This window comes from Panthera uncia, chromosome F1, assembly GCF_023721935.1.
Source record: "Panthera uncia isolate 11264 chromosome F1, Puncia_PCG_1.0, whole genome shotgun sequence".
Taxonomy (NCBI): domain Eukaryota; kingdom Metazoa; phylum Chordata; class Mammalia; order Carnivora; family Felidae; genus Panthera; species Panthera uncia.
Window position 1 is genome coordinate 26,978,395 of NC_064813.1, and position 71,185 is coordinate 27,049,579.

Consider the following 71,185-nt stretch of genomic DNA (forward strand, 5'->3'; position numbering starts at 1 on the left):
CAACTGATGAATGGATAAAGAAATTGGGGTTTGTATACACAATGGAATACTACGTGGCAATGAGAAAGAATGAAATATGGGCCTTTGTAGCAACGCGGATGGATCTGGAGAGTGTTATGCTAAGTGAATCAAGGTTTCAAATTTATAATCAAAGCTGCCACTAAAAACAGTCACCAACTCTACATTTGCAAGTGCATTCTAAATTTTTTTTTAAGTTTATTTGTTTATTTTGAGAGAGAGCAAGCGAAGGAGGGGCAGAGAGAGAAACCCAACCAGGCCCCGCACTATCAGAGCAGAGCCTGATGTGGGGCTCGAACTCATGAACAGTGAGATCATGACCTGAGCCAAAACCAAGAGTCAGACACTTAACCGACTGAGCCTCCCAGGCACCCCACAAGTGCATTCTAAAGTCAATTTCCAAAATCTCTCTATTATCACTGGTATCTGAATTTTCGAAAACCTTACTGTCATAACAATCTGTGGATCTTCTCCCTGTGCCTTAAGGGGAAGATTACATCCAGAAATGTCAGAGAAAACTGGATCTTGGTTTGTTTTCCTACCCCTTAAACTATCGGATTATTAGGGTAGCGCATCACACTTCAGCCAGATCCTGAGTTCCATTGGCAAGAGCTGCAGTAGTTCCCACCAAGCAAAGAACACGAACTTACTGGAGCAGAGAGCCAGCTAACTTCCCCAGATACATGGCGAACCATCTTTTCGTATAGTTCAGCGGGATAAAACTAAGATATAATTTAACTTAGCATAACTTTGGTTCCGCTATGCAGACATTTTTTCTTCCTGGACAGATTAGTGATGTTCAAGCCAATTAGTCTTTTAAAGTATCATAGAAAACCTTTTTCTGAAGGTTCATTTCTGGTCATGACAGAAGTATTTCAAAATAATTGTTGCTTTTTTGGGGGGTGGAGTGGGGGGAAGACATTTACTGGGTTTGGAATTCAATTTACTTCATCCTTGGTTCAAACTCTCTGGTTTGTTATTTTTAGTGTACATGAGTATTTTAAAAATTGAGTCTCTTCTGTGTTCTCCTAAAAAGTTGGAGTAGTCATAAAGCGGTGGCTAAGTAAAGGCATTTTTCTGAGTTACGAGTAGTTACTTTTTGCTACCTGACCACTTGAATTTTCTAGACTGTTTATAGATTGCCTTTCTACTCTTACCTCATCTCAGTTTCACATTTATTTTTCTTATCTTCAGGCCACCTCTGTAGATGTTTGTCTACACATAAAAACATACCTAGCCCCATTCTCTATCCCTAAAAAACTGCAAAAGGAAATTGGTGGCTTTTTCTCTTTCCTTTCCTGATGATACTGTGATCAGAACAACACTAGTGATTCTTTTCTTTATTTAATATTCATGACTGTCGTTTACTTTGCTGTGCACCAGCTAATCTAAGAGACCCTGATTGCCTTCACGGTGGTTTTGATACAGACTAGTGAAAAATGAGGACTAAAAAGAGGATCATGTAAATAATCATTAAAGAGGAGGCAAAGAAAAATCTCTGAATCATTATTATCTTCAGAACACTTGCTTGCATCTACTAAATCAGTGTTTTTAACTCTTGAGGAGTTCCAGATTACTTTGAAAAACTATAAACTTCTTCCCCAGGTATACGATGTTGTGCATGGAATTTTGAAGAGTTCACAGATCTCCTGCAGCCCATCCGTGGACTCCCCAGGGCTCTGTGGATCCCATTGAGAACCATTTTTCTGACCCCTTGTGTTTCAAGAATGAGAAATCTTTTGTTGACTGACCCTATTTTCATAGTTTTAAGTGCTCCTACCAAGTGACATGGGGTGTTACCCTGCCTATTTGAAAGATTGGGAGAAGTGCTTTTTTTATTTTATTTTTTATTTTTTAAAATTTACATCCAAATTAGTTAGCATATAGGCAACAATGACTTCAGGAGTAGATGCCTTAGTGCCCCTTACCCATTTAGCCCATTCCCCCCCTCCCACAACCCCTCCAGTAACCCTCAGTTTGTTCTCCATATTTATGAGTCTCTTTTGTTCCCCTCCCTGTTTTTATATTATTTTTGTTTCCCTTCCCTTATGTTCATCTGTTTTGTCTCTTAAAGTCCTCATATGAGTGAAGTCATATGATTTTTGTCTTTCTCTGACTAATTTCACTTAGCATAATACCCTCCAGTTCCATCCACATAGTTGCAAATGGCAAGATTTCATTCTTTTTGATTGCCGAGTAATTCTCCAGTGTGTGTGTGTGTGTGTGTGTGTGTGTGTGTGTGTGTGTATATATATATATATATATATATATATATATATCACATCTTCTTTATCCATTCATCCATCGATGGACATTTGGGCTTTTTCCATACTTTGGCTATTGCTGATAATGCTGCTCTAAACATGGGGGTGCATGTGTCGCTTCGAAACAGCACACCTGTATCCCGTGGATAAATGCCTAGTAGTGCAATTGCTGGGTCGTAGGGTAGTTCTATTTTAGTTTTTTGAGGAACCTCCATACTGTTTTCCAGAGTGGCTGCACCAGCTTGTATTTCCACCAACAATGCAAAAGAGATCCTCTTTCTCTGCATCCTCGCCAACATCTGTTGTTGCCCGAGTTGTTAATGTTAGCCATTCTGACAGGTGTAAGGTGGTATCTCATTGTGGTTTTGATTTGTATTTCCCTGATGATGAATGATGTTGAGCATATTTTCATGTGTCAGTTGGCCATCTGGACATCTTCTTTGAAGAAGTGTCTATTCATGTCTTTTGCCCATTTCTTCACTGGGTTATTTGGTTTTTGGGTGTTGAGTTTGATAAGTTCTTTATAGATTTTGGATACTAAGCCTTTATCTGATATGTCACTTGCAAATATCTTCTCCCATTCTGTCGGTTGCCTTTTAGTTTTGCTCATTGTTTCCTTCGCTGTGCAGAAGCTTTTTATTTTGATGAGGTCCCAGTAGTTCATTTTTGCTTTTGTTTCCCTTGCCTCCAGAGATGTGTTGAGTAAGAAGTTGCTGCGGCCAAGATCAAAGAGGTTTTTGCCTGCTTTCTCCTCGAGGATTTTTGATGGCTTCCTGTCTTACATTGAGGTCTTTCATCCATTTTGAGTTTATTTTTGTGTATGGTGTAAGAAAGTGGTCCAGGTTCATTCTTTTGCATGTTGCTGTCCAGTTTTCCCAGCACCACTTGCTGAAGAGACTGTCTTTATTCCATTGGATATTCTTTCTTGCTTTGTCAAAGATTAGGTGGCCATACATTTCTGGGTCCATTTCTGGGTTCTCTATTCTGTTCCATTGATCTGAGTGTCTGTTCTTGTGCCATTGTTTTTAAACCACTGACCAAGATTTTAACAACATACATAGACTGCAGTTTTCTCACTGATCACCACACTGGGGGGAAGCTTTTTTTAAAGAGACATTGGCCAGAAAGTTGGACTCTGACCTATTTGGCCTCTGATTCTGCTGCAGGGCAGAAATGAACCCACGTGTTCAATTCTGTATGACTAGTGCTATCTTTTCATATGCATTTAGTTTTTTTCACTTTTCAGGGTGTTTTCATGGGCATTGTTTAATCTGTCATCCCTCCATTATAACCCTATTAAAGTGGGGTAGTACAGGTGTCTGTTAAGTCCACTTATACAAGAATGAATTGAAAATACAAGCAGGTTACTTCAATTGCCCACGATCACAGAGTAGTAGAGCCACAGTTAGGACCAAGTCTACAAAATCGCAGTCCTTTCTATTAGACCACAAAACTCATGTAAAGTGTTCAAGCTCTTCCTCCATTCCATCCACAGATACTTTTTGAGAGCCCACTGAATAACAGACACTGTTCCAGGCCACTGTCACTCCCTTTTCCCCTTATCATGGATATTTAGAATTACTCCCATGATGTTATCTCAAGGTATTGCATGAGGTAACTTTAAAAGTCTGACAGAAATTCATAAATTACTTATGAAAAACTAAATATTTTAAACCTACTATAACTATGTCTCTAATAAAGATGTAAGAATCCAGCCAACTGGCCACACATTGTTCTCTCTTAGGCTTGTCAGGTAGACGGATAACAACCAAAGTATAATATCTGGAATTGTATCTATTATATCTTTTTTTTTTTAATGTTTCAGCATTTTCCAGCTAAAAGGTGGCTATAATCAAGTGAACCTTTCTATTAAATAGGTATTTCTTAGCTTCCTGCCAGGTTTAACTGCTTGGCTATGGCTTATTATCCCATGTACAGTACGGCATCTCTGAGGATTAATGAGCAAGGTGCAGGATGATAGCAGAGCTGAGCTTGGGTTGCAGAAGGGGTTAGTGCCTAGGCTAATGAATGCTTCAGTTGAACATGAAGACTTTCAAATGTTTATTTAATATTTAACAGTTGAAACATGAAAGCTTTCATCAAATTACAGGTCCCCTAGAGATCCCCCTCACAAATAAATGTTTATCACAGAATAGGTATGTAACCCATGAGCCACAATTTAGTAACATTGAGTTTAAATATTTGTGAGTGAGGGGCACCTGGGTGGCTCAGTTGGTTAAACGACTGACTTCAGCTCAGGTCATGATCTCACAGTTTGTGGGTTTTGAGACCCACAGCGGGCTCTGTGCTGACAGCTCAGAGCCTGGAGTCTGCTTCTGATTCTGTGTCTCCCTCTCTCTCTGCACCTCCCCAACTTGTGCTCTGTCACTCTCAAAAATAAATAAACATTTAAAAATTTAAATATTTATGAGTGAAACTTCAAATCCCAATTCCTAAGGTATTTGGAGTTAAATGTTTTAATAGTAGTTATAATACTGTATTTGATCCATTCTAAGACACACTTTTTTTTTTTTGGTTAGTGATACATAAACCAATGTGTCCTTTTTAAAAAATTTTTCTTAATGTTTATTTATTTTTGAGAGAGAGAGAGAGAGAGAGCGCAAGCAGGGGAGGGGCAGGCTCCAGGTTCTGAGCTGTCAGCACAGAGCCCGATGCAGGGCTCAAACCCACGAACCGCGAGATCATGACCTGAGCTGAAGTCAGACCCTTAATTGACTGAGCCACCCAGGAGCCCCGACTAATATGTCTTAAAATGAATACATCTTAGCTTTAATCCCAGAACAGTAGTTACACCTTTTGTACAAGACTGTGCACACAAGCATCTTAATTGAACCTCAGAATAATTGTAAAAGTAGAAATAATTGGTATTTTCTCTGGCAAACGAAGGAATTGAAACTCAGAACTTTTAGGGAAATTGTCCAAGGTCATATAAGTAGAAACAGTAAACATGCTCATCTTTTTATAGGCTTTATTATATTTAAAGCACTTCAGTATGCATGATCTTATTATTTTTTTTTTTTTTCAGAATCAGGGTGATTATCTAAGCCTTGTGGCACCAAGTCAAAAAGTTTTCCCTGCACCTCATTATCAGGATAAGCCACAGTGGAAACAAAAGCAACCATACTCAAAGGTACATTGATAATCGAGCCTTGGAGCGCCTGGGTGGCACCTGAGTGGCTCAGTAGGTTAAGCGTCCCACTTCAGCTCAGGTCATGATCTCAGTTCGTGAGTTTGAGCCCCGTGGGCTCTGTGCTGGCCGCTCATGGCCTGGAGCCTGCTTGGGATTCTTTCTCCAGCTCTCTCTGCCCCTCCCCTGTTGGCGCTCTGTGTCTCAAAAATAAACATCAAAAAAAATTATTTTTTAAATAAGCCTCTTCGTGGATTTTATCTGTATACATTGGACTTTATCCTTATGACATAAAAAGCCTTCAGTGCAGTCTGTTGTGCTCGTGTGATTTGAAAAATTATCATTGGGGCTTTACCATAAGCATCTTTATTATTTTAGCAAACTTTCACAATTTCTTCATCAGAGAGATTTTGGGTGAAAGTATAGTGATTATCAGACCGAACAAGAAAGCTTCCTTGTCTTCCTCACCTAATGTTTATTATGCATTGAGTGTGATCAGTTTTTCAAATGTGCATTAATTGGCATTACACTAAAGGATTGAACAGGGAAAGCTCTGTATCCGCATCTTTACTCACTTATCCTTGAAATATGCTTGTCATGGTCCTCCCTGGAAAGCAGAAATGGAATGGTTTGTTCACCAGAGTTATTAGGAGTGCGTGGTTTTTTATTTACTATTTTTACTTTTATATGTACATTCTTTAAAACTTTCTTTTCTGTGTTTTGTTATATCACTTCCTTTGGCACAGTTACACATGTCATTATTTTGCATTTTTTTACTGTGTCTTCTTTGGGGATTCATGTACAGAAGTCACTTTTGAGGGCGTATCCCTTCCTCCAGCAATAGGAAGCCTCCAGGCCCTAAAAACTAGATCAGAATATTCATAAGGTGCATGCTAGTTTATACTCAAGACAGAATCTTCCTTGCTGATATATTCTTCATACATGGCCTTAGAAAGAATGAACATGAGTTTGCAATGGAACGCCGAGGTTAAAAACCAGATGGGAAACATCCTAGGAGCTGCCCCCCCCCCCCCCCCCCCCCAACAATTTCCCCCCCCCGGGGGGCCCCGGGGCCCGCGGGGGGGGGGGGCCCTTGGGGGCCGGGGGGGGGGGGGAGGGGGGGGTGAAAGAGGGGGGGGGGGGGGGGGGGGGGGGGGGGAACGTTAGAGACAGAGCAGTGCGTGTCCGTGGGCCACCCAAGGCAGCAGCAACAAATTCATCATCCACACTGCAGCCAGGATTTATTTTTCCTCTCACTTGTATAGCAATCCTGGTTTCCATTTTAATATTTAGAAGGTAAGTTCAGTTGATGGACACTTTGTGTAATAAAATGCTCTTTTAAAGTACGTGCACACACACACACAGGATAAAAAGTGGCACCGCCCGTGCCTGTGGCTTTCATGGAGTACATTTGGAGAGCCCAAAGCTTAGGCCTGGATATGTTTATAGCACTTTAGCTCCGTTTGTGAGTTTGGAACCCTTCCAAAAAAAGAAGAGAAAGACATATATTATTGTTTATAATCTGCTTTATTCCGCCAAACCTTAACTGAACAGACTTGTGGATTGCTGTTTAAATCCCTCAGTGCCTTTAACTACCGATACCGAAAGTGGTTAATGCGCATTCTAAACGAAGCTTGGCATCCACTCCAGGAAATCACTTTAATTGAGAAGCATTAAATGTTAAAATGATTCTAAAAAAATAATAAAGCCAGCACACATATTGAGTATAAAAGTCCTGGCCCATCAGTAATATAGGTTCTTGGTTATCATATCCCTCTAGCCTGGGTGAGCTTAAGCCCTGCCATTGACAGGTGTTGAAAAAGTGACTTTCAATTCCCTAGGTCACTATCTGTAGGCAGCCACCCATCAGCTGGCTAGCGGGCAGGCAGCCTTCAAGGGCTCCACTTTAGAGGAGGGAAGGGAGCTGTCAACTTTATAGATGTTTGTTTTTCTGGAATCATAAGCTAGTCCCAGGTGACTAAAATATGAAATTTAACCCCGAAGTCCTTGCCTGGGCTTTCCATTGCTATGCTGAAGCCATCTGTTGAAACCTATTTACCATTTTAACAACCTTTTAAAAACACTGCTTATTTCCAGCTCTAAGTGTGTGCCAAGATCACTTTTTCGGGCCTGTATTTTATCTTTCAGGAAGTAATTCCCAACCTTTCCAAAATCCCTAAACCCCTCCCAACCAACCGGAGATCCTGGTCAAGGGTTGGCAAGCAAATGGGAGAAAGACAAACCTTTAAAACCAAAAGCAAGGGACACCTGGGTGGCTCAGTCAGTTAAGCGTCTGACTTCTGCTCAGGTCATGATCTCCCGGTTGGTGCATTCGAGCCCCACATTGGGCTCTGTGCTAACAGCTCAGAGCCTAGGGCCTGCTTCAGATTCTGTGCCTCCCTCTCTCTTTGCCCTTCCCCTGCTTGCACTCTGTCTCTCTCTCTCTCTCTCTCTCAAAAATAAACATTAAAAAAAATAATAAAAATAAAAAACTTTACCCAGATCTAGAGACAGCCCAGCCTGCATCAGTCTTGAAAATTCTGGCCAGTTCAGTGGTCTGGTGAACAGCCTGAAGTACAAGTAAGTCACGTGGGAACGTTTTCCTCCTAGGAGCCCCCTTCATCAGAAGGAAAAGCATGGATCCTGTCAGGGGTGTCCTGTGACTTGTTCGTTCAATTACAAAATAACACACCAGTTAATAGCACACCAAAATCTAATGTTTGTACTCAACGGGGGAGACGGACAAAGGAAAAATCACCTAAGGAAAGGGTCCTAAAAGAAGATCCCAAAATCACTTCGGACAAACACGAGAGAAGAAAACGAATACAAAAGTCCTAAAGGGACAAGTGCCACTTGCAAAAGCCCACACCCTTGTTCTCTAAAGTTTTTGTTTACTAGTTTGGATAGGTTATTCTTCTATTTTTATCACTCCCTTTAATATAATAAAAAAATTTTCCTTTTCCTAATAAGTTGGCCCCACTTTATAAACACTGGACTTTTTTCTGCCTCCTAACTCACAGTGTTTCCCCAGCAGCAGTGGCCACTGCCCACGTCCCCAAGGCAGCGAACACCCAAGCAAGCACCCAGTCCAAACTCCATGGCTCATCACCCCCTGCACAGCGGGCAGAGGACAGTGTGAAGAAGGGCACCAGGGATTCCAAATGGTAAAACTGAGATTGCATTCTTCTAAGGAGGTGTGGCAAAGGGATGCAACAATTTTAGACCATCTGATAGACTCTTTGATATTTGATGTCAAATATCAAATCTAAGGAAACACATTCAGATATGCTGAGGATCCCCTTTCATGATTTTATTTCTAGCTTAGTTAAAATTTACAACACACTGATTTGCCTTTGATCTCTTATCCTTTTCTGATTTCAGCTGAGTAGAATCCTGGGCCTGAGGAGAAAGAAAGAAAAGCAGTGAAAACCCAGACTGTTGAGCCTTCATTTGTTCTGAGTTTGTGTCTTATTTCACTCTTTCTGGCCAGTGATTTCTTTCCTATATTCTTCAAGCAGTCGTCTTTTTTAAAGGCCACTGTCAGAAAATCACATCACTCAGGAGCTGGTTTCTAGTGACTAAACCAAAAACACCCCAAAAAACCCACACCAGATCCCCTTCTTCCTTTGTGAGCTGAGAACACATTTTATAATCCCAAAAAGTTACTAGACTGGCATTGTGGTGGAAGCTGTGTGCGTAGAGTTCAAAGTGGAGATCCATTGATTGTCAGCCTGATACACTCAGAACGAATGATCGTGGATCGAAAGCAAAGACAATGTGGACGGGCTGGTGACGGCTCTGAGAATGGAAGACTAAAGACAGGGTGTATAGTGCACACACTAGCAGAATTCTCGGGCCCCACTGTGCCTCAGGAATACTCAGAGGAGTAACTAAATCAGCAGCAGAGCCCTTCGTGGCCACTGTGTGAATTCCCCTCGCAACCATCCGAGGGGCTGGGCCCCCGTGAACGGCATCTCCCGCACTCCTTGTCCAACACCCCCCTCCCGTGCGATGCTCTCGTCTCCGCCCGGCCTGGGCACATTTCTCAGCCTGACAAAGTACTCACCACGGGAGATGATTTGGCAAAGGACCATAATTCCCTCTCCTGACAGCAGAGATTTGGGTTTTGCCCCCAAAGACCTTTAAGTCCCCCTAGAATCTCGCTGAGTGTCTGCCCGGAAGGTAGTGTCTTTCCCGTGTAACTGGACAAACGATAGAGCACAGCATATGTCTAGGACTTTAAGTAGAGTCACGGCAACCTGGTGTCGGCATTAGACGGAGAACTCAGGAGTCCGGAACCCAGCCCCCTACGTTGGACCGAAGCGAGTCGTTCTTGTGGGCAGGGCCACACACAAAATATGTTGCCAGAGAAGCTGGCACTTACCGCCATCTAAGGCGTCTCAAAATGTCTCACCGAGCGCCTCAAGATAGCAAGTAGCTGATGTGACGACTGAGTCTTCTTTGCTGCCCATTCTCCCTTCGCAGACTCTAGCAACACTGGCCGGTAGGGCTCTGCAGTGAGGGATGTTCTGTATCTATGGGTCCAAATAGTCGCTACTAGCCTCAGCTAGCTACTGAGCACTTGACATACGGCTGGTGTGAGGAACCAAACTTTCAGTTTTATTGAATGTTTTTTAATGTCTGTTTCTGAGATAAGACACAGTGCGAGCAGCGGAGGGGCAGAGAGAGAGGGAGATGCAGAATCCGAAACGGGCTCCAGGCTCCGAGCTGTCAGTGCAGAGCCCGACGCGGGGCTCGAACTCACAAACCGCGAGATCATGATCTGAGCCGAAGTTGGATGCTCAACCGACTGAGCCACCCAGGCACCCCTCAGTTTTATTGAATATTAATTTAAATAGCCACATGTGCGGGGACGCCTGGGTGGCTCAGCTGGTTAGGTATCCGACGTCGGCTCAGATCATGATCTCACGGTTTGTGAGTTCAAGCCCCACGTCAGGCTCTGCACTGACAGCTCGGAGCCTGGAGCCCGTTTCGGATTCTGCGTCTCCCTCTCTCTCTGCCCTTCCCCTGCTTGCACTCTGTCTCTCTGTCTCCCCAAAATATTTTTTAAAAGGTTTTTAAAATAAATAGCCAGATGTGGCTAGTAGCTGCCATATGGGACAGTGCACCTCTGTGTGGATCTTCTCTTCCACCAAACAAAATTAATCACTAATGGAAAAGCACTCTGGCTTCTCCTAGATGGAGCCCTGGCTCTGAAGAAATGCAAGGGCTTCAATTTTTTTTTTTTTTTTTTTTTTGATGAAAGAAGCTTGTGTTCCTTTTTCCATTCCAGCTAACATAATCCTGCATGCTGATAAACCCTCTTGCAGAGAAGAAATCTGAATGAAGATTTTTCTAGAAAAGCTTGTTAAGGAGCCCTGATGACTCTGATGAGGTGTTTCTATCCCTGTGTCCACCTCTCACCCAACTATAAATGTTTGCACATACTTTCTCTAGGGACAAAGTGTGTAAGGGTGAAGGGCTTCTAAAATGCAACAGGACTGGGGCCCCTGGGTGGCTCGGTTGGCTGAGCATCCGACTTTGGCTCAGGTCATGATCTCACAGTTTGTGAGTTCAAGCCCCGTGTCAGGCTCTGTGTGGACAGCTCGGAGCCTGGAGCCTGCTTCGGATTCTGTGTCTCCCTCTCTCTCTGCCCCTCCTCTGCTCATGCTCTGTCTCTCTCTCTCTCTCTCTCTCTCTCTCTCTCAAAAATAAATAAACATTAAAAAAATAAATAAAATAAAATGCAACAAGACAAACATTAAGATCCTGTGGTCAGTGGGTTTTCCCTGCCCATCCCTAAGTCGTGGAGCAGAAGACTGGGCCCCAGAAAACTGCTATTCGAAAAACCAGAGCACTTCCTGTAATCAAACCTTTATCGAGCACTTCTGGTATTCATGGCTGTGAGTAGTTCATTCTGAGTTGTATTTTGGGTTTCGTTTTGGCGGTGAAAGGGTCCCATGTCAGCTCAGCCTTTTGTTCTAATTATATCAAGAGAAAAAACGTCCGGAGAACCAAATGAAAAGCAAGACACATCAGCTTCTAAAGAATTTCCATATTTATTGGACATAGTGTTACCATACACATCTCATGCCAACACACAGGAGGCATAGACAGACAAACGCACCAACTTCTGTGTTCCAAAGTCACATGGCAATAAATAAGGATGGGTGGGTCCTTTTTTTTTTTTTGTCTTTTTCTTTTTCTTTTTTTTCCAGGAAATGAGGCTTCATTTCTTTTTAACTGTACAAAATTTACACTGCAAAGGGTGAGGGCAACAATCCAGAGCTTAGGGGATCTGGGACTTGGAGGTCTGAACGCAAGTCCAGAGCTGCTTTCTGGGCCCCCGCAGCCCTGAAGCCACGTGTTTGGCTGAACACAGTCCTCAAGCGGGGAAGTACAAACGATTCTTGTCTCTAGGTGGGCAGCAGACGAGAGTGGGGGTGTCCTTCTCTGTCCACCTGTGCTCTGCCTCCCTAAGGGAAGGAATGCTTGGCGCACCTCCCAAACCTGCAGCTGTCCCCTCACCGGAGCTAGCAGCATGAAACTGTGCTTTCCGTGTGGTCCTACCAAGCAGTGTGTGAATGGGATGGCTTTGCTGCGCTCTCTCTTTTTGGCTCCAGTCACCATGGTAGAGCAGTCGGAGCAACTACTGCGAAAAGGGCCAATGGACCAATCCAAGAAAGAGAGAGCCAGTGATGTGCTTTTTATTCAGCTTCAGCATGCCCAGAGCCCTTCAGCAGCAGGCAATAAAACAAAACTCATTTCCGCTTAATTGAATTTTTCTTCATCTCACGGTTTCCAATTTTTAAAGTGCAATGTTTCAAAATGAGCCACCTCGGTCCTTCCAGACCCTGCTGGCTAAGGAGGTATGGTCATTATTTCCGTGGTTATAACCGAGTTGTCAGTAGTGGTGCGTGGGAGGGGTTACATGGGAGCGAGGGTGCCAGACAGCACGCTGTCATGGGGCCCTTTCGCGGGGCTGAAGCCTTCAAGCCCCTCCTGCGAGGAGGCAGTCGTTTCAAAACAACCAGCTTGAGCTTCAGAGGCATTAATGTCTTTTGTTCCACAGATTTCTTAGACTTTTTGCAATGGGAACTTAACTATGAAGATCTGATGGCCCCAGTAATCTTACTAGGTTTCATGTTTTACTCTGGCAAGGAAACAAAAACAAAACAAAACAAAAAACACAAAGTTTTAGAGACACTCTCAAATGCTTATGTCTTAATGTTGTTCTCTTCCCCTGATGTTTTACTGCGCTAGGCTGCAGGAATCATGTTAACCAGTATGTAGTTTTCATTTTACATTATATCCGTAACTACCAGACGGGGCAAGAAAGAGAAAACGCGAAGACTGAGCCGAGTTTGCCTGAGTCGCCCAGCAAGTCCCTGAAAGGACCCAGGCTTCCCAGCGACGTGATTTACCCAGAGGGCCAGCTTCACCCTTGGATTTGGTGTTTCCTCTATGCTTCTCTTACTTCTCAGCAAATGTAGATTCTTCCATAGCTCCTCAGGTCCCGTTTTTGCTCATACCAGTTACCCCTGGAAACTTGGGGGGGAGGGTTTGTTGGTTTGTTTTTCTTCGGGTCTTTAATTTGCTCCTGGATTCAGAAGCCGCCTACCCCTGGGGTCTATCAGCCAAGCACCGCAGCTAATGGTTGCTAGTTAGTTGCTCTCTTAGAGCCAAAGACAGATCCGAATATCGTAAATGCCTTTAGAAGTTCTCGTTTCACTTTAACAATTCCTATCATTTTAGCCAGGAGGAACCAACCCCCATGTAGCACCTTATACCTCAGTAATGGACTATTACTATAATATTAAACTATCGCCCTCAGGAGCAATGGAGGAGTGCCCTTCAGAGAATCTCAGGGTGATGTTCTATTCTTCTCCCTCTCTGAGCCACAGAAGAGCCAAGGAATAGTGTTTGCCTGCTGCGGCTCACTGATGGCACTGGCCCATCCGTATGCTAACCTCACTTGCAAGGAGATACACTTAAAAGCCGAGGCCTGTTATTGTGGCTGTACTTCTAAATGAGGCACTAATGTTCACTGCTTTCTGGGGAGGTGGCTCTAGGGCACTTCGTTCAAGCTCTCCTGGCTTTCTGGGAGTGCTCCCTCAAGGGTTCTTCAAGCCAGCCAACCCACCAAAACCAAGGAGGCTACTACCACCGGCTGCACTGCTCACTGAGGGCTGCAGGAGCCTTCTGTTATTAGTAGGAATGAGGACAGCGTCCATTCTTCCACCAGCGGATCAGGAGTGAGCATGATGAACTCATGCACAAAAACAAAAACGGGTCAACTTCAGGTGGTCTTAAAAGCCCAATGTCATACAGAGGGGGGCATGTCTCTAGAGAGTCCGCCCTCCCTGTACTGTGCTCACCAAAAATACGAAGTGCCTCTGAGATCGTGTGAGATACTAGGCCAAAAAGTCCAGCCGAGATAGTGGTCTGGGTGGGACGGTGTGTCACTGGTTCGTCGCCCAGCACCGTGGTGACGGTGAGCAGCCGGTATGGTGAGCAGCCGGCTAAGAATCGTGTGTTTAAGCAGCCGTCCTCCAAAGAGACAGTTGTGTCTTCCTTTCCTTCACGTGGCTTATCAGCTTGCATGTGTGCCCCTGCCCCCACTGCCAGGGCTCACACTACTCGGGCATTCCCAGCAGCGGAATTGGCTAGGTGTAATACACCAGCATCCCTACACCTGGAGCCTCCGGACGTCTACATTTGTAGACTCTCCAAGCAAAACTCACAGCAATTGCAGCACCCCACAAAATAAGGGTACAAAATCCAAATGGAGCAGAGAAAACGTGGCATGAAGGCTGATCCCAGGAATTTACTGACTATATTTTAAAGAAGCTGGACGGACCTCAGTTTCGTTCCTGGAAAGGAATTTACAATAGATGCAGCAGCCAAAGAGGAAGTGTTTTTTGTCTACCATTAGCCTGCCTACCACGTGCCTAAACCCTGTGGTCCTCAGAAGGTGATGAACCGTCCACAGGAGGAGGGGCCCTTTGGATCTCTGGCCCCATCCCTTCAGTGGAAGAAAGGCAATGCCGTGTCACCCTCTCCTGCTCTCTGATGTTGATTAAGAAAATGGAGGCCGGAAGCCGGAAGAAGCAAACCAGCATTTCCCAAGGGTACTGGGAGAAATCCTGCCTAGCTAAATTCCAGCGTGCACACGGACAACTTCCTGATGGACAGAGGTGGAGGTGAGGTGCGTAACACCAGGCACTTCCCACAGAAGTGCGGGCTGCCGCAGGGGTGCAGCTGAAGCAGGGGTCGGCCTCGCCCTCTGGGTGATGGGCTAGAACAAACCTGCAGGCTGAGAGTCCACACAGCCACCAGCTGGAGAGCTCTGCCTCTCTGAGCACAGGCCTGGAGCACCAGCAGCCCAGAAACCGGCGGCCCGAGGACCACTTGGAACCCTTTGGACGATCTTAGGGCTGCTCCCTAGTGATCCCTCCCAACCAACAGAGGCCAAAAAGCATTACTAGTTCTTGCAAGATACCAAAACCATCCAACCGAGCTGGCTACCACGGTGGCGAAATCTCTCCTTTTTAAAGGGCTGGGAAGGGTTGGCTGCAGCTGGGGTGGGCTTGCAACCTCATCTACAGCGACTCCCGCAAACAGACTCCGTGTCATTTCAGCCTACAGGATGGGGAGCGCTGGGAGGCGGCCTGCTGACCCGGCTAAGCGGACCGCACGCTCTCACTGATTGTCGTTCTGTTCTCTCCGCATTATAGCTTTGATCACTTTGTACCCCTCAGCCTGTCTTGTGGAATAAATGATAACGAGCAAATTAAAAAGGCACACTGTGCACCGAGGGGACTCGTCGGGCAGTCACTGTGATGGTCCAGGGCCACTCAGCTCCAGCCTGAGTCACCTGCAAGGAAAACCACTTCTTGCCATCAGGGATTCAGTGACAGGGATGGGGTTTCTTTAAAACCAAAACTGAGAAGTGTTGTCTGCCTTGGACTTCTGGGCAGGGAAGAAGTCACATTTCTCACAGCAAAAAAAAGAAGAAGAAGAAGGGGACATGTATTCAATATCAAACGGTGGCCATCAAAGTTTTCACTGACCTTTAATAAGTGACTTTTTATTTTCAAAATTAGAGTTCAATAGGGTGGTCCAGAAATCACTTTTATTATACTCAAGGGCCGTGATGCCTCTGCCTCAGGAATCTCAGTTCTGGTGAGAGCAGTGGTTCGGGAAACATCTCACGAGACACACCAGTCGGAGCAGAGTTCCCAAAGGCCAAGGTGGCCTGACAGTCACCGCGTGCTCCCAAGCACTGAGCAGCCAAAGCCTGTAAGCAGGGCAGGGGGCAGGAGAGGAAGCCACCAAGCAGCACCCTAGCGCTCTAGGCTGTGCGCCCCTGTGCCGTGTTCTGAGAGGAGGCAGTGTTCCCACCACTTCCCCAGGATAACAGTGCCCTAGTGTGGTCTCTCGACCGCCTAGGGATCAGCGGAGGACTTCCATTGAAAATAATGGAAATTCACATTGGTGCACTTTTGATCCTTAAAAGGCAAGTCTCTTTCGATCCTTGAAGATATTCTCTCAAGCCAGGACGGGTAGGGTGGGGAGGAGAGATGTTTAAAAAGGAGGATGATCCATTTCATCGAGCCAAGAGGCTGGGCTAGTTGGAAAGTCGGGGTAGCCTACACTGCTTCCTGTGGAGATGTCAGAGGTGGGTCCCCCAGCCATGGCTCTCAGCGTCTGGCTTACTCCCTGCCCTGCGTGCGCAATGACGCCCAAATTACTGTCCACCGTGTAATCCAGCCCATTGAGCAAAGGAGCGTGGGATGGCAGGGACGATATGGAGGATGGAGACTGGGGGATTCCATAGGGGCTCCCATCCCTCAAGTCCTGATAGGATTGTCCTGTCCCGTCCATGGAGAAGCTCCCATTCATTAACTGTCCGCCTGTAACGTCCCCCACGTTGCCATAAATCCTATTGGTGTGGCCAAGTTCTGAGAGAATTTGATCCTCTGTGGACAAAAGAACGGAGATTTATTGTCAGCCGCCAGGACTCCAGTGGTCCCTGTTCTTCACAACCTAGGAATACACATGACCAAGAAAGAAGCCCAAGGACTTCGAGGCAGCTGCCTCGCTGCCGTGCATGAGTCAGACACCAACGTGTCACCCACAGACTGACCCGCATCAGGGGGGGAAATAAGAAACACCTGCAGAGACTAAATGCAGATCCCAGAAGACTGGACAAATGTTTGGGGAGTTTGTTGGTCCCATGTGGCTCATGTACTAAGATGGCTACAGTAAAGAATAGGAATGCCTGAGGTTTGTGGGTCATATGTTATCAACCTTACCAATGGAAACTACATGCTGACAGGATTTAATATGAAAGCTTTCAAGCTGAGAAAAGGGCTTGGTTTGGTTGGTTGGGAAAGAAGCAGGCCCATGTGGTAAGGATAGCTGAGGACCACTCTTAGGCATGTATACGAAAACCCATCTCTGTTCCACCTGGAAAAGAGGTTCAACAGCAAAGGACTTGGTTTCTCTCTCTATTGAATAAGCTCTTCACTGGGGACAAAGTGTTGACGTGAGGAAGGCAAATGGTCCTTCTTGTTTTTTGATGAATTTCATTAAGGGTTTCTAATGGAATCTGTGCTACCTAGAAGAATTCACCTCTCCAACAGAGGCGAGCACTTTTAGTCTTAAGAAATGAAGAGTTCTATAATTACCCAGAGAGACCCCTGACGTGTCAACCTGGGGACCCAGCTGCACCCAACAGAAAAGAGCTACAAAGCAAGACTTAACAATCCTGCCTGCTCCAGACGTTGATTTGCAGCTCAGATGAGATTAAATGGCTTTCCTAACCCCACCAACAGGACTGGAGGGTGAGCATAGGCCCTTGAGCCCTTCCCAGGGCCCCGCAGGGCAGGCCTCTAGAGTGAGCCACAGACCTCTCGGGGCATTGCGCCCTGGTGGGCAGCTTGTTCTGTCCTCTGCCCCCCAGCCTCCTCTTCTGTTCCCACCCTGGGCCTGTGCACCAATTCCCATCAAGCCTCCCCAGACTGGACTTCAACACGCATTCCTTCTGAAGGCCTGCCCTAGGCCTGCCCCCTGCTCCAACCTGAAAATGCGAAGGGGCGAGGAGAACTCATGCCCTTTAAAAGGAAGCAGAGAGACGAAGGCTCAGCTCCACTGGAAAACAGCCATTACTTGGCCTTTTGCCCATACCTGTCATCCGATACGGCAGGGCCCTCTGTGGGGGCCACAGGCTCGCTGTGGGGACAGTCATGTCTCCGACTATAAAACTGTGCTGAGCTTCCCCCAGACACATGCACGGTCAGCTGTGTTCACTGAACCCCACAACACCACTGTGAGGTGGGCAAGGACGCAGTTCATCCCCATTTACAGAGGGGGAAACTGAGGCTCAAGAAAAGTGAATCGGCTTGAGAGAGCCACAATCAGCAACCAGACTTCCGACCCCCAGCTCCCTACTCTTTCTATCCACCCACGACAGAAGACCTTCCACAGCTGAGGGCTCAGTACATGAGAACAGTTACGGCTTTTTGCAAACAACCTCCGGATCCGAAACATGCAGGAATTTGCGATTTTGCTGATGCACAAATCTGAATGTAGCGCATGCTGCGAAGCTTATGTGCAGGGGACAGGATGAAGTGAGCAGTGGGGGAAGGGATTTCAGAAGCGAGGCCTGCCCCCTTCTCACAGGCACTCACAGTATTGACTTCCCAGGGCGTGGGGCCTATAGAGCATGTCCTCCCCAACCACCACCAGGAAAGGAGAGAGGGGTCACTCTAGGGGATCCCGGGAGGGAGGCCCGTGCCCCTGCAGAGGAGGGAAATGCAGGGCTGAGACACAGCGGTCTGTTTATGGCTTCCCCCCGGCTGGTGAGAGAGAGCCCCAGTCAGCAGGAAAGGAGGGGAGGCCTTGGGGCCCACAGGCCTAGGGAACCCGGCTTCTACATTTCAGCAGCAGAGCTCTCTTGTTCCCTACTCCTTGTCCCACTGACGCGGCCTCCACCATCCCCACCACCGCCCCCCTCCTTTGCTGCGAGTCGCAGGGAAGAGCCTATGTGCTGGAGGCAGCCGTCAAGGCCTCAAGAAAGATCCCTCCTGAGCGTCAAGAATTACTGTTTCCCAGGGGCCTTTCCTAAGGCCTCGGCCTCGCCCCTCCAGCCCTGCTCACCTCGGAAGCTCAGCTCACTGTCACTAACCCCACAGTCCTCGGCAGAACTCTCCTTCTCCTGCTTGCTGCCTCCCCGGCTCCTCTTGACGCTCTTATAGAACTGCCCCCAGCGATGCCGCCCCGCGTCCTTCTTCAGGCGCTTCTCCTTGGCCCTTCTGTTCTGAAACCAAACCTGCCGCACAAGCAGAAGGGACACACTCGGGGGGTGCCCGCCATAAACCCAGAGCCCCCATGGTCCCCGAGACAGGCAGCTGGAGCCAGGCCCTGAAGCCTCCGTGGAGTTCAGGGCCAGGAGGGTGATGTGTCCACGACTCCCTCTGCCTGGGCCTCAGGACTCTGTCCCTGTTTCCACAAGCTTCCCAGGGTCACGGCCCGAAGCCCAGCTCCCCGGGGTGCGCCCCGAGCCTCGCCCTTGTAGCGTGTAGAGGGCACAGGACACCGGGGCCCTGTCCCAGGCCCAGCAGGAGGGCGCAGGCCTGGGGCCCCGAGAAAGCAGAGGAGGCCAGGGCGTCTCACCTGTACGACCCTCATGTCCAGGCCAGTCTCCGAGGACAGCTGCTCCCTCACGTGCCGGGCAGGCTTGGGGGAGTTCTTGTAGGCGTTCTTTAACGTCTCCAGCTGCTTGGCTGTGATGGTGGTCCGGGGCCGCTTCGCTCCGGCCTCAGAGTCATCTGCGGTGAACACCACTCCTTACAGGGCTCTGCCTGCCCGAAGCGGCTGGGGCTCGTCCCCCTTCCTCCTCTCCTCACGCAGCCCTGCCCGCCGTGGGCAGAGCCGCGGGCAGGAACGATGAACGACAGAGTGGCACGGTCCCCACCCCGACGGAGCCCTCTCCTCACCACGGGCCCTCCCGACTCACAGGAACATGAGGACAACAGTCCCTCCCTCAGCTCCCCACCCTTCTCACCTTCTCAGTCCCCAGCCAGCCCAGCACCCCCCCCCTCCCCCCGGGGGCTCCCACCAGACCCAAGGTGCGCAATTCCATGCGCTTCCCTGTCCTGGCAAACACTCTGGTTGGACGTCCCTGTGGATCGGTAGCTGGGCTGTGAAGGCAAATGAGCCAGGGTGGGTGAAGTGTGTTCTGGGCCGCCCCAGACGCCCCTGCCCCTCCTGCCCGCAGGCCCCTTCCCGGTGGCCTCCCTGGGCTCAGCGGGGGTGACCCCTAAGCGGTGTTCATCAATTACGGGTCAGAACGCGTGAGCGGGTTGTAATGTCAACCGAGAACCTTTCGAGGAAGTAGGACGGATGGGATGAGACGGGACAGATGAGGGTAAGCATCGCTTCCGGGACTTGCTTAGTGCTCACTGTTTGAATAGGTGTGGTGAGCTGAAAGGTAAAATGAGTTCCTTACTCTGGGTCACAGCCAAAATTTTTAGAAAACCACCGGTCTAAAGAGTGTTCAGGACAACATACTGGCGGATCAGCCTTCAGTGGATTCTGAGCAGAATACTGTTAGAGGCTGGTTTGTTCAGTCAGGCACAGAGGCACCCAGGTGCAGTCAGCAGCACACAGCCAAGTGCAGACGGCTCATCTCCTCTCCCGGCACTAGACTTACACCCATCCTCTCTGCATGGCATCCCCGAGTCAGCAAAGAGTAGGTCAGCCACCATGTCCCTGGCTCTCTGGGTTTTCTGTGCTTCCTCCCCTGTGTGTCCTATAAAATGTCTCTACTACATTCCCACCCTGTTTCTCTCTTCCTTCTTTCCCATTCAAGAAAACCCTCTCTTAGGAACAACAATAAGCCAATGTTTGCTAAGCACTTACTATGTGCCTGGTGTGATCTGAGAACTCTGTGTGCATACAGTGCTCACGACAGTTCTGAAAAGGTTTTCTTGCAGCCCAAAGACTTGGGCTCAACCTTCTTGTTGAGTTGAGTGAGTGATGTGGGCGAGTTACCTCCGCACTCTGAAGCCTGGGGCAATGCCATCTGCCCTAAGTTGGGCAGCGTGTTGTACAGCCCGAGTCCACACTGCAGTCATGCACACAGCAGAGGGAGGACGAAGTCCCTTGTCCTCTCTTCTCCTTGGGCTGTTTTCTCCTCTAGCAGAGCTATTATCGTCCGCAACCCCCTGCCACCCCATCCCTCCCTTGGAGCCCTGGATCCAAAGAGAAAGGCTTTTAGAGCCATCGTGGGAGAAACTGAGGAAAGCCTCCAAAACTCTCTATATTTCAAGCTCTGTTATAAGGAGTCAATCCCTTCTGCCCATATTTACAGAGATAACAGCATGCCAGCGTTTGATGCCAGTATGAAATAGTGCACTTTAAAAAAACCTGTATAGGCTTTAGATATAAAATTTGAAATCATAAAACCATCAGAAAATTTTAATTCATCAAGAATTGCCTAATTTTTAAATAAGCTGGCCTCGTGATTTAGAAATTGTTGTCACCATGGCTAGATGGCAGTGCCACTGGGATACACCCGTCATCCTGGACTGGTGGCGCACTGGGATATACCCGTCATCCTGGGCTGGTGGCCCCTCTGTTCAGAACTGCTGTCTACGTCCATAGGACTTCCTTCTTGCGATTATGGGAACTATTATGCTGTTATTTTAACATTCACTGTTATTATAATTTAAAATCTTTTTTATATCCTATAACAATGTCATCCAAGTATTCATTAAGTAGTGGTGGCAGTGCTCATGCTGAAAAATGTACCCAAAAATCAATAACTTTGGTACGGAAGTTAAATGTGATAAAACGCTATGAGGAAGGCCAAGCGAGACCATGATATCCTAGGCTGTTAATTTAGGAGAGAGCATTCTGCAAGGTATTAGAGATAGTGCTGAGAAAATAAAAAGTAGCATTAAGGCAAAGATACACTTCACCGGTTATGGATTTATGTGCTTCCAGAATACATCCCCCCTCCTACTTTTTACATTAATTCCTATGGGAAAATTAGTCTTAAAATATGTTAGTTTTGAATTATGCAGGGTCTCCTAGCACTTGTCCCCGGCATAAAATGCAACCTCATTATATTGAAAATGCAAATATCCAGGGAGATGTAACAAATGAACAAAATCATTCACACTAAGATACAAATAGCTGATATTAGGTCCTTTGTGTAGCACAAGGAAGGGAACTGTAAGCCTGAAAGAGGGTTTAGATTAGCAAGGAGGAATTAAAACATAAAAAAAAAAAAAAAAAAAAAAAAAAAAAGCCAAATGTCCCAAAGCAGATAAAGGTCCCCTGCTGCACTAAGGATCACTCAGATTTCACAGGATGGGCTGGGCCCTGCCCACCAACAGCCATAGGCAGGAGGAACACGTCAGGAATGCTGTGTAACCTTCCGCTACTTGAAAACCTACAGCAGATCTCACCTCCCTGCTTGTTTGTCTTCCTCGCTGGTCTCACCCTCCTTCAGCACCCTGTTCCACAAGCCTCATCGTATTTAACCCTCAGGAAACAGCTCCATGTGGCAGGTGCTGTTCCCCGTCTCCTACTGACCCTACTGAGCTGAGAAGCCAAGGCTCAACCACGGCTGGCCAGGGACCCCCACGTTAGTGACTGAGCAGCAATGCCCACCAGCCTCTGATGCCAAATCCAGAGTCCCACAGAGGTCTGCTATGGCACAAATGATCCTTGATGAAAAGTGTGCACCCGACTGTCATTCTTGCCTCCCCAGCTAAGTCTCCCCCTCCTCTGGAACCATCCCCAGCAGCGGTGGATGCCAGGCCATGGATGCTCAGGGTCTAAACAAGGCCTCTGATGAGGAGAAGCAGCCGCCCGCCTGGAGGGAGCTCATGCAATTCTTAGTATCTCTGGGGAAGGGCATCAGAGGTCCAAAGGCAGCTGGGATCTCTGAGTCCATCTGCCTTGATGGTTTATCCCCGACAAGATGCCCTAATCTTCTATGACATCAGAATCGATTCCAAAGCTCTGGGAGAAGAGAGAGGACGCCCCCGACTCCGGCACCCCTGCGGTGCCTTCCTGCCTGCCTCCCACCAAAGCCGGCTGCCTCACCAAAAGGGCCTCTGTACCTCCACCTCACCTCCTCCTCACCACCACAAAACCCTCACTTGAAACCGTGGTTACTGGGCAGAAAAATCAGTTTCTCCATGTATGGATCAGATCTATATAACACACATGTGCCAGGAAAGATCTAGAAGGAGATGCATGAAATTTGTTGTTGCTTTGCTTTTTGTTTTTTGGGTTTTTGTTTTCATCAAGCCCAGAGCTGTCCAGAGCTGCTTTCTGCAGTCACACCCTGAGTTGATAAAGATTCTAGTCAAAGGCAAATGGCCTTGATGTTTTGTGAATTTTGTGCATCTGAGATCCCCCAGGCTGCGTTTGGCCAAATGCCAGATATGGAGCCAGGGCGAAGGGCACACCACCTGGGGGCCCAGCTGTGAGTGAGGAGCCTGAGGTGGGGCTACAGGAGATGAGGCGTCAGGCTTGGCCTTTCTGAGGGTTCAGAGCTGTCTAGGCCCCAGAGCAGCCGCTGCCTCGGCTGACCATGTGAGGGCACGTTTTCCAGGTGTGGCGGCCACGTGCTGGGTGGGGCCTGACATCAGCCTCAGCCTTGCAGGGGTCTCTGCCGAAGACCCTGGACGATGGCCCTGAGGGGGCTGGGGGAAGGGGAGGTGGACGGGAAGTTATATGGCAGATTGGAGCCTCCCAAGGCGCAGACACGCCGAGCGCTTGATCCTGCATCAGGGACTTTGGGAGACGCAAGGAAGGGGAAGACCCTGCCCTCGACAAGCCTGAGGTCTGACAGGGGAAACAAGACAGTGGACTGAAATAGAAGCTGACTTGGGTCAACACTAGTGCTCTCACTCAGTGAGGCCTTGGAGGCGTGGGAGTGCCGAGGAACACGTGAACCCCAATACCCAAGGCAGATGAGCAACCCCAGTGTCCGCTGGAGACAGCGCCCCCTCCCAGGCCCACCCCAGGCAAGGAGCCACCGACACGAAAAGCACGAGGCCCCTGGCTGTTCTTAAGCCCACCAAGCAGTGGAGGGGACAGCAAGCTCTCGTTGACCGGAACCTGATCGGTGAAGCCAGCGGGTGCGAAAGGGTGGGGGGTGTGGAGAAGGAACCGTCCTGCAGAGATCTGGGGATGCTTCTCCGAGGAGGCAGGGCGCCAGCGAGCAGGGCTCCAAGGGAGCAGGGCTCCTCCAAGGGATAGGCCGCCAGGACCGGGGAGGGGCGGGCAGCGGGCGGCCCCGGGGCAGAGGTCGGGGTGGGGCAGGGGTGGGGGGAAGCTCACCGTTCTGCTTGGCCGTCTCGTAGTCCTCCTTGCACACCAGCCGCCCGTCCTCCATGAGGTAGAACTCGTCCCCCGTGGCCAGCTGCCGGTTGCAGATGATGCAGGCGAAGCAGTGCAGGTGGTAGACGAAGTCCTGCGCCTTGCGCACCACCTGGGTCGGGGGGATGCCCTGCTGGCAGGCCGTGCATTTTGTGCCGAAGCGCCTGTCAAGGCAGCAGGAAGGGACTGGAGCTCAGTGTGTGTGTGTGTGGGGGGGGGAGTGTCTGGCTGCCCCCCACTTCCTATCATATCAGCCCCTCTCCTGCCCACCGCTCTGCGTTGTCCATGGGCGTCAAAGCCTGGGCCACCCGGTGCTTACCATCCGGTCCCTTCTGTCTCTGGCTAGCCTCATTGCTCTGTGCCCCGGGCTCTTTCCCCACAAAATGAAGAGGCCGGATCAGAGCCAGTCTCCCGTGCCTCCTCCGGGCTGACAAGCCAGGGGCTCCCGCATGCCCGGTTAATAGCCCTCTGTGTCCCCTCTGAGCAGGCTGTTTCACCCTCCACATCCCGGTCTTTGTATGGTGAGGCCTAGAGGACCAGCACCACGGGGCCACTGTGTGTGTTCACGGGCTGGTGTGCAAAAAGCATCAGCTAGCACCTCTTTATGCTCCCGCAAGAGGAGCCAGGAGACAGCACGTGCCAGCGTCCGTGCTGGAGTTCTGGAGAAACTTGACTTTGGCAGCAGGAGCAGGGATCTCCCGAAGGCTTCTCTCTCCTGCCTCTCCCCTCTGTCTGGCACACACCAAAGCTCTCCATGCCAACCACCATCCCCTACCCATGTACAGCCCCTGAAATGCGCCGGTCTGAGGTGGTCCCAGGAATCTGCATGTTCACACCCCTATGCCATTCAGGACAAGGAGTCTACAGACCTCTGTTTGCACAATGCTGCTGTGGCCCTCTCCCTGGTCTACACCTTTCTGGACCAGCACTGAGGCGAGAGGAAGGTGCCTACCGCCACCCTGGGCCAAGGGCGGGAGGGCGGGAGAAGCAGACACATTGAAAATATAGTCCAGTGGGGTCATTTAAGCCTCCTTCCCACGCTGCCCACAGACATGGAGCCTCGCCGGTGATCATGGAGGCCAGAGGGGAATCTGGGGCCAGTGTAGACATGGGTGATGAAGGGGGTGCTCCACTACAGGTGAGTCTTCCCTCCTTCAGAAGGGAGGCGGGAGGGGTTGGAGAGGCAGGGGCAGAGTTTAAAACAGCAATCAGCCTAATTATTCATGACATTTCACACAGCAGAACTTTATCTTCTTCAGGATGAAAGACTTCGCCTAATGGATCTGGGGAAGGTTTGATTTTAATGGTCCTTTTAACTAATGCTTATAGGCAGCCTGATTTCCCCTGAAAGGACAGTACATATTTCATCCACATTAATACCAAATAAATTAATTATGGTCATGGCTATCATGATGAATCCCAGATTAATGCAGAATGATGGGTCTCTTATGCAGTAATGATACCTGCTGGGGGGCTGCAGGGGCCTGGAGCAGGCGTGGCCAGCTGCGGCTTCAGAAGCTCCCCTCCCGGGAACAGTGTCACAGAGAGAGAAGTGGGGGGGTCTCTAAGTCTAGAAGTGTGGCCCAGGGGACTGCTTTTCTGAGGTCTGAGAAGGGTGTTGGGGTGTGAGGGGCTGGGGCATCTGGCTTGGAAAGACCCCAGACCCCTGAACTCCTGGAAAGTCTCTTGGTGTGGCCAGGAGGAGGAGGAGGTGGAGGGGGGGCTGCGGGTGGCACAGGAGCAGACCTCCAGAGCAGATGTTCTTAGCCCGAGGCTCAGGACGGGCTCTGCAAACCACCCCGGAGTCATTTGTGCATCATGAGGGGTTTCATCAGATTCTCAAAGGGGCACAGGATCCAGGAAAGGAGAGTTAACATTTGTTGAATGAATAAATCAGCAAATAGAGATCCATGCTTTTAGACGATGTACACGGAGATGCTAAATCTGAGGATGGAGAACAAAGTATACTGTCGCGTCTAGAAAGTTCTACACCTCCCAGAACACCTGTGAAACCAGCCTTCTTCAACAACTGCTGTCTAACCAGGTCATTTGTGTTAAAGGGCAGGTAGGCAGGCACCCGGTTGTATCCTGTGTGAGTATGTGCTTGTGTGTGTGTGAGTGTGCGTGTGTGTGTTGGAGGGACAAAGAGAAAGGAAGCCTGTGTGTATATGTGTTACTAGAGTGTGTTTTCAAAATGCCTGCAGTTTGTGTATCTTGTCCCGGCCAATTCACACTCCCTGGAAGCCCTGCCACATAAAACACTAAGAGTCCAGTGTCCAAATCCTTTGCTGCAGATGCTGAAGCCACAGCAGCTCCAGAGAGTTCTCCAGAAACCAAATCTGATCTTGTTGAGGCGAGGAGCGGTAAGGGGAGGCTCCAGAACACAGTGAAGATTCCCAGTGGCAGTGCCCTGGGAGAGGACCACGTCTCTCTCACCACTAAGAAGCAGACCACGGCTTTCAGTAACCAGAGCCCCAGAGACATGAAAGATAACGGGGGTATAAATTTAATCTACATACTGACAGTGATTCATGCATAAGGGTGGCAAGTGCACAAGAAAAATGAAAAATAAATGGACTTTCCCACCAGCTTTTTTTAGCAATTGAAGCAATTTTCCTGATTGTGGGATTTATACCGATGGTAAGTGGAAGTTGCTCCTTATTACCTTCCTCCCCTGGAGCACAGCTAGAAGGATCCTCGATGAGGGGACTATGGGCACCCCCTTAACCTGCAGGGCTCCCAGAGCACCAAGGGGCACCCCCGCCACCTGCTGGTCAGAGCCCGTGGCCCCAGAAAAAGGTGCTGCTTTATTGGAGAGGGAGGGTAGTGAGGACACTGTGCCCGAGCTCCCAGAGCTTAGACCAGCCGGGGTCACAGAGGAGACAGCCGTGCCTGGATAAGCTGGATGACTCCTTCCGTGACAGGCAATAACGAGACGGCCATAGTTTAAATCCCCTGGTCCAAAAGAAGGTAAAACTGTGAGCTTGGCTGCTGAGAGAGGCAATGTCTAACCAACCTGACCACATTTGAAGGACACTGGAGTGGGGGTGGAGCTGGATGCCAGCCAAGGAAGAGGCTTCCTTTTTTTTTTTTTTTTAATGTTTTACTTATTTTTGAGAGAGAGAGAGAGAGAGAGAGAGACAGTGCGAGCCAGGGAGGGGCAGAGAGAGAGGGAGACACAGAATCCAAAGCAGGCTCCAGGCTCTGAGCTGTCAGCACAGAGCCTGATGCGGGGCTCGAACCCGCGAACCATGAGATCATGACCTGAGCTGAAGTCAGACGCTTAAGCGACTGAGCCACCCAGGTGCCCCAAGAAAAGGCTTCTGAGAGATTTCCCAGGCAGTACCCCCTTCCTCCTGTCCCCAAGCACCTCCTATGTGCAGGGCCCTGCCTTCTTGCTGCAACCTGCCGTGCCCTGCTCACCAGAAGGACCATCTCTCTGGCCAGGCCTCCAGGGACACCCGGTCTCCCCAGGGAAAGCAGCTAGAGGTGATCCAAATGACAAAGAAAATGCAAGGAAGGACTTACTAATGGCCCAAGTTCCTTTCCTACTCAGACCAACATCACTGGAAATTCTCTTATCCCTGTCCAGCTTGTAGTAGACAGGCAACAAAGACCCACTGAATGAGCAAAGGAATAAACACATGAACTCCTTAAAAAGTGTGTTTGGGGGCAACTGGGTGGCTCAGTAGGTTAAACGACTGACTCTTGGTTTCACCTCAGGCCACGATCTCAAGGTTCGTGAGTTCGAGCCCTGCATCAGGTTCCATGCTGGCAGTGTGGAGCCTGCTTGGGATTCTCTCTCTCTCTCTCTCTCTCTCTCTGCCCCTCCCCTGCTCGTATTCTCTCTCTCTCTCAAATAAATTAACTTAAACAAAAAAAGTAAAACAAAACAACAAAAACAAAAAAACAAAAGTGTGTCTGAACCGTCGGGGAAGGACACAGAACACAAGAACTCCTGTCAAAAGCTTTTCCGAGAAAGGACTCAAACCCGGGTTGCAGTGAGGCCGCAGTGGACGAAAATACAACTTTGCATCCCGCTTTGTACCATCATCATGCACATTCGACAGATGTCATCTGCGTGTCCAACGTAGAGGCAGGTATTACGATACCTGCTAACAGATGAGAAACTGAGGCTCAGATGGTGAGGTGCCGGCCGCGGCTCACAAAGGCAACGAGAGAGAGAACCGGGGCTTGAACTCAGGCTTCTGAGAGCTCTGCTGGCACATGGCAGGCATCACAGCAAACCTCCACTGGGAAGCCAGCCGTGCTGTCCCTACCCCAGAAGGGAACTTGGGGAGAGGAGTTCTGAGCTGCTCTGAGCCCCAGAGTATGCGGCCCCCAGACCTGCAATGCAGGGGCTGCTCTGGGACCCTTCACCCCGGGGGTGACCCCCAACACAGCGACTGACCCTGCCTGCACCTTCCACACTTCTGCCCCCGCTGAGGGCGGGCCTCAGGGGCCTAGGCCACTGGCTAAGGAAATGCACCAGATGTCAGCCAACAGGGGCCAGGCCCGTGTCCTCAGTCTCACCCTTGGGTCCAGTGCTCAGCCTGAGCTCCCATCTGCCCATTCACCTGTCCACACCTGCTGCTGTCGACAAGCCTGGGGGGGGTGCGGTGGACTATCCTGAGGGTGTCTGGATCCTGCAGAAAGTGGGCAACAGGCAGGCCCTGCACACCTTCTAGAAACTGGTGCGTGTAAATCCTATACCACGAATGTTCTGGCACACCCTGATTTTAAGTTCTGTCCTATGATCCCAGGTTCCCTACGCTGGACACTGAAATGCTACTAACGAAAGCAGTTCCCAAGTACTAAGCCCCTACCGTGCACCCCTGTGTGTGCACACCTGTGCTTAATCCACAGACCGCTCCCTGCTACCTCCTCATGGCGGTCATCCCCCCCCCCCCCCCCCCCCCCGCCGTGAATTTGGTCCTGTCCTTCCTGCCATAATGCTTGGTGACTTCGATATCCACGCAACAGTCCTTCCTGCCCCTGCTCCCTCAATTCTCTGACCTCTTCCTCTGAAGGTCATGGCCACTACCCTTCCTCAGCCACTCATCCCCTAGTCCACTCAGACCTTCTGTGGGCAGGAACCGCAGTGCCTCCAGCGGTGCTTTCCAGCCCTCACGCCGTCTTCTGGACCTTCTAGTTCCCTCCCCGAGGCACCAAGCCCCACAGCTCTGCTGACACAGGGTCCAGCTAGTGCTCCCGCTGTGCTGTGCACGGGTCCTCGCTCCCCTCCTGGCCCGGCTTCCTCCTCACCCAGCAAGGCCTCTGCTTACTAACCCCTCCCTTGCACACAGCCTCACCTCACCACCCCGCTCACCACCCTCTGCCTTCTCCACCAGACAGAGAGTAGACACAGCACCTCACCGACTGCTCGGTTCAAATCTGTGACCCGTGTCTCAACAGGGCCCGGGAGCCACAGGGAGATGTACTCCCTAGTGCATTCACTCTCCTGTGCTCCCAAACACCTCCTTTCTCCAGCTCCCCGCCCCCAACCCCTCAGCCAGGGGCTTCCCATTTCCCAGGGAAAAGGGGGACTCAGCTGTCCTGTCCGGCCACCCATTTGTCCTGCCTTCCCTCTGCTTCCTACCCCAGAACCACCTGTGCCCCTGTTCAAAGCCAGCTGCCCACTTAGGCACGGAGTCCCTTTCTTCCTGCCTAATATGATCATTCCTCCAGCAACTGTTCCTTTTGCCCCCACGTGATTAATTTCCCCTCTCAACTAGATCCTACCCAGCAGGCTATTATTTCTGCCACTTCAAAAACCCTCTCTTGACCCCGCATCTCCCTCCATCTACCACCCAACTTCTCTACTCCCTGTAGAGCAAAATTCCCCAAAAGAAGGGTCTACATGCAAGGTCTCTAATGTCCCTGTTCCCACTCTTCTGTCTTTTTTTTAGCTTATTTATCTATCTTGAGAGAGACAGACAGCGTAAGCAGGGGAGCGGGGAGAGTCCCAGACAGGCTCCAGCAGTGGAGACCCACTGGGGGCTCAAACCCATGAATCGCCAGACCATGACCTGAGCTGAAACCCAGAGCCAGAAGCTTAACCAACTAAACCACCCAGGCACCACCTCCCCTGCCCCACCACTCTTTTCTTGAATCCACTCTGATGGTTAGTTAATTTTACGTGTCAACTTGACTGGGCCATGGGGTGCCCAGATATTTGGTCAAACATTATTCTGAGTGTGTCTGTGAGGGTGTTTTGGGATGAGATTAACATATGAATCAGTAGGTTGAGTAAAGCAGATTGCCCTCCCCATTGTGGCTGGGCCTCATCCAATCAGCTGAAGGCTTGAATAGAACAGAAAGGCTGACTATCCCAAGAGAGAGAGGAAATTCCTCCTGCCTGACTTCCTTGAGAGGTCACATTGGCTTTTTCCTGCCTTTAAACTTGAACTAAAAAATCAGCTCTTCTTAGACCTCAACGCTGCTGGTTTCTGGACCAGAATTTACACACTATCAGCCCTCCTGGGCCTCCAGCTTGCTGACTGCAGCTCTCAGGGCTTCTCTGACTCCAAAATCACATGAGCCAATCCTTATAATAAATCTCTTTATATTACACACACACACACACACACACACACACACAGCCTGCTGGTTCCATTCTCTGGAGAACCCTGACTGATACACACTCCAGTCAGGTGTCACCCACCAATCAACCCAAACTGCACTTGCCAAGGTCACCCATGACCCCAGCGTTGCTGGCCCAGTGATCAGGTCTTGTCTCCCCTGACTTTTCGATGGCATTGGCTCTCTCCCTCCTCCTTAGAACATTGTGCTCACTTGGCTACAGGACCAGCTCTCCTGGCTCTGTCCCTTCTCCCCCCCCCCAGCAGCCTCTCCTCCATCTACCCCACTCGCTGGGGACTTCACTTCCACCTCTCATCCAGACCTCTCGCCTAGCTCAGACTGGTATATCCCACTGTCTCCTCAGCCTCTCTGCTTGGATGTCTGAAACCAAACTCCTGATCCTCCCCAGAATCTGCACCGCCCCCGCCCCGCCTGCATCAGAGAATGGTGATTTCATTCTTCCAGTGACTAAGGCTGAAAGCCTTGCACACGTCCACCCGATATGTCAGCAAACCCTGTCGGTTCTACCCAAAATTCGGTCAAGAATTGGACCACTTCTGACCATCTGTACCTCTGCCTCCCTAGTTCAGGGCCCCATCACGCCTTGCCCACCACTAACGGCTCTCCTGGCCTCAGCCCTTCCCCCCACAATGGCCACAGTGATCCCATCTCACTCCCCTGCTCCACACCTTCCGGTGGCTCCCCCCTGGCTCAGGGTAAAAGCTGAAGCCCCTTTACTGGCCTCCGAGACCTTCCAAGACTACCTAGCCTCCTCTCCTACCACTCTGCCTGCTCACTCGCCCGGCCACACTGGCTCCACGGGCTTCCTCAGCTTGGGGTGCTCTTTCCCCAGTTACCTACGTGGCTCACGTCTGCATTTCCTGCAGGTTACCCCTCAAACGTCACCTTCTCCAGGGGCATTCCTTGACCACCCCCATGCTCCATCCAGCACTTCCTTCCATATCTCCCCTGGATGCACCTCACCGTTCTTGTTTGTCTATCCGATCTCTCCATGCCCAGCAGGCACCGTATCTGATTTGTTCACCGCCAAGTCCAGTACCTCCAGCAGTACCGGACCAGGACACGTGTTCTGTGAATAGCTGGTGAATAAACAAGGAATGCCTATGCCTGTGGTACGCATTAATACTCGTCCCCCATTTGCGCATGAGGAAATAAGTTCAGAGAGGGTCGATGACGTGCGAGAGACCACACAGCCGGAAACAGTGGAGCTGGGATTTGAACCCGATGCTCTTCGTTACTCGGCCATCAGGAGGCAGCTGGGGGCTGTGAGCCCAGGCCCACGCCAGCGACTGCGTGTGGGGGCTGACGCAGCACAGTGCACTGTCCTGAGGAAACAAAATACTGCATAACTTAATTTTATGCTTTAATTGCTTGGTGGTGATTTACTGCGGGCTGTATATTTTTTTCCCGGCTGACACTTCCCTACATGTATTTCTTTTATCTATCACCACACTTGACAGGTAAGTTGCTGATATTTACTGTTACTGTATGTACCAATATTTCCAACATATATCACCACCACAGCCATGTCACAGGCGCATAAAGTTCTGCCCCAGAACGGCCAGCCTTCTCCAGACATAGACAGGGGCCATATTTGGAGAAGGCCTGACACCAGGTAATATCAGAGGCTTCAGGAGTAGAAACACAGCCCCCCACAACACACGCTCCCAGACCCATTGGAACTGCCCCCACAGCGCTCTGCCTTTTGCTGGGGAGGGTTCTTTATTTATTTTTTAGGTTTATTTATTTTGAGAGAGACAGTGGGGGAGGGCAGAGAGAGATGGAGAGAGAAAAAATCCCAAGCAGGTCCCATGCTGTCAGCGTGAAGCCGGATGCGGGGCTTGAACTCACAAACCTCGAGATCATGACCTGAGCCAAGGCTGGACACTTAACTGACAGAGACACCCAGGTGCTGTTTTTGTTTTTTTTTTTTTTTTTAAATATAATGCTTTTCTTCTTGATAAACATTCAATATTATCCTGAGGTGGATGCTACTAGAAAAGCTTTAGAACCAGTGACCCAGTCCAACCCCCTCATTTAACGCAGAACAAAACTGGGGCCCAGAGAGGGGTAGTAACTTGTCCAAGATCACACAGCTCAGTTAGTGGCAGAGAAGGGGCTAGGGAGCCCAACTCCCCCTTTCCCTCAGTCATGCTCCACCCTCCCCCCGTTCCCAGCTGGGGATAGATTTGCTTCCCAAGAGGTAATGGGACATCGGATCCGGATCCGACCCTCTTCTGCAAGAGTCCAGCCCACCTCCCTTAGTTTCGGCAAACACGCATCGAGCACATAGTACGCAGGCAATTTCATGTGAGCTACCTCATTTAAACTGCACAATGGCCCTCCCAGGTAGGTATTTCCATTCCCGGATGGGGACAGGCTGGGAGCTGTCTCCGGCTCAACTACACTCCCCCTCCTTCCCACTCCTACCTCCTGGCACCTACTCTGCTCACTCCAGGCTAATTCCTCTCTGCCCAGGTGTTCACTCAGCTGTCACCAAGTTGTCCTGTGCAGAGGAACCACCTGGGATGTCTGCTTACAACCGGAAGAGCCACCCCGACTCCTGACCCCTGGCCCAGCGTCTGCAGTTAGCAAGGCCCCCATGCAGACCACTCAGAGAAGCCCTGTGTCACAGATGTCTCAGCACCCCTGTGGCATCTGCAGGTTGCTTGTTGATTCTTGAGTCCCCCAAGACCTAAGGACCCATTCTCAATGGTGGTATGGCAGGGACATTCAGGGACGGAGGTCCCATCTGACTCCTCACGCCAGACTGACCTGCTGCGCTGACACGTCGCTCGGGCCACAGAGCCCAACTCTCATTCGCCTGTGGCTTCTCCTCAAGTGGGGCTCCCAGGGCCACAGAGTCAGAGCCACAAGCCAGACACTGGCTCTCGTGGGACCCTCCTGCGTGACCTGGGCCAGAGAACCAGCAGGAAATGAGGTGGAGCCGGATCACAGCGGCCAAGTGCTGGGCAGGGCATTTGGAGAGGCCTGGCAGGAAGAAGCTTCCAGCTGCACAGAGGGGAGCTGACAGGGGCTGAGAGGGGGCAGAGGCAGTGGGAATAGAAAGAGTTGGGAGCCCGTGACCGAATGCCTGGGGTGGAGATGAAGGAGAGGGCAGGTTGTTGAACCTTCAGCGAGGAGGAGACAGGGCCACCCCCCCCCCCACTGGCTGGTGTGTTTTCCTGGGATGAAGAGGTGCCTCCACACGTCCCACCCCCGAGGAACCCAGACCCCTCTCTGCTTGGGGACCCGTTTCCACAGCTCAGATGCCATCTCACTCCCAGGTTGATTTGCAACCACTTGGCTCCAAACAGATTCCCCAAGGCCGAAAAGTCTCTGGGCTGCAGGCCCCACAGATGTCAGGAGGCCTTCGCCCCAGGCTGGGCAGGCGCAGCTGAACCGGGGCCTCTGGGGCGGGGAGACAATCCGCGGACTCATCACCGCCTGATATACGGCCTCGGGTCCCAGGGGGAGCTGCTCCGCTAAGTAATTGCTTCTGCCTTGATTACAGGCCTTCGCAAATGACTGTGGGCCTGGTCCCACCAGTGTGTTTGAATCTTACAAATGTCCACATGCACAGACACTATCTGGACCATCTGATCGTTACCTTAAAAGGTTTAATTTGCTTAGCGAGGGAATTAGACTATAAACTATTCAGAAATTATGGAAAGTCACACGTCAAAGAGACCCTCCCCCTGTGGGTTCCTTAAGCACATTTTGCTAGAATGTGTGTGTGTGTGTGTGTGTGTGAATGCATGCACATGTCCATGCGCGTGGAGGGGGGAGGCTAGCAGGTGTGTAGTTACCAGAAATAACACTGGCTCACAAGGACCTGGACCCAGACTGGACCAGCAATCAACCCCAGAACTGCAGTGGCCTCTTCCTGGGGCTACAAAGTAAAAGCTGGCTGGAGATGGCCACACAAGCACAGGCTGGTCTCCCCTGGCCCGAGCCGGGAACCCCACTCTGGGAAGAAAAGGCTGAAGGCTGCAGTCACACCCACAGAGCTCTGGACCACACAGGGAGGGATGGCGTCCCCTGGGGAGGGCTTGTGGTGGCTCTCACCTGCCCCCACACCACCAGGCAGACCGTTGTTCCAATCACCTGACCTGCCACTGGACACAGGCAGGTGGACACAAGTCCCACCCCGGAACCCCTGCCTTGTCTGCAGCCTTTTGTAGCCTCTGCCCCTACGAACCTCCTTCTTTCTTTCTCCTCCTTCCATATACATTCACCACCATGACTTCAATAAGAATACCCCCTAATAATGACGACTACAAAGCACTTCCTAAATCTTACTTCATCCTCAGGGTAATCCAGAAAAGTGGAGATGTGTGTTCCCATCCCTCTTTTGAGGCGGGATGGTGAGGCTCAGAGATCAAATGCCCCCAGGTCACATAGAGTCCGCATTCAAACCCAAAGCGGGCCACTCTGTGAAGTCCACCTAGCAGAGAGGCTGAGCGGGACTTTGCCCATATTACCTGATTTCCTGCGGGCATCTGCCCTGCCTAGGGGCGGGGGCCCTGGTCACCAGAGTGATTGGGCCAAGGTCACTAGTGAAGACCAGGCTGGAGCCAGCAAAACCACCCTGCGTCCTGGCCAAACGCAGGGCATGCTGGAGCTGAAACAGGCTGTTCTGAACTGCAGGGATAAATCAGCATCTCCCGGGCTCCCAAGGACGCTGCTTACCTGCCCTTGGCCCGCAGCCTGCCTGGAGATTGACTGGCTGGGGGAGGGGGCACTGTGAGGAACCAAAGTGCCTGGCCAAGCGGGGCAGCGGCCCACACAGCTCCCCACTGACAAGTCATGAAGCGGCCTTCTATCCCACTGGGTCCCCACAAGTGACCATCTCTGCCCGCCAGGCAGGTGAAGGTCTCGGGGACAGAGAGACACCCCCAGAGACACAAGAAGTTTAGACAGGAACCCCCTGGAGTGGCAGTCACTCTCAGAATGCCTCCAACTCTTCCCCCAGGCTCCCTGCTGCGGGTATGAGCACAAAGCCCTGGTGGTCAGGGACACAAGCCTGGAATGTTCTCAAAAGCTGTGCTGCTCTCTCTTTGATTCCGTAGCCCTGTTTGTTTTCACACTGTGGTAATTGCTGGTTTGTTTCCCAAATCTTCACGTAAATCCCCACGGCATCTTCAGCCTGTGGTTTATTCCCAGCACAATGCAGTGTGCCCTCTGAGCTCTGCCAGGCTACCCTCATCTCCGCAGGACGTTAAATGTCACCTCAACAGGAAGGTCTCAAAGCTGAGGGCTGGGGGCGGGGAAGAGGGAGACCAGGAGAAGCCAGCCCAGGCCTAGCCCCGAGGGAAGGCTCTGACAGCCTGGCCCTCCAGGGCTGCAGGTCAAGTGGCCACACGTCGGGGCCAGAAACCCAGAGACACTGGTAAAGCAGCCAGCATCCTGCTAGACATGGTTTCCATGCTATTTCCTTCCCATTTCACGACTCTGTGCTCCACAATGAGCGCCTTCTAACAGTAAGGCAGTGAGGTTCAGAAAGGCCTGGTTACTTGTTTACTGACAAACAGCTAGCACGAGACAGGACAGGAATCCAACCGAGCACCGTCTGGGTTCACTAAACCCCTCTGTTCATAAAATAACTCCCTTTTGTGAAATGCTCCTGTGTGCCAGGTCTTCTAAAGCATGCACCATTAACATTCCCATTTTCTCCTGAAGAGGACAGTGGAGTTCAGAGATGTTAAGGAACCTGCCCAAGGGCACCCAGTTCCTGGAGCAGAGAACCTGTGCTATTCACTGCACTTCAGAGTAAGAGAGCTGCCAAGCCCCTCCCAGGACCCAGTCAGTGATGAGGAGGGGACCCAGAAGCTCTACTCCCAGACTCCTGCCCTCCCCAGGCCCTGGTCTCTTTGCAAGGAGATGGGGACCCGGGACGTACGGGACACGCAGTCCAGAAAGGACTTGCTTAGCAAATACAACAGAAAGAGCCGTTGGCTCCTCAGCTTGTGATTCATTTGTAATAGCCTCAGAACCACTGCGTTTAGTCAACTCCGTGCCTCTCCTCTCGGTCTCAGACTTTTATTTCCTGTGGAGAAAGGCACCAAGGACCCAGGAGGCAAAAACAACAAACAACAGCAAAGATCAGCCAATGTTACCGAGCAAGACAGAATTCAACAGCTCCAAGAGAAAAATGCAACAACCACAGAGTACAACCTTCCAACAATACTTCTTTCTTGGTCTGTGCACACATCAACATCGCCCTCTGCTGTCAGCCACCAGTATTATCACATCTCGTGGGCTGAAGGCTGATGGAAGGCTGACCTCACCCCACTTCTGAGGTATCACATGCCTGCGGCAGGGTACTCTTCACATGACAGTCTCCATTCGAAAACCTTCACGCAGGATAAAGGATACCCCTTGGAGTTACGCGAAGCAGTGGCCCTTCCCCTTGTTATGGGCAAAGAGATTTAAAATATTGATCCTGAAAATTAGAACCACAATGCTGATCAGTGAGGTCAGCGCCCCTCTGAGCAGGGCTATGGGGCAGGTATCTGAAAAGGACAGTGATTTTTCTTTCCTTTTTCTTTTTCTTCGAGGAGCATAGAGCAGAGAGTCTCCCTGGCTCCCACCAGGCCTCTTCCAAATCCCGCAGCTGAGAGCATCCTGAGGTCTGACAAGTGAATTCAAGCTCATGGCGCCGACCTTCCCTCTCACCAGGCTGCCGGAAGTGACTCTGGCGGCCTCCTGCGGGACAGGAAGGGGCTTGGGGCTCCGGGAACTGCTCTGCCCCTCTCGCCCTGCCTTGTATTCTCTCTCTGCTCACAGGTACCCTGTGCACCATCTGAAAGCAGGTGTCTGGTGATGTTTAATGAACCATAATGAGGAGGGGACCACGGGCTCTGCAGCCAAGTTACAGCCTGAGCCCCAAGTGGGCAGTGGATCCCAAGACTCCGGCAGGGGGGTGGGAGAGGGGTGAAGCCAGTCTGACCCTGGAGGACTGACTCCCTCAGTGTCCTCGCCCCACACTGTGACCTGCTATACCAAATTGCACCTGCGGCTGTGTCTTCCTGCACCGAACAGCCACAGTCCCCGAGAGCCGTGTGGGGCCTGACTGCCCGTGAATCCAACTGTCTTCCCTGGGCGGCTTCAGAGTGGCCCAATCTTCAATCTCCATTATCAGCGGGAGAATCACCTCAGCTTTTAACTTCTCTCCACACAGGGGGCCTGGGTGGCTCAGTTGGTTAAGCATCTGACTCTTGATTTCAGCCCAAGTCATGATCTCACAGTTGGTAGGATTGAGCCCTGTGTGGGGCTCTGCACTGACAGCATGGAGCCTGCTTGGGATTCTCTCTCTCTCCCTCTCTCTCTCTACACCTCCCCCACTCACGTGTGCTCTCTTTCTCAAAATAAATAAATAAAACTTAAAAAAAATTTTTAATGTTTATTTATTTTTGAGAAAGAGAGAGACATCGTGTCAGCAGGGGAGGGGAAGAGCGAGAGGGAGACACAGAATCCAAAGCAGGCTCCAGACTCCAAGCTGTCAGCACAGAGCCCGACGCGGGGCCTGAACTCACCAACTGCGAGATCACGACCTGAGCCGAAGTTGGATGCTTAACCGACTGAGCCACCCAGGCATCCCAAATAAATAAAACTTAAAAACAAAAATAAATTTCTCTCCACGCAGCACTTCATCTCAGAATTAATGACCTGGATTCAGCACTGAATCTGTGGCCTGTTCCCCTACTTCACAAGAGGATCCAGCCCTGAGGGTGGGTCATTTTATGAAGCAGGGCAGTCCTATGGAGCCAGGAAAGTAACTGCGACTGAATCATGGGCCTGTGCATTTTCCAGGCAGCCTGGGCCTCCAGGATTCACAGGACGTCATGTGAGGGACAGAAGAAACTGGTCACCAAGCATGCCGTAAATTCACTATGTGATCAAACCCGGTGATGGTCCGTAGACAAGGCCAGGTGCATATGCCGGGGACAGAAAAATAATACCTAATAAGTCTTTCCTCATGCCAACAAGAAAGATCAAACAGGCGCGGGAGGAGTGAGCAAAAACAAGGCAACTCAGGGTGCCCATCCGCTGAAGAGCTGGACTCACGGCCATGGAAGAATGGGGGAGACCTTCAGAGGATAGACCTCATCCCTGGAGGATACAATAGCCAGGGTCAAGGCCTGCCTGGGAAAGGGGGCACCCTGCTGGGGGGCATTGGGAACCCAAGAAAGCAGTGAGGTAGGACTAGAAGAGAGGCAGGGTGAAAGGCTCTGATAGCACATGCATCTGGAATGTTCTGTAGGCAGAGGGGGCCTTGCTGAAGGAGCTGGGGGCCGGAGTCAGTGGTGAGGTTGGATACCGGTGTGGTGGGGGGACATGTGGCCTCAAGGAAGTGGGAGGTGAGTTATGAGGTTACTGCTGAACAATGCCCTGGAAGGATCCAAATGAGGGTCATGGCATGGGGAGGCCACAGAGGCAAGAGGTCAGTGCCCTGGCCTGAGCAAGTAACTGTCATTGTTATTTCTGGTCTTGGGCTTATGACTCATAGGCCTATGCTACTCCTCCCCTAGCCTGCACCCCAGGTCCCTTCTGAAGGGACCATCTTTCCTTATCACTACTTCTCCCAAGCCCGAACCTACACCTGAGCTGCGACCACTTCCCTTTCCCAAACACTCAGAGCCAGCCAGTCAAGGTCAAGTTCCATACCCCAGACAGGCCCTCAGAGGAGCTTCTCTGGTGACAGAGTCCTGTGACGTGATCCTAATGGGTTTGCCTGCACCCCAGCCAGTGGTCTAGCTCGGGGACATCTCAGCACCTACCCTGTCCCCAGCTGGGCAAGAAGGCCATGCCCCTGGGGCGCCTGGGTGGCTCAGTCGGTTAAGCGTTGGACTTCGGCTCAGGTCATGAACTCGCAGTTTGTGAGTTCGAGCCCCGCGTCAGGCTCTGTGCTGACAGCTTGGAGCCTGCTTCGGATTCTGTGTCTCCCTCTCTCTCTGCCCCTCCTCCCCTCACACTGTCATTCTCTCTCAAAGTTAAATAAACATTTAAAAAAAAAAAAAGGCCATGCCCGGGGAGCTCACTGAGGCTTCCCAAAGGTACATGGACAACCAGGAAGATGGTGCACAGAACTTGGAAGCGGGGACAGCTGACCCGACCCCAAGGCCAGGCCCCGCCTACTGTGTCCTCTTGCCTCTCCTTGCTCACACATTCACCTTCACAGGTGCACACAGGCACACAACGTTCACGCACACGAACACACATGTGATGAGATTCACTCCGTGCGGGGCCTGCAAGAGCCGTGGGGCTTGGCCGGGATGTCACTGAGAAATGAATAATGAATGACTCTGGTTGCCCGCGGGGAAGGATGTAGGAGGAGGGAGCAGAACTGTGTAAATGCCAGAATGAAGGAAGCAAGGCAAGGTTCAGAGGTGAGAGAGCAAAAGGAAGACTGGGAGGATGGAGAGCACGGAAAAGACCTAGAGGGAGCAGAGGCCCGGCCCTGAGTCGGAGCCATCAGGAATCTGTTGGATGTGCCTGCGCGCCTACTGCCCCTGCCCTCAGGCAGCATATGGGCACTGGCATGAACACACAAGCACGTGTGAGTGCACATGCTCACACGTACACCAAGGGAGAGAGCGGTGCATTTTTGACCCAAGTGTGATGGCGACAATGAGTGTTGCCTTCTGAGCACAAGCCTTGGAGGAAGCCCCAGTAGAAACCAAGATCACCTTTAATGTGCTTTTCAACTCGTATTGGGCTAATGAAATTTGAGAATCCTCAGAAATTCAAATCACCTGTTCTCTGAAGTTCAACCTTGGCAGGATTTGGGAGAAACATGTCCTGGATCCAGGACTGGCATTTGTCCCCATGTCCCCTCCCTTTGTGCAGAATACATGATCTCTGAAGGAGGCATGCCGCCCCTCTGAGGCTTGCTCATTTGTGCCAAGTGTTTCCAGGCTTTGATGAGCCTCCCCAGAAGCCCCGCCCCCCTCAGCGCACCCCCGTGGGCCACCCACCCTGGGCTCCGCGTCACCGATGGACACCTCCCTTCTCTTGTTGTTGGTCTTGCTGTCACCAGCTGGTCCAGGTGAGCTGAGGCACCAGCCTGAGTGCCCTGGGCAACGGGTTCCGGGAGAGAAGCCCCAGACGAAATGCCACAGAAGATAAATTCTAGAAGGTCCCCTCTCCATGACCAGCAGGATTTTTTCTGATGGATCCAACCCCAGAAGGAATTGAGGACAGTCTTAAAAGCTAACACTCAGGTGTCAGGTACTGTCCTACGGACTTTACACATATTGATCCATTCAAAGCTAATAACAGTGAGGTAGGAACTATGATCAGCAGCCACATTTTATAGATAAGTAACCAGAGGCAGAGAGAAGTTAGGTAAGTTGCCCAAGAGCACACAGCTAATAAGGGATTCAAACCCAGTCAAGGGTCTGGGCTCTTAACCGTCACATCAAACTGCCTCTTCATCATGTTTTCATTGAAAGCGATGACACTAACAGAGCCTGGCTTGACCCCGACCAGGAGCAACTCTTCCAAGCCTCTGGGGCCCCCAAGCAGCCACGAAGACTCCTCTAGATTCGAGGTGCAAAACTCAAAGCAGCCACCCTGAAAGTGGCAGGAATGATAGAGCCACGTGGCCCAAGAAACCAACACCAAGAAGGAGCATTCCCTTCAGGATTCGCCGGAATCCTTTGTCGGCCCCCCTGCAGAAGTTTGGCTCCAGCCCTCTGCCAGATCTCTCCCCCACCCCCAGCGGGGAGAGGCAGATACAGACCAGGGCATGGGAGGGAGGCTGCACCCTGGGTTCTAGCTTACTTGAAGAAGTCTTCCTTGCAGTAGACGCTCCCGGCCCTGGAGAAGCACCTGTCCGCCAGCTGCATCTGGCAGTCTGCACACTTGAGGCAAGAGCTGTGCCAGTGTCTGTCCAGGACCTTCAGGATGAACTTGTCCAGGATATGCTGGTTGCAGCCGGCACACTGAGGGATCTCTGTGGGGAGAGGAGAGAAAGGCAGAGTGAGCCTTCCACACAGCACGGCTAACCCGACCACCCTGTGTGGATGCCTTCCTGTTCTTCACGATTCATGTCCCACTGGAGGGAAAGGACAGAACCCAAACCCTTAGGGCTGCCACGTATAATTGTGCAGGCTGTGCACTGCACAAAGGTCATTGGTCAACAAGGCACATGGGAACTGAAATCCAATGCACCCAGTGTTTCTTATTAGGAGGGGAGATCCTCCCGGGGCCAGAATAATGTTTCTTTTGCAGCTATGTATCCCAGCCGCCTAGCACAGTGCCTGGTACACACGAGTAGCTCCACAGATATGTATCACTACATAAATATTGGATCAAATCCTCTCTAAGAAGCTCACCTCGAAACAGTTCACCTGCTTCTCCCGTGCACTCCAAAATATCAACAAACCAAATCTCTCCGGAATCCTACATTCTTGATTCATATCATCTTTGTCGGTGTGATATAATTTAAAAGTATTAATGTAAGGGAACTGGCCTCAAAGCACAGGGGACAAAGTTTGAACACATCTATGTAGAAAGAAAGCTCTCTCAAGTTCTAAATCATTTGTGTCTCAAACCTGTAGACAGGCTATGGGGACACTCACTAAATGACATCACCGTGTCGACACACAAATGTCAGTGTTGGGCACGGTAACCCCCCAAGCCCAGTCTGTTCCCCTTTCTGGCCTCAGCAGCTACCAACATTTGCCTGAAAGTCAGACCCACTAGGTGCCTTGCCCTTTGACTCCATTCTCACACCAAAATGCCCCACGGAAACTACAGGAACCACAAAGAGACAGAGATGCATGGGTCTGGACATTTGCTACCTGTCCCAGGGCGTATGGCATTTTTTTCTATCTCTGAAGTTTTCCTCTTTGACAAAGAAAATGTTCAACCAACCAGCTACCAAGTTACTTACCAAACAGTTCTGATGTCCCCAGCAAGGTACTAAGCACACAGGACAGCAACAGGAATCTCCAGCAAATAAGGGGGGATGGGTAGGACACAGGGTGGGACCATGGATTCTGGAGCCAGCCTGCCTGAGTTTGAACCCTGGCTCTGCTTTTTTAACCTTCCACAAATTACTTGGCCTCTCTCTCTGCCCGGTTCTCTCATCTGTAACAAGGAGGGCCTGGGGGTGATGATGACAGCAGTCCCTGGGAGGATTGTTATGAAGAGTAAGTGAATCAATACTGTAGGACAGGGCCAGTATCCAGTAGGTGCTCAATAAATGTTTGCTGTTACTAGGAGATAATTGCAGTAAGTGTGTGTTGTGTGTGGTGCTGCTGTGGCTGAGGGGAAGGAAAGTTAGGGACCCACGTTCATGCGCTTGATCTCATTGATCGAGAATCGCTGCACAGATGTCCCCACGCCCCTGTGGAGGCTCAGATTGTGTCCGCAAGACAGGTAGTGCTCCTCCCACTACAACAACACCCCTGCCTCTCTCCGGGACCATCAGGACTGGCCTCCCTGGAGCAGCAGGAAGAAGTCCAGGAGCAGGGGGCCTTAGCAGTGGAGACGTCTGGATAAGCAGAGAGGAGACTGAGGAGCGAGGGGTGCATGACCAGGGGCTCCCGCCGTGTGACAAGGCCAGCCTGCGAGGGGTGGGGGAGGGGGGACGACTCGTGCAAAGGCGCTCACGCAGCGCGCGGGCGCGGTTTCTCCTGCCCGCGCGTCGGCTTTCGGAGCCGCCACAGCCGCCAAGCCAGGGGCTGGAGGAAGGCGGTGTGTGTGGAGGAGCACTGCTCTGGCACCATTTTGCACGCGAGGGGAGAGAAGACCGAGGCCCTCTCGCACGGAAGTGGCTCGCAGATCGGCAGGAACCCGTGCCCACCAGCCTGTCCCAGGTCCCAGACCGTGTGCAAACCGTCTGCTCGCTGAGCACCGCCGCCCGGGGCCATCGGGGACGCGGGGACACGGCCCGCTAGGGGCATCTTTGTGTGAGCGAACGGCTGAGTCCGAGGGCCGGGTACCCCGCCGGTGCCCGCGATTGAACCCTAGGAGAACCCGGACGGAGAACCGTCCTCTGGGCGCGGGGAGTGCGCCCGCCGGCTCCCTCCCGCACCCCGCCCGACTCCGGGGCCAGAGGGCGTCGATTCCCACCTAATTGTTGTCTGGCCTTGCCTCCAGGAAAGATACGGCTGTATTTCTCCTGCCGGCCGCAAATGCATGGGGATGAGGGCGAGGATGTGTGCTCATAAAATTTATTTCGAACTAGGTATCTACCGGGAGCCTTAATATGATGAGTATTCAAGAGAGAATACATTAAGGCTAATGTATGCAGGGAAGGGCGGGCAGGGGAGTTTTAGAGGCTTGGAAACGGAGACAACATCACGTTTAGGAACAACACTAAAAGCAGACAAGCCATCTCAGCCTCCGGCTTGCATGGATGCTCCCTGCTGAGTCCATCTGTGCTGCCCACACTGGGGGTTCTCAGCGGCCTTGGGGCCAAACTGGGGTCCTCGAGTTTGGCAAAAATGTGAGGGCCAAACCAAGGTGATTTTTAAGTTAAAAAACAAAACAAAAACAAAAACAAAAAAAAACGTCTCACGCTGTATTCCAATGTAGATTTTGAGAGGGGAGTGGCATTTTTAAAAGCCAAAGTAACCTAGAAATGATTTAAGAGATCCCTAATATACCAGTAATGGTAAAACCAGACATCAAGAGCCTGTTGTGAACTCTGCCAGGTCTTGGGTGTATATTACGTCAATAATCTGTACAAATTGGTGAGGAAGGTGTTGTTATCCCCATTTTACAGATGACAAAACTGAGCCTCGGAGAGGTGAAGCAAAGTGCCCCAAGTCCCACAATGGGGTAACGGGGATTTGAACCAGGAGCCTATACTTAAGGTTGGCTAAACCCAACCTGAGAGCGGGAGGGATCTGGACATGCCTCACCTGGCTGGCTCTACCCTGTCATTTTATGGAGGGGAAATGGAGGCAGAGAGGTAGTCTCAAAGCTGCTCTGTGTCCAGTGACAAGGGAGTAGATGAGCCGCTGGCCTCTGTTGCTTCTTAACGATTGGGCAGATGGAAATGTTTGAGACATAGATTTAGATCCTTTGGACAGAGGATGCATGTGTTGTATGGGACGGACACCGAATGCCCCGAGGGTGGGAAGTAGGAGCCCCTGTCCTGCTGATCCCCTCCACCCAGCTGCAAGGTGCCAGCTTGTTGATGGCATCTGTCAAGTTCAGATTCATCCCTGCCTGTGAGGGGGTGGAGACTTGTGAACTCAGATCCCACACTTCAGGTGACAGCACTCCATGTAATTATTTTGATTAGTGTGAAATGTAAGCTATCTAGAAATTTTTCTAGGAGCAACAACACGAGCCTTTTTTAAAACCTACAATAAATTATTATTTTTAAATTCAGAGAGCCTGAACAGGACAGAGATTATGTAGGTCTCGTACCAGAAATTAAGTTGTAACCAAAATTTCCAAGGAGCCAGAAGATTTCCAAATCCCCAGTAAATTCGACGTACTTTTTATGCGGTGTTTGACATCACAAAATTCCACCTTCAAAACTGGTATTTAAGCAGGCCCTTGGAGTCACTAAGACAAAATTTAATCTATAAACTCAGTTCCTGATTATGAAGAGTCATCTCATTTTAAATGAAAATTTTATCTTATCCACACACAAGTGTTCTTTGGTGATGCTCTCTGCTGGGACTCTGCAGAGAGGAAGCTTGGTCACGAAAAGACAACAAAGCCCGTGGAACAGCCAAGGAATCCGGGGAGATGCTGGATCACACAGTACAATACACTCCCCATCGGCGAGGCCCAGAATCTTCTGTCAGTCCTACAGAGTGACATGGCCCAAAGCATAGACCTAAACACAGGTAGAGCAGCTGTATAGACAAGAAGGCTTGCCTTGACACACTTGCTCGCCATGCAGACACCTGCACCCACACTCACATAAACACTATATGCACAATCAGATATACACACATATTCGCACCTACTTAACAGTATACACACAAACACACAGGACACAAACACACATATGCGTCCTAACACACATAAAGAAACACACACAACCAGAAATGAACAAAGATACACCCTGAGACATACACAAAGGCACTCACACATACCACATTCACATAGACGCACAGACATACACATCGTTGCATATACTTAGACACACACTTTTAACACACACACTCGAGGGTACACAAGCACACATACCCCACAGTACTTACACAGAGTCACACATACACATAAACCTGCACACACACGCTTCCTCACACACAGGCTGAGGCATCGCCGTTCTGGAAAAAAGCCAATTCTTCCGAAGTCGAGCTCTGTCTATGGAAAGGAAGCCATCTCTGAATAAGGGAGCTGTCCAACCTCGAGGCCGTGAGGAAAGCGGGCATTGAGTGATACAGGAAGCTAGGGCGAAGTAGAAACGTTTTGTTCAACTATTCTTTTAGAAAACTCTTGGGAGAATTTGAAAGTTTTCAGTTCTGCTTGGAGTTTAGATCTTCAAATCTTTGGGTCTGCCAAACTGTTTATAATAAATCCCAGATCACAGTCTGCTAGACCTGGGTTCAGATCGGAGTCTACCATATATATGATCTTGGACAAATTGTTTACAGTCTTTGAGCCCCAGTTTCCTGACCTGGAAAACAGAGATGATAACACAGTCTCTCAGGGTTGCTGTGTGATCACATCAGAGAATGAGTATAAAACACCTGGCCCCATAATACCATTGTCCAAGCTCAATGGCAGCTCCCTTTTCCATTCTCCCATGGCCAGTTGCCAACAAGATGAATTTATATACTTAAAGTACATTAAAATTATTTCATGTTTCATTATTTCTCAATATAATCTCCCCCTCCATCAATACCCTCCCCACACACAAAACACTCAAAACTCTCCTCCATCCCCTTAGTTCTAAAGCATCTGGAAGATGTATACCCCTTTCTAATCAACATAATCTCGGAGTATAAATAGCAGATAATGCAACATTACAAGGTTAAGTCTATTTGGCATAAAGAAATCTGGCAGACTCTTTTCTCCATAAAATGAGGGCAAATTTGCCAGACCTTGGTGCCCTCCCCATATGTCAATGGTGAGAACAGGGAGGCTAGGACCCCCCAACCAGCTGAGCTCACTCCACTTCTGCTGTAATGTATGCAGCTAAGAGTGGATTGAGTTCAAATTAACAACTGAGGATTTGAGTATTTTTCTTGGAGATATCTAAATGCCCAATGGAAAAGTGACTATTTCTTATTTGATAAGAAATGGCTAAAAACCTTTTCTTTGCCCATAACCTTAATCTACTTCTTCATGAAGGGAGCTTATAAAACCCGTAACATGATGCCCAGCCCTCAAATCACCTAAAGTCCTGTGGCATGGGCATGACGGGCTTATTTTTCAGAGTGGCCCATCCGAAGATGGATTCCATTTGAAATCCCCAAATTCCTCCATTAGTGAAGTTTTAGAAAACTGGGAAGTAGGGGAGGTCAGTCGAAAGGTCTGATGTGGTCTGTGGTGGACCAAATTGCCCCCCTACAACTCCCCCTCTCCATGACATATAAAAAGTATTGTGCATTTTTATTCCCCACTCACGTTTCTTCATTTCCAAGAAACTGCTCTCAAGGAACCAGGGGCCACCCTGAAACATTTTGGAGACGGTTTGCGTGTGTTTGTTTGATCGATTTTAATTCTTTGAAAAATGGTGTTTTCTATCTCTCATCATGAAAGAACAACAACATTTTTTCCACCAAAGAGACTAAGGCTAGAAAACCACACTTGACAATAACTTCTAAAATGTATTGAAGAAAGTGCATCTTTCCGGGAAAATGAATTGGAATTTCAGATAGTTCTATCGGAACCATAATGCTGATGAATATCTTAATATTTTAAAACTAAGTTATTGCGTGCTATTAGGAATAATGTTCATTTAACCATGCCCTCAGATCATGCCCCCAGATCAGATTAATATTTCTTAAAATTTGGACTTTGATGTTTCACCTTGGAGTCCCACGAGACTTTTTGACTGCCCTTTGGACAGAGTCCCTCTTTTTGTTTCACAATCTGACTTAACACCCTCATGCTCATGCCAAGGTGTCCCCGGCTTCTTTCAGGATAGGGGGCCAGCGTCTGTGGGAGACGCTTCTGGGGCTCCCGGTCCGCAGATCCCGGGACACTCCCAGTAGGCTCGGCCCCTCTTGGGACACCCAGGAGCACTCCAGCCAGTGAGGGCAGCACCATGTGCCAGTTGGGAACATCCTGGTCTTTAAGACTGCCCCAGCTCTGAACTTTGTCAAGTACTTGCAAATCTGCTTGCGCATTTACTCTTCCCAGAAACCCAGTAAAAGTGAGCATCTACACTTGAAAGAGCTTCCCTAAAGGGACACAGTTGGGGACACAAACTGTGGGGACACAAACTGGAGCTAGAGGCTTCTTTTCGTCTGGGACAGGTTCTGGAGCTGACTGAAGACCAAGGCTTCTAACACAAAAGCCAGTGGCTTTCGCTCCAAACCCTTTTGCTCCAAACTCCAGAAGGGAGTGGTTTTGAGCTCATCTTAAATAACATTTGGCCGATATATGTTTCCAAAAATACATGATTTTGTTTATATTTGTTAAGTTTCTTTACTGACTTAAAACTGAAAAAAAGAAGCCAAATAGGACTTAAAGAAAACACACATACAAGTGAAATACTGTGCAAAAATATTGTTTTTCTTAGAATTCTCCATTCCTTCCCCACATATAAAGGGGAGAAACAACAGTCAATGAATGGTAAACATTGCTGCCCATTATCAAAGGTTCCCAGAGTAAGAAGGAAGATGGTTTTAAAAAGGCAGGTTAGGGAAAGTCCGCTCTGTGGGGGCTTATTGATTTAGTCTGGGAGTGACTAATTCTAAAGTGTATCGACATATGACCACAGGACATACCAGGCATGGGACCATGCCTGCCAAAACTCAAGGCCAGCTTCTGGAATCTCCAACTCTAAGAATTCTAACAGTGGTAGAGTTAAAATTAAATTAATTAAAAGTTCTAGTACTGGATACACATTTCAAAAATAAAGCTTTTCAATTCAAAGTTGCCACCACCACCACTGACAGGAAAATCCTGTTTTCTGGTCCCAACTCCCCTTTTAAATCACCTGACAATTGTGGTGGAAGGAACCGAGGACTAATTCATCTATGCAGTCCATGAACAGGAGGTCCAGGATGCAGTTTTATATGACAAATCATGACTCTGTGTGTCTGGGCTCCCCCCCCACTCCCCCGGTGTCCTGGCTCTTTATTTCCCATCCTCCTATTAAGGACAATTTGTTTTTACTGAACAATTTATAGCTTCCTTTTTTTTTTTTCATATTTTCCCCTATTCTGAACCCATGCATGTTAAAGAGACCATAACATAAATTTCCCAAATATTTTATACATTTCTTCATAACTTAGTAAGAATTATCTCATAAACAACACAACTGAAGCATAAAATTCCAATATTAATTCTTCAAAACTTAAGAAGCAAAGGTGCATTGGACATTGTAGTATTTTGTGATGGCAGTGAACTTAGAGCCACAACAATCCTGAGAAAACCTTAATAAAAAAAAAAAACCCTGGTATTGCATTTAAGGTAAATCATATTCTGTATTATAATTATATTTGCTTATATACTTAAAAAATACATCAACCTTCAAATGGGTCATCTCATTTCTAGTTTTTCCGTGTGTGTGTGTGTGTGTGTGTGTGTGTGTGTGGACAAATGACGAACAACTAGAAAAAAGTCAGAAAAGCTTTCTCATATCAGAAATGATCACACCTAATGTTTTTTCCCTCCGCTCGTCTTTCAAAATCCTTCCCCCACCCAGATCCTATTTGTTTCCTTTGGTGGTTTGGGGTCCCTTTGACTACCTCTTTTGTTCTTTTTCTGCTCAGGCAGCTCAGAAAACAGTAACCTCTTCAATATATAAACATCAGATTCAAGAAATATCCTGGAGACAATCTCGATGTTACCATTTTAAGGCTGAATGTGGATCACATTTTAATAGAAGGAGTCCTGTAGTAAATAAAATACATAATGTAGATATGTATCTGCAGGTGTGGGATTATGTTCTAAATTAGATATTGACACAGAAATAACATTCTTCAGTAGGATATTGGATATTCTCAGTAATTGCAAATAAAACAGAAAAAGCCCATTAAACCATGACTGGCAGTCTACGGAAACGCTGTAGGCACATCTCTATTTCCACTCTATCTTCACATTTAGTCATTGCTAAATCTCCACAATGTATTTTTCTGATGTCTCATTCTGGAGCGGTATTCCATATGTTTGGCAATCTCTCCCTCATAACAAGAAACTTTCAATTAATTTGGCTGCAAGTTTTGTCTCTGTTAAGCCATTCCCAGAACCAATCCCTTAACCCTCTAACATTATAATTAAAGTAAATTATACTTTAAAGGCATTTGGGGGTGAGATACCACAGTAAAACATCTGTGGCTAGCCCCAGACTGTCGGAGGGAGGGCAGAGGGGAGGGTGGGGAAATCTGAGAAAAGATATCCACCAAAATAACAACAGGATTTAGATTTGCCTCCCAAGATGATTTTCCAATCCGCCGTTCATACAGTTCACCCGAAGTACATTTTCCGAGGGAGAATCAATTCTAATTTTGCCAATTAAACCCAACCTGTCCACCTACTTCCAACAGTAGTGCCTCACAATGGTTGATGTGTGCTCCATTTTGATCAGGGCTCCTATAGAGCTTAGGACCTGAAAAAAGGTAAAATCTCATCTCACAGCAGCCTCTGTTTCAGGTGACTTTTCCCTACCACAAACAACAATAGCCCAGCTGCAAGGAGGCTTTGGCTCTGGACCCAGAAACTACCCTGCCTCCAAACACTACAAAAAAGAAGGTAAGGGATCCCACCACCCTGCAGCCGGTCAGAGAGTCAACCCCCAATAAACCCCCTGTGCTGTGAATTCATGCGCGTACCAGAGACCTCACAAAAGAAGGAAGGAAGAACTGAGGAAGGGAAGAAAGGAAGAAGAGAAAGAGAATGAGAATGAAGGCAGACATGTAAGCCACGATGGGATTTTACTAAAAGCAGTAGACCCTGTTTGTTTGCTCACATCTGTGCCGTGGGCCTTGTTAACACTCATTCTAAGAGGGAAAAAAAGGCAGAAAATCATTACAAAAGTAAACTTGAACCCTTCCCCCTCCCGCCCCCACCATCTCCAACCCCAGTATCTGGTTCTACCACCGCAAACTGCTGGTCCAGTCCGTTTCCAACCTTGCTTCCCAAAGTAGGTGGTATTATTCCTTTCACCCTGTCAACAGCTAAACTGGCTCTGAGTTTCTATGCATTCCGAAGCTTCTCGGCTCTAATCCTGATAAATTTCCCTCAATGAAAGCAATGATACAAGGACCCTCCATCGAAGGCCACCAACCCTCCCCAACCACAACTCTTCAATTTGGAGGAGACTAGTTTCCCAGCCAGAGAAATCCACCAAATATCCATCCTTGCTGACCAAAACAAGAGGCTCAAAGCAGTCTTTTTTAACAACCGGAGGGAAAGGTTAGTCCCTGTTAACTAATTTTCCATCCCTGGAGAATTGCAGGTGCAACCCTCCTCCCTTTCCTCCAGAGCTGCCTCCTCAGCAAGGGTGTCTCTCTGGGTTCTGTCTGCTAATGCGGTGCTAAGTACTCACTAATTGACTGTAGCACACAGTGAACGGGCATGAAATCCGAGGCAAATGGGAAGCTAGGACAATGGGAATATTAGGACTTGAGGCTGTCTACACCTGGTCAGCGGGGGTCAGCAGGTCAGTGTTCAGAACCTAAGACGCCCCCCGTGGGCCGTGTTTTGTCTACTCACTGGAAAGAAATTGTTTTGCCGGCTCCCTGCCTCCCTCGACCCCCACCTCACCTCCAGGAGGACTCGATTTTTAAAAAACGGACCGTGGTATTTTCAGGGCTGTAGGCGGTCTCCAAGCCGGCTTGAGGACTAGCGTTGGTCTAATCCCCAGAGCACTCAGACAACATTCTTGCCTTAACCCCCCGCTTTGTTTCTGGCGTGTCTAGAGGAAGGTACACCTAGCGTTTGGTCTTCCTTCAACTTCCTGTAGTTCCCGGTTTTATCCCGTCCCGGCTTGGCTAATAATTCGTCTCCTTCCTGATTAGTTTCACCCTTCAGATCCCTTTAAAGGATATTCACTCTGCCGTCTAAAAAAACAAACAAAAAAAAGTCCCGTCCTGGATGAAGCCAACCTCTGAGGGCCCCAGACTGAAGCCGGTGCTGGGCTCCCGCCCGCCGCGGCTTCCGCCGAAAGGCAGGTGCAGCCTGCGGCCGGCGCCCTTGCGCCTTTCCCGACACACTGTGGCACCAACTACACCTCCAGGTCGAATTTAATTTACTTCATCAGCTGCCCAGGTAGAGGCCTCATCTCCCTTGAGCCCGCCACGTTTCGAGGGCTCGTCGAGGTCCGCTAAGTGCTGGGAACAGGGCCCGGAGCCGAGGCTCGAAGGCGGGCACGGCGCTCTGGGTGCCCGGACCTCGCGGACCCGCTGGCTGCCTCCAGGATCCGTGCTGGAGGAGCCGCTCCCCAAATAGGAAAAAAAAAAAAAAAATCCTTTCCAAGGATTAAAGTCCTGGAAAGGCTTGAGCCGCTGGAGTTGGAGTTTAGTTTTATCTTCCCAAATGCTTGCTGAGAAATGAGTATGGGGAGAAAGAGAAGTTTCGGGCGTCCCTCGGCTGGGCACGCAGTCGACGCTCCCGCCTACCGCGCCTTTCCCCGCGGGCAGTCCTGCCACCGCTCCAAAGGGGAGCGGGAACCGGGTCGCGGGCTTGGCCAGTCCCGGCTCGCTCCGGCCCGCTCAGAATAGTCAACCGAGAAACGGACCCGGCAAGGTGGGATAGTGAAAAGGCCAAGGCGCGGGAACGCCGAATGAGGCGCGCAGTGGAGACAGAGGTCGTCCGCCCCTTGCCCCCTTCGCAGCCACGGCCTCTGTCTCGGGCTGCGGGACGTGGCGCGCGCAGAGCTGGCTCCCCCAGAAAGGCCGTCCTGTCCGCACTGGCTTCCACTAGCAAGCCCTCCAACATCCAGGGCAAGCGTCGGGTGAGCGCACAGCACCCGCAGGTGCGCGGCAAACGCCTGTTGAAGGAATGTATCGCCAGTTTCCTGGGCCACCCAGGCTTGCGCCTACCCGCGGGGCGGAGGAGCTCTGCCCTGGTCGCGCCGGGGTCACGCAGGTCGCGCTCCCAGACCCGAGGACGCCGCTCCCGCCCAGCCCCGCCTGGCGCTGGTTTTCCACGAGCCCGCACTGCGGCCAAGCGAGGAAACAACTCGAGTTAGGTCCTGCTGCCTCTTCTGAGTCCCGACTTCCCATCTTCCCCGGACACTGGGGACCGCTCATTGCAGACCTTCGCCCCTCACCCGCCCTGGCTGCCCGCTCCTTGTCCGGGTGAAATCGTTAATTCCGATCCCTGAGCGCACTGGGGTCGCGCGCTGCCAAGGAGGGCTCCCCTCCGCCTTCACTGTCCTCTCTGATCCAGACGGTGGAACGCGGGAGGCCAGAGCCCAATCGCCCCTCGGGTGTCCTCGGCCACCCGCCTCCGAAAACGAGGCGCCGCCGTGGTCACCCGGCTTTCTCCAAATTCCCTTCTGGGCGGTGCGAAGCTCTGGCCCGAGGCTGGGGTGGGATCCCCGGAGTTAGGGAATCTGAATCCCCAACCCGTAAAGGCCTGAATCTGCCGGCGGGGACAGCCACCCGTCTGACCTTTAAAAGTTGGCTCACGCCTGACAATATTTTTCTGACGCGGGGAAGGAGATTTGTGGTGCCCGGGGCTGCTGTCTGAATTTCTGTATCGGAATCTGAATCAATCAATATCTCTCTGTCTCTCCATATATGTAATACATGGAGATATATATCATATAATAAATTTTTTTCTTGTTTTTCTTTCCGGCACCACCAGGGAAGGCAGGACTGGAAAGAAGCTCGAATCGCTGCTCCAGAGTTTGAAAGAACTCCTGGCCCCCGGGAAAGGAGTCCATTCCTTCCCTTAAGAAAAGGACTGCAAAGAAGAGAGGTTCGGGGGCGGGGATTCTGACTCGATCGGTGCTGCAAGATTTCCCCCCACGCGCCCTGGAAGGGAAGAAAGGGTGGTGGGGCGTCCTAGAGAAGTTCTTCACCCAGATCCTACCAAATACAAAATCAAATACCCTTTTCCCACAGCTTCGGGGTTCGCAAGAGCTGCAAGAAGTAGATATTTTAGGAGACAAGGGTGGGATGGGAGATGTCCCAGACATGTTACCCATCTATCACTCCGCGCCTGGACCGGGAGGATTTCCCCTTCCTCCCGCCCGGGTGGGCCAGCTCTCCAGTCAGCAATCCGGGGGCCGTCAGGGGCCGTTGTCCTTTCGCTCGGTGCCCTGGGAGCTCGGTTCCCTGTGTGGGAAACAGGCCCAAACCGAAGGCAAGGGGTGGATAAAACGCCACCTCCCTGTATGTCCCTTACTGTTCCGCGGCGTCTTGGCGTGCAAAAGGGGCCAGCAGGGCCCGGATGCGTGTGGAAACCGATGATTTCAGGGAGCAGACAGGTTCGGAGGAAGATCGGGAGGCGATCACCGCATCCAACGCTGCCCCCCCCCCCCGCCACGCCCTGGGTCGGGAGCTGTGAGAATTCAGACCTTGGTGTTCTACAGCCCGGAGGGAGGGGGAAGACCTTGGCATTAGCAGTTTGTGCCCAGAATTCCTGAGAGACCCGCGACCCTAATTGTGGGTCAAGTAGCTGGGATCCGCTAGCTTGGAACAGGGTCCCTTTCTGAACCTATCCACCTGGCTGGGGGAGGGGGGGAACACCCAAATTTTTCAAAAGGGCCCTCCCGACAATGCTGGATGTGACCTGGGCCGTGCTGGACGTGACCTCGAGGGTGCAGCCTCCTACTAACAGCCCAGCTGCCACCCAGAGTAAGGAGAGGGGGGGTTGAGTCCTTAGAAAACACTGACCCCAGAGGCAGAAGCCGGAATGCACGGCAACTCGGGGAAGATTTAAGGTGGTGGGGCTCCACTTCTCTACCCCAGGTCACTCCGGGATCACTCCCTGACTCCTCTCGCTCCGTTCTTCCTGAGCTTTCTTGCCCCACGCTGATGCCCCTCAATCAGATGAAGATCCTCAAGCACCTCTGGAAACGTCTGAGCCTGGCGTGGGCCCCATTGGGCTGCCCGTCGCTGTCGAATTGGCGATGCTCTTACCAGCCCTGTAACCCCAGCTCAGGGAAGCAGGAGGGGGTCAACCACACTAACAAGTCCGCCCAGGACGGAGGGTGGGGGGGTTGGGCAAAGAGCAAGCAAGGAGGCCAAGAGAGAATTTCTTACACTACTTGGTAATGTTTTCCATAAGGGAGTGTAACTCAGCCAAGCCCAAAAGAATATTCCGACTACAGGTGAAGCAAACTGGATTCAAATCCCTAAAATGCCCCTATGAGGCCAGGGCACCAGAAGGACCCAGGTTGGGGGATCCCCACATCTGTGCTCTGAAGTGCTCCATCTGTGGTGGCTTAGAGTGAAGAAATGAATATGTGTCTGTGTATGTCCGGCTGGGGGTGGGGGGACAACCCAAACCTTCCAGTTGTGGGGTTGGAACAACCCTTGCAGGAGAGCCTTTCTGTTCTCTCCTCTCCCCCACGGTTTAAACACTCACAGACCTGGGATGACCCTTCTCCCCTGAGGCCCAAGGACATGCCCCCAACCCCCACCCCACCCAGAGTTCTTAGGCCAGTGGGCCTCCTGCCCCATAAAAGAGAATGGCGGTGTCTATGTGTGTGAGGGGACCACGCCCCACCTATGCCCAGTTCCCAGCACCAACAGCTTAATGGCCAGAAGCCGCATCTGCTGGAAGCAGGTATGTTCCATGCACATCCCCAAAGGAAAAAACAAAAAAAGCTGGACTCCTAAATCTTCCTGGATTGGGCCCCTCATTTTTGACCATTGCCCCCTGCAACCCAGACCAGAGAACCAGGACAAGACAAAAGGAAGGGCAGACCAACCTCTCCTGGTTGGGCATTGCCTCTGCTGGGTGCAGGGGACCAGAGTCCCATTCTGCCTCACAGAGTTTTCTATGGTTGGAACCCCAACTCGAGCCCTGGTGAACTGTAGCTCTGAAAGCAAGCTCTAGGCATTTTAGGAAATTGAGTTTTTGAAGTGGAAATCAAAGTTGTCTCTGAGTAAGTGAGACAATCTAAGAGTGTGCGTGGAGCATCCTGGAAAAAGGCTGTCAGAGCAGTCTCCCCCACCCTTCCTTCTTTGAGGTCCTGACAGTCCACCTAAGGACCACAACTATTAAAGCACAGACTTACCAGGTAACAAGGACATGAGTCACACACACGCCTTCTGCCCACTCACACACTCCCCTCATTCACGCAGAGCTACAATCGGCTTAAGGACTTGGAGCTCCTTTGCCAGCTTCTGTGTTTCTGTTTGTGCAGGGGCTGAGAACCCACTCCTTGCCTGTGGTGGGGTGGGGGCAGCAAGGGCAGCAGCGAACCCCCAATGTCTTCTACAGATACATCTAGGTCAGCAGTAAACTTCCCAAGACGCGGTGCCGACGTGGAACTGTTTGCCAACAGTTGACAGGAAAAGACAATGGATAACTGCAGGATATAGCCAAAAAACAACCTAAATCGGTTTGGGCGAAGCTATCCCCTTCTAGTTCCTTCTCAAAAACTTCCCAGGGAAGCCCAGGACGTACGCTCGCCACCCTGCCCTTTGAGGTATGGTCCAAGCAGAATCCCTGCGGTGGAGAGCTAGGGCGCAGGAGGGCGCAGCCGTGCGCCCTAGTTCGTAGGTAGACACCATTATTTTATTTACTTAAAATAAACCTCGAGAACGTAGCTACCGCTCCACTAAAGAAATCGCGGGCGGAAGCAAAGCCCCTTGGCAAACAGAGTGAAGGAAACTTTCCCTCTCCACGGTGCCCAGGGGTGTTACGCAGAGCCCTCCAACCTGCAGAGCAGGACTCGCTAGGAGCCCGCCGTGCGCGCGCGATGCCCCGGGAGCTGCTCCTACCTCTGCACATATTCTCCATCGAAGATTCCGTTTGGGAGTGAGGGACATAGATAGCTTCCCTCCGGGAAAATGCGTGAGCCCGCAAACCCAAACACACACAGAGAGACCTGGGGATAAACACGCCCCGAGCTCCCTCTGTCTTGCTAGTTTCGGGCGCGGGAAAGAAAGTGGGTGGGCGAGCAAAGCGCCCAAACACCTAGTCTCTCCGCTTCCGAGTCTAAGCCATCCTGAGATTGTGTCCTCGTGTGCTCAAAGGCTGTGCGCAAAGACGAGTTCACAACTTCGTCCCGGTGCTTCTCCCTCCCCTGCATTCCTCGGCTAGCTGGAACATGGCGAGTCGACTTCACTGGGAGCAGGCAATCCCCGGCGGCGCAGGCTGCAGGCGCCGCCGGCAGCAGCGGCTGAGGACGCACCAGGCGCGCACGCCCAGCGCGCGGGGACAGAGCGTGTGGCCTGGGCTTCTGCGCCGCCAGCCCCGGGGGCGGGGGACGCGCTCTCCAACTTCCCGCCAGCTGGGGTGAAGTTGTACAGGCGGTACTTCGAGCTTTGACCGTCACCCCGGGAAGGAGGATGATTTACAGAGACCACCCCAGCCCTCAGGCCTGGCCTTCAGCTCCTTCCCATGGAGTCCCCAAACAGCACTCTCCCAGCGCTCCTAGAAAAGCAATGGGCTGGAGATGCGAGATTCGGTACCCACGGCTGGCCTCGAGCACTATCGGGGGGCTTTCACTTTCGGCCCCAAAAGCCAAGAGCCAGGCCCTTTAAACGCACTCTGGCCAGTGCCCCTGCCCTGTGACCGCCTCTGCACCGGGGCCGGCGGCCCCTCGCCCCGCCCGGCCCCTCCAGTCCAGGCTACACGCAGCGTCCGACCCGCCCCGTACCGGCCAAGCCTGCTGGCTGTCTTGTTATCAAATTAAATCCGCGAGAAAGGGGGGTGTCTTACGTTGCATCGGCACACCAAGCATCTCCGGGAGCCCCTTGACAGCCCCCTCCGCGGGGACAGCTGCGCTCTGCATCATCTTGGAGCGAGAGCCAGGGAGTCGCAGTCTACGGAGATCTCTCTCGCTTAAGCTGGATTCAGAAATTTGAAAATAATAATACAAAACCCAACCAGGCCGCCGAAGTCACGGTGGAAGCCAGACCCTCCGCCTCTCCGGGAGGATTCCACAGGCTGGCTGGCCCCCTCCCCCCGCCAGTCCTCAGTCTGTTTCAAATCCCTTTGATCTCGCTCTCCGGGGTAGGTGCACATCCCGGGTTGAGGAGACGCTGTTGCTGCAGCTCTGGCTTTTTTCCCCTCCTCCTTCCCCCGCCCGCTGCTCTCCCCCTCCCCCTCCACCCTTCGCGTGCCGGCCGCCCGGGAGGCCGCGGTCACCCAGGCATTTTGATTCATTCACACTGCAGGAACGGCCGTGACGTCGCTTTCCGCAGGGAGGCCCGCCCTTCAGCCAATCCCCACACCCGGCAGCGGGCCGCGGACCCGGGCCGGAGTGGGGGTCCCGGCGCCCCGAGTGTAGAGGGCAGGGCAGGGGGCGGGGCCGCATAGAACGGGGCGGGGCCTCGCGGGCCCTTCCCCCCTCCCCCCCTCCCCCACGTCCGCGCCTGGCCGTGCGGGCTCGCTCCCTGGGTATAAATACTGCGGCGGGTTCGGCCGCGGCAGCAGGTGGTCCCGGACGGCTGCGCCCAGGGCTTGTGGGTTTCCGCGGGTCTGGCGGGGAACCGGACCAGGCCTGAGGCTTGTGTCCCCACTGCCCCTCCATTCGGACTAAAGGATGGGGAAAGGCGGGGCAGACCCTCCGAAGGCCCGGGCCGCACGCAGTCTTCCGCTCGCGCGCCATCGGTCTGGGGTTTCTCTCCGCCCGGGACTCTATCCTCCTCCTCCTTCTCTTCTCCTCTGGCCAATTCCTTTCCCGCCGGCACTTCCCAGCCCTTGCTCTCTCTCCCCCGCGTCTGGCTGAGGTTGGGCCAGGGACAGCCCGTACTTGGCCAGGAAGGCTCGAGTCACGCAGCGGGCAGCGGCGGGCGGGGGAAGGCGGCCGGGAGCTGTGCGCGGAGGTGGCCGGGCGCGGACCCCCGGTGCGCGCCCCCGCTCACCGCGGCCTGCCGCGGGGAGTCCGCTGTCCTTCTCGGCCCCGTCGGGTCCCCGCACCTTTCTGGCTGCCTGGCTTCGGGAGCCGCTCTGGCCACGCCGGCTCAGCTGGGTCCTGTTCTCGGTCCCCAGAGACCCCTCTGTCTCGCCGGCTGCAACCGCGGGCGATTTGAACAATTCTCGACCTCGTGCGTGCAGGGCGGCGACGCGCACACGGACACCCGGGCTAACCAGCGAGGGAGCATGTGTGGCTTGTCGTTTTTACAAGGCACACATGCACACTTAAAATTCTCAACGCACGTTCCTGGTGGAAGTAAAACAGAAGGCCCACCACTGGGGCAGGTGACCGCTGAGGTTCTCTGGTGCTTCACCACATGCTCGACGCCACTTGGCTGCATGCGTGGGAAGCCCACCTCCCTTGCCACGGGACCCCGAGGCCCTACGGATCCCACCCTCGCGACACCCCCATCCTGAATTTCGTTCCAGAGGTAGATAGATGTGCCCTCTCAGCCTAGTCAAGTCCGGCTAGGGTGGGAAAGGGGACCGGGTGCCCTCTCCAAACCTTCAGAGCGTCCACTGCTTTTTCTCCTGGCGTTGTCCCTAAACAAGGGACCCCAGGGTTGGTGAGGGACGAACAAGAAGGTGGGGGAGGAGGGCATGGCCATCTGCGCTTAGAATTTGTCTTCAGTGAAGTCACAGTGACTTTCATGTGTCCTGGTACTGGGTTGGCATCATCTCTTGCCCTGTTGACCTGCGAGGTGACTCCTCTTGCACACTGGAGTCAATGTGCAAGAAAAAAAGCAAAAAACCGGTGACATTTTAAGTGCTTATGAAAAAAATTTTTTTTACCAACATGTAACTAGTAAACACGAGAAAATGCCAGCCTCGTTAGCCATCAAAGACATGCAAATCAAAATATCATAGTACATTCTTCAGTTTTGTGTGTTAAACGACCAGCTGGGGTGGGAGGAATCCTAGAATTTGGGTGCTGGTGAAAGTGCTTCGAAGCTGGTATTCTCACAAATACTGCTGGGTGCTAATAAACTCAAATCCGTTAGGAAAGCAATTCGGCAGTAGCATCAACCCCCCTAGTTTTTTTCACACGCTGTTGCTCATAGAATTCCACTTGTGAGTGTTTACTCCATGGAAATAATCTAAAATGTGAAGCGGAAGGTTTCATACGTGAATATGCTTATTACAACATTATGGTTTGGAGGGAAAAAAAAAAAACCTCTGCTATCCAACAAAAGAAAAAATGGTTTAGTGAAGTAGATTAAATTTGCTTGGTAATATGTTATACAATTATTGAAACTAATTATGAAATCTAGCAACATGGAAATGCTTGTGACATACTAAATGTTTAAAAAGAATGATGCACTATTAGAAGTCTTCCAAAATGTTAGAGATAAAAGTGGTGATAATACACATCGTTGGCTAGAGGGTGGGGAAATTAGAAAACAGTTTTCTGGTGGGGGTGCACTGAGGAACAATGTCTTCTGAGGGCACTTTGGCAATATATTTTATAGCCTAAAAATGTGATGGATTTGACCCAATCCATATAGAAATTTAGCCACAGAAAGTAATCAAGAATGTTTGTAAAGAGTTAATTACAAGGATGTTTATAATATTTTGAAAAGAGAATAAGCTATATATCCAACAATAGGGGATTATTAAATAGAGTAAATAAAATGGAATGTTATACTGTTGTTGGAAAATACAACAGAAAATATTTAACAATGTAGAAAAGTGAGATTTATTAGAAAAAAAGTAAATATGAAGCAATATGAAGTTCAGGGGATTTTTTTTAGCAGCATAGATAGAAAGTCTATGTTAAAATATAAAAGTGCTTATCTGTACAGTGGATATTTGTATTTTTTTAGTTTTTCTAAGTTTCCTCAATTATTTTATAAAGCATAAAAAGCTAAGAAAATTATTTTCTAAAGCATTGAAAAAACACTGGAAGGAAATATGTCAAAATGTTGTTCAATAATATGGTGGGAGAAAAGTATGTTATAGTGGGAGAAAAGTGTGTTAGGGAGATGTATTATGGAAGTTTTTTCTTTTTTCTCTTTTCCAGATTTTCTGTAAAGTGTTTATATTTTTTCAGTAATATTAGTAAAGGATAAAATATTTATATTATATTTATGTTAAATATTTATATTATACTTAATATATCATATATTTAATATAATATAATATTTATATATAATTTAATAATATATAAATATATATTTGTTTTACATATGATATCTATAATTATAATTATTATCATAAAATAAATTACATTTATATTATATTTATACTGATTGTGTTATATTTAAAATATTTATATAAATTTATATTTATAGAGACAGCATATGCGGTACTTTTATAATTAAAAATTACATTTTAAATGTGCAAATAAAATAAAATAAAATAAAATGAAATAAAATGCTTTCTGCAGCTCTGCTGCCCTGGTGTGAGCCTGCCCAGGTCCTGCCCTCTTTTCATTGCATGTCACTAGCCTGTCACTGGGTGAGGGACAGCATGACCGCGGTGGGGACTCTCCTGGCCCAGTGCTGATTCAGCAGATGCCATTCTCACCTTTATCCAGCGGCAGAAGAGCCCTGGGAGGTCCAGCTGGTTCTCAGTTCTTCAACTTGTGGGCAGCCGCTCCCCTGCACCCCAAAGCCTCCCCGCTCATACAAACAAGGCAGCTCAGCCAATATATGCCCTTTCCACCTTCGAGATTTTTCTAGAAGTACGAGCTGGGTCCCATTTTCAACATCTTCCATTAACACCATACATCTGACAAGGCATTTCACTTCCTTCCTGGGGCCTCAGCTTTCCCGTCTGTAAATGATGAAACCCCAATGAAAAGCTTTCCTTGAATAGAATGTTTAGTGCCTACTGCTGCTGATAGCAATAACAACAATATAATAGCACACAGTGGTAATAATAACAACTAACATTTATTGACAGTTTGAAACTGTGCCAGGCGCTCAGGTAAGTGCTTCTACCTGCATAATTCCATCTATTCCTCATTCCAATTCAATAAATGGTATTGTTATACCTATTTGGAGGATGAAAAAGCTGAGGCTAACAGGGGCTAAGGTCGTCTCTCCCCCCCAGAGAACGCGGGGAGTCACTGAATCCCACAGGAAGACTTCCTGGAGGATCTGTGTGGACCTAAACTCTGAGCTGACTCAGCAGGGGTGTTCTCAGTGAAGGCCCCCCAGGGCTAGCTGGTGATCCCCCAGGAGCAATAGTCCTTACAGCAGACCTCAGACCTGTGGCTTTAGGCTACAACTCAGTTGAAGGGTGGGCACCAGAGGATGGGCCATCGGTGACGTGGCTTTGCCCAGGTCTAAGTTCTGTCAGGGCAGTCAGTCAATAAGAGTGTCCAGGAACCAACCCCAACACGTCAGCGGATCCGGTTCTGAGGGAACGGTCTTCAGAAACCCAATTTAGGAAAATGATTATAGCTTGCATTTGTCTAGCACTTTACAATTTACAAACTTCCTCAAATATTTTATCTCATTTGACCTTCATAATCATGCTGGGTTCGGGTATGATTATCAGGAAACGGAGAGGTTAAGTGGTTTGCCTAAGGTCACACTGCTAATAAGTTGCAGAGCCAACTGGAGATGAAATCCAGCCTTTGACTCCGGCTCTGGCGCTCTTTCCACTCTGCACACAGACTCCTGTGTCTTCTAACCCTTCCATTTTAGGAGCTTCCCGGAGTAGACGACTTCACCCTCTGAGGCCTGGAGTTCTGACCTCAGCCCCTTTCTCTGCTCACCACCCCGGCTCCCCATCACCCCATCGCCAGTCACCTCCTCCTTGTCCTCCAGCCTCTCAAACCCTCTTTCATCATTTGCATTTTGAAACTGTTTCCTTAATTATTCCCCTGCTATTGGAAACCTGCTCTCCCCCTTCTCCGTGGCATCCTCTGATTTATCTCTGTCTGGATAACAGCTCCCCGATTCTCCTTGGGGAATTCAATTTTCATTCATTTTTCTGCTGGGCTAGATTGATATAGACCCTCTGCCCTGGTCCATATTACTCATCCCAACAGAGAGAACCAGGGAGACCAACCCTCAGCCCAGCCCCTGGGGAGCCACTGTCTTGTTCAGGGAGCCACAAGGAGTTCTCCAATAAAAGGACAGGGGCCTTTGCTCTTCCCCATCTGTCCACCCAGTCCTTCCAGTCATTTGTCAAGGGCCCCTTTCGTGAGCCCACCACTTTGTCATTTGTCTCCCTCTCTTCCCAGAACCTTCCAGGGATCTCCCCCCACCCCCAGGATGCTGATCAAAAGGCAGTTGCTCCTCAATTTAAACCTGCCCTGTGTCCTTGACACAGGCCTTGAAGGGACATGGAAAAGAGATGGTCCTGTACTTGGGCATCTAGCTCTCAAGATAAGATTCTGAGGCAGTACGTGGCAGAGAAACAGAGTAAGAAAAGAGCACTGGGATCCTTAGAGGAAGAAGGAAGGTGGCAATAGCTAACACTTAAACCACCAGCACTGCTCTAAGTGCTCTATATGTGTTAACTCATTTAATCCTCACAAACCCTTTGAGGTGGGTACTACTATTATCCCCATTTTATAGATGAGGAAACTGGGGCATAAAGAGGTCAAGTGATGTACCCAATAGTAGGCACAGATAGGAGGCAGTGGAATCAGGATATGGTCACAGGTGGTCTGGCTCTATGTTTGCCAGCACCACCAGCAACATCATATAACTCTTGTTGGGAAGTCCCTGGGCATAGCCAGTGGTGAATCCACACAGAGCCCATTCCCTGGCAAGGCCAAGTCATCTGGGATCCATCCGTGCAGCCATCATACCCCATGGCCTGTGTGCATGAGAAGCTTGGGAATGAATCGGGAAATTTGGTCTCGTTCTAATTTCAGGGTTTATTCTCTTTATTTCCCATCAAAAACCTAGAGTATCTTAGATCGTTCCTTAATTCCTGCATTCATTGAGCATCTGCTGTATACCAGCTCCTCGCTTGACCCTGGAAGACAAGGATCTGCAGTGCCAAATGCAGACAGTCCATAGCTTACTTTGCTCCAGAATTTCGGGCATTCCTGTGAGACAGTGTCAGCAAAATTCCCCAGGTGCGTGTGCCTTCCTTATGCTGGAAGGGAGTTGGAGATGGGTGGGCAAACCTTTGGGCTCTGGCTCCCAGTGTCTGCATTGAAATTCCAACTTGGATACAGCCTAAGTGGGGCAACTTTTGGCAGGTTCCTTCCCACAGGCTCCGTGGGGTAACGACGGTACATTCCTCACAGATGGTCACCTGAAGCGTTTCCCTAGAAAGGTGGGCTGGCATCATTATTGTATCCCTTCTGTAATATTTTGCCTATTTTCCTTTTTTTTCCCCCTTGTTTTATATTTATGGGAGAAACCAGTGGGCAAGAAACTTACTTGAGTATTTTCAAGAAAAGACTAGAACTTGGGAGCTCTTCCTTCCTAAAAATGTTAGCTGGAGAAGAGAGAGACCCGTGGTGGGTGGCGGTGGGGCCATTCTTTGCCCCCCTCTTTGGGAGTGGAGGAGACCTGCACCCACAGTATGGTCACAAGGTGAGTTCCAGGTGCCAAAGCTGCCCCTTGGGTGAAATTTAAGCTACCTTATGAAAATCTTCCTGTCTAGTTATTTCCTAGATGAGTTATTTAAACGTGCCATTTTCCTCATTTGTAAAATGGGGATAAAACCTGCCTACATTGTAAGATCTTGTTGGATTAGAGAGAATGCATATAAACCCCAGAGCCCAGTGCTCAACACACAGAAATGGTTAATAATGGTGGCCCCCAGTATTAATCAGGTGGCTCTGCTCCTTCTGACGGCTTCTACACGGCACACTGAGATCTTTTCAGAAGCCACTCTGCCTGTGCAACCTGCAATTATGCTCTTTGTTTTTTTGTTTGCTTTTGAAGTTGACTTAATATGTAGGTTTGTTTTAAAAACCTGGACTCCAGAGGCTGCACAAGTGACATCTTTTCTCCCTATTCTCTCTCTTCAGTCCCCAGGGCTCAGAGGCATCCTGAACCCAAGAATGATCCTAGCAACTGACATTATCATGGTGCTTTACAGATTGTTAAGGGCCGTCACATACCTTTCTTACCCAAGCCTCATAAGATAGGTGGGGCCCATCACATCAGGGCCGCCTTCCAGATGAGGACACTGAAGCATAGAAAGGGATAGCTGTCTGCACTACTGTATTAGGGCTTTTAGGCCCCCAGGATCTGTTTCTCAGCTTCTAAAGAGGAGGCTGTGAATGGGGAGGGGGGGAAGGAGGGGAAGTCCAGCCTGGCTCCATTTGAAAATAGCTGCAGGTGTCAAGGCTAATCTATAAAATAACCCCGTCATCATCTTGGCAAAAGACTTTTACTGGACGAGCTTAACTCAGCGATTTCCTCTCAGGAACTGACTTACAACCAAAAAATGTAGATGTGTTAGATGTGGGCAGAGGTGACAGGAGACAGACCCGGGAGGTTCGTGGGAAGAAATGGTGAGGCAAGGCCAGACTCCTGACCCTGGAACTAGGCAGACTTCATTGTCGATGGCTGCTGGAGTGCTGTTCGCCCTGAGCCTCGGTTTACTGATTTGTATAATGGGAGAGTAAGAGTAGTAAAAGACCTGCCTGGTAATATTGTCACAGGAGGGCTGTAGCTGTTAGTACAGGGCCTGGCATATAGAGGGTCCCCACTGATGACAGCTGCCTTTAGTCTGAAAGGACGTGCAGCTTCACCTTTTATATCTCTCACTGCCTGGCCTTCTCCCCTGCTCATAGCCCTGGCTTACCGGAAAGGGGCTCGCCCTCGGTCACCTATCTGCTTAAAAACACAGGTCCACAGGGAAGGGACCGGGACACTGTAGCTACGGCCACTTTTGATGGTCAAGGAAGAAGCACTAAGAGCTTTGGGGGACAAAGGATTTCTTCAAGACCTCACCTGAGGAAGCATTCTGTGGAAAACATAAATCCTGGATCTACTCGACATCCGAGTTGTATGGCTATGAGAAGTAAAATTCTCTGAACCTCTGTTTTCCTGTGTTAATTGGGGATGATGATACTCAGATCATTCTCCTGAGAAGGGGTTGTTGGGAGATTGTATGAGATCCAATATGAAAAAAGTTCCTAAGGCAAAATGCTCCATGAATGCTCATTCTATTTCCCTGTTCTTGCACACGCCGGTCCTCAGATTTACTACGCACATAAATCACTGGGCGTTTTGTTGAAACACAGATTCTGATTCAGCAGGTCTGGGACCTGAGATTCTGCATTTCTAACGAGTTGCCAGACGATGCTGATGCTGCTGGCCCTGGGGGCCGCACTGTGTGGGAATGCTCTAGGTTTCCACCTTCCAGTGCGATGGCGGCTAGTCACGTATGGCTGCTGAGCCCCGAAATGTGGCTGGCCAGAAATGAGATGTGCTTTAAAGGTAAATTACATATTGGAGTGTGAAGACTTAATACAAAGAAAAGAATGTAAAACATCTCATTAATATTTTTAAAATTTTTATTACATGTTGAAATGATACTATTTTGGAGACAGTGGGTTAAATAAAATCTATTATTAATTTCACTGCTTTCTTTTATTGGCATGGCGACCAGAAAATGTAAACTTACACAAGTGGCTGGCATCCTATTTCTGTTGGACAGCGCCAATAGAAGTCTAGGGTATTTAGGTTTCGGTGCGCTGCACGCACGCGCATGCACGTACGCGTGTGTGTGTGTGTGTGCGCGCGCGCGCGCAGCAGTTGGTCTTCCTCCTAGCACCTAGCGCGGTTTCTGGTACTGAGTAAGGGACTGCTAAGCATTTGCTGGGTGAATACGCAGGGAGGATGCCCACAAATGTAGCCCCACGAGAGCTGGGCCCTACTCACTGATGAAGGGACCTCAGCTGCACGAGAGAGCAGGCAGGGGCTGAGCAGGTGGCTGTGCCTGAAGAATGACCATCTCCCCCTTGCAGTTGACCCTGACCTGCCACCCATCCATTCTCCATCATCCTCAGCCCCACCCTCTGCTCTTTTCAAGGCTCTGATGGCAAAGAAAAAAAAGGAATTCTGGTCCTCCCTCAGCAGAGCTTGCCAGATAAAGAGGATAGTCATGGGATTGCTTGGAATCCAAGGACCACTCTGCCACACAGGCTTCCTGCCTTCCCTGAAAGCCATCTCAGCTAACCTGAGGGTCCCCTTCCCTTTCTTCTGTTCCCCTCCCCCAGGGTGCTCTTTGTGGTCTTTGCCCATCCCTGCTTGGAGGTGGGGGTGGGAAAGCCCATGACCACAGGCACAGACCAGGCATGAACTTGCACAGACCTCCCCGAGCCCCGTCACAGCCCGAGGGGCTCTCAGAGAAAGGGATGGAAAACGGCTTCTGAAGAGGCTCCCCCACCTCCAGCCTGACATTGGCAGGGGAGACAAAAGGACAACTCAGAGTCCAGATTCCCACATCTTCCTTGCTCTCAATGACCAGCGTCAGGTTTCAGGACACTACAGGCTGTGAGCTGGGAGTATGGGGTGTCTGGAGGGAAAACCAGCCCCAGGAAAGGCTCTAGTGAGCCAGCAGTGACCTTAGGATGCTCAGGAGCTGGGGTCTGCCCCAACTGCAGGGTGCTGAGCTGATTTCTGCCCCCTCCCCCGGATCCTGAGTGTGGGTACACGTGGCCCACACCACCCTGCTTCAATATCTCCCATACCCCCGTCCAGGCTATTTCCCCTCCAAGCCTCTGACGCTACGCAGGACAAAGAGAATTCTCGAAGCATATGAACTTACCAGAGGTCAGGGGAAGAATCTGCCTTCATGGTGAGGACTTGGAGGCTGGGAGTAGCTGTTGTCGCTGAACGTGGGCAGCTCTAGAGGCAAGTCAAAGAGTGTCTGGGAGGGGAGCAGCAGCCCCGTTGGGGGCGGGAGCTGGGGAAGGGGCTTGGTAGGTGGGGCAGGGGCTGTTCCCAAGGAGGAGGCCGAGTGGATGGATTTGGACAGAGCCCGGAGGAGGCCCCTCTCCTCTTTTCTCTGCAAGAACGTGCTCTGCTCCCCCCAGGAAGCTGGGGAAATAAGGGTCTGTCTGGGGGAGGGTAGCAGAGGGGCTGGAGACCGCCTCAGAGAAAATTAAATTGCACTTGAGGGCAAATTCTATTAGGGAATAGAGCCTGTCTCTCAACAGCCTGCGTCCATTTAGGTGATTAGCTCAGCCCAGCACCTCCACCCCAGAGCCTGGTGAGCTCTGTCCCTCTGCCGGGGGAGCCAGGCTTGTGGCCTCTGGGGATCCAGCTGCCCCTGATCCCCTCTCCTGCCCCCCAGCCAACCGTGGGAGGACCCTTCTCTCACCACTGAAAGCCCCCAAGTTCTTTGAAAGTGGCCAGGAGGGAATGAGCACCCTGGTGTTCGCCTAGAACATCCTGGAACATACACCGAAGCAAGGACAGGCAACACCAGAGAGAACAGAGACGGCTCTTCCCCTGAGGAGTGAGAGACCACTGGGCACTGGGAGGGTCAGCTGGCTGGAAAGCAGGGAGGATCTGGGTAGGTGGAGAAGGGAGAAGAGAGAAGGTGGCCGGGTGACTGAACAGGCAAGAATAAAAGCCCTCGCTTTTATTGGGCAAGAGGCAGGGTTGAATCAGCAGAATTTGGAAGTAGGTACAGAGAAATACAAGTGGCTGACATTTGAGGAACGTCAAATGTAATAATAAATTAATATAATGGAATGGTAACTGGTATAATAAATTCATCTGTTAAGTGGGCATGATAGTAATAACATGTACCTTATGGGGCTGTTTTGCACATCCTAAGAGTTCAACAAATGTTGGGGCTTATTATTAGCTATTGGTTCTGTGTCCATACACTTTATGCTGTATCTAGGCTTTGGCAGGAGGGACTAGATCTGAGGTGCTGAGAAGACCTGCTTACCAGTCCCCCATTTCCTCGCACCAGCAGTACTCAGATCTCTGATTCACAGGCCAGTCTCAACAGGCTGGACACTCCCCAGCCTGGCCACCTGCTGGCCACCTGCCCAGGAAGATGGTCCCTCCCTCTCCTTCATATTGACCAGTACAAGGGCCTGTTGGATTTCCCTCAGTTTCTGGCTATACAATTATTTCATTTGCTTAACAAAACTTTATTAAGCACCTGAAATGTATTCTTTTTTTAAAGATTTTTTTTTAAATGTTTATGTATTTTTGAGAGAGAGAGCGCGAGAGGGAGCAGAGAATCTGAAGCAGGCTCCATGCTGTCAGTGCAAAGCCCTACGAGGGGCTCAAACCCACGAACCACGAGCTCATGATGTGGGCTGAAGTCGGACTGAGTCACCTAGTATCCTGAAGAGAGTAGTGCACGGCTTCCAGAACGAGGAGAAACGTAAGTACATCCAACTTAAAAAGAGTTCTGAAAACACATAATGGTGCATAAAGCATTGTCTCTGACCTGTGGTATGTATCGTTCTAATGTATGTGAGCCTCCTCTTTCGGGCTCTTCTAAGGCCCACCCAAGTGTCCTGGGACACAGAATTCCAGCCCAAGTGAGCTTAACCTCTAAACCAAGGATTAAACCGTGTATTTATATTGTTGGGGTGGTTGTACCAGACCAAATAGCAAGGGATTTGTGTTCTGTGGGGGAGGGCAGTAGAAAGGGTGTTCAGAAAGGGAAGGCCCTGAGGGAGGGAAAGAAAGTATGTGGCGTGCGGGGGGAGAGGGATGTTCCTAGTCTTGAGGCTGTGGGCAGGTTCATCGTATGGTTGGTTGTGGCCTAAAGAGAGAAGCCCAGGCGCCTTCTGCTGTACCCTCCAGCCTGTCAGTGGGGCTGCTTCTGCTCGGTGATGGGCTCCGGTGGGCCTCTACCCCAAACTCTGTCGTCTGCCCAATTGTCAGGGCAAGGGTTTAGTATCTGAGGGCACTTGGTGAGTACTGGGAACCAGCTGGTGTTGCAGACAGCCTGGAGGCTGCTTCTCTCCCAGGATCTGGCCTTCCAGGCCTCAGACACCCCAAATGGCGTTGACAAGGCCCCTGATCCCTAAGAATACCCTCTACCCATTCATCCCCTTTACTAACAAGGGCCTGGGGCAGGCCCTCCTTGGGATTCTAGCAGTCTTCATGACAAGAACATCCCTGATAACACATTCCTGTCCTAGACCGGACTTGGGTACCCCCACCTTGTTCCAGGGACACAGTTACAGGGACCCTCTCGGGTGACTCCGAGAAGGCACTCAAGGGCAGTGATTCTTGTTAGCTTCACTCTCCAAAGGCAATCTTATTACAAGAGGCCTCAGCACTGGAGGTCTTGGGCAAGTTATTTAACCACGGGAAAACAGAGCCCAGAGTGCTGGGCTCTTAAGAGGCGCTTCGTAGATGGTAATAAATGTTGTTACAAAGCCCTCCGCCCCTGTGTTTACACCTCTCTGCTGACAGTAAAGAAAGTGTCTTACTCACCATTATGTTTCAAGCTCCAAGTACAGGACCCAGCATATTACAGCATCTTTGTAAATACCTGTTACGTGAATGGATGCAGGAGGGGGGGGGGCAGTGTACAAGGAACCCACTGACCAAGAGAAGCCCGAGCACATGCTACCTGGGGCAGTGGGGAGGCTCTCAGCAGCTGCTCGGACACCGCTGCTGGTGGCCCTGTCAGGCCTGGTTAGGCTGTCGGACCTGTTATTGGTGCAGTCGCTGGCTGGATACTCATGGTTACGGCTGTCAGGGCCCCGATTATCTCTCACCACTAATGGGCCCTGGCTTTTTATGGACTTCCCGCTCTCCCTCAGTGCCCTGCAGACTTTATTACACGGGCCCGGGGTCCTTTTGACGAGCTAAAGAAGAAGAGGAAAGCCTGAGACGGTGACCTGGACACAGAGCACAGGAAAAGCCACACCAGCATCCTGCTTCAGCCGCTGTCGCTGGAGTGAGGCTGGGGGCTCCCACCCGTGAACGCTCAGCTGGAGTCCCCAGGCCCAGGATGCAAGCTGTTCCTCTCCTTTCCAGGTGCTGGCCCCCTCCTCAAGCCCGCCTCCAGCCTTGAGTCCCATGCAACTCTGGCATCACAAATCAGGTCCTCCCTCTGGAAATGTCTGAGAGGACTTCTAGCCCTAGCCCTGCCCTGCCCCTGCCCCTGCAGAATCGTGTCTGTGCACCCCTGCCCGGCAGACACTCGGCCTCTGTGTGAACACGGCCGGGGGCACCGGCCTCCTCCTTTCAGCGGCAGTCGAGGCCATTTCCAGGCAGTTCTGCACAGGACTATTACCATTCCCACAAACTCTGCCTTTGAATAAATTCGGCTGAAAGTGTGATTTTGCTGGTGCGCGTGTGTGTGTTACACATGCATTATAGTTAGCTCTTATTTCAAAATGACTTTACCACCTGGAGTTACTTGCTTTTCCACCATTTTCTTGAGCCTGCAATAATCAGAGTAAGAGGTGACCTCCACCATCAGATCTTGGCCATTTCAAAGTGGCCCACTGACGTTTCACTGAATGTTAGATGGTTGACTCTTTCCTGAAAACAAAAATGAATCGCTCTCAGAGATTTAGTTACAATTCATGTGATCACACCTTTGAAGAATATTCACATCACGCTACATTCTCATGCACGGAGTAGACCTTTGGTGTTTACACTAGTCACAGAGGTGACCCCTAATGAGCCATATCTCTAGTATTTGTAACCTTGTGGAGTCCCCGCCCCTTGAA

General features: G+C 50.4%; 1 protein-coding gene across 1 annotated transcript; it reads right to left on the bottom strand.

The window, feature by feature from the left end:
• Positions 1-15,897: 15,897 nt before the first annotated feature.
• Positions 15,898-57,463, bottom strand: LHX4 (LIM homeobox 4). Its single transcript, XM_049634144.1, has 6 exons — positions 57,388-57,463; positions 41,230-41,401; positions 23,800-24,002; positions 19,111-19,265; positions 18,595-18,766; positions 15,898-16,412 (listed from the first exon to the last, which is right to left on the bottom strand). The coding sequence occupies exons 1-6, from the start codon at positions 57,461-57,463 to the stop codon at positions 16,018-16,020; spliced, it is 1,173 nt and encodes a 390-aa protein (XP_049490101.1). The 3' UTR covers positions 15,898-16,017.
• Positions 57,464-71,185: the final 13,722 nt, after the last annotated feature.

What these genes read in the sequence shown, in the direction of transcription:
- LHX4 (XM_049634144.1), bottom strand. Translation starts at nt 57,463, where the DNA reads ATGATGCAGAGCGCAGCTGTCCCCGCGGAGGGGGCTGTCAAGGGGCTC. An exon ending in GCTTGGTGTGCCGATGCAAC is followed by an intron (nt 41,402 to 57,387) that starts GTAAGACACCCC and finishes CTCTCCCCACAG; the next exon opens with AGATCCCTCAGTGTGCCGGC. An exon ending in TGGACATGAGGGTCGTACAG is followed by an intron (nt 18,767 to 19,110) that starts GTGAGACGCCCT and finishes CTTGTGCGGCAG; the next exon opens with GTTTGGTTTCAGAACAGAAG.